This window comes from Pituophis catenifer, unplaced genomic scaffold (assembly GCF_029215685.1).
Source record: "Pituophis catenifer annectens isolate HBS135680 unplaced genomic scaffold, rPitCat1.0.hap2 SCAF_9, whole genome shotgun sequence".
Taxonomy (NCBI): domain Eukaryota; kingdom Metazoa; phylum Chordata; class Lepidosauria; order Squamata; family Colubridae; genus Pituophis; species Pituophis catenifer.
Genome location: NW_027256889.1, coordinates 9,758,522 through 9,830,610, shown reverse-complemented (window position 1 = coordinate 9,830,610; position 72,089 = coordinate 9,758,522). Strand labels below are relative to the sequence as shown.

At 44.9% G+C, this 72,089-nt stretch overlaps 1 protein-coding gene across 1 annotated transcript; it reads right to left on the bottom strand.

Annotated features, from left to right (window-relative positions):
• Positions 1-39,024: 39,024 nt before the first annotated feature.
• Positions 39,025-71,765, bottom strand: LOC139321359 (IgGFc-binding protein-like). The gene is made up of 10 exons (XM_070950031.1): positions 71,744-71,765; positions 65,153-68,430; positions 61,890-62,463; positions 59,373-59,962; positions 51,757-52,321; positions 46,469-47,073; positions 44,521-45,094; positions 43,506-43,705; positions 40,734-41,114; positions 39,025-39,321 (listed from the first exon to the last, which is right to left on the bottom strand). Exons 1-10 carry the CDS (start codon positions 71,763-71,765, stop codon positions 39,025-39,027), a joined length of 7,086 nt encoding a protein of 2,361 aa, XP_070806132.1.
• Positions 71,766-72,089: the final 324 nt, after the last annotated feature.

The following is a 72,089-nucleotide window of genomic DNA, read 5'->3' as shown; positions in this document are numbered from 1 at the left end:
AGTGAGTTTTGCCCCATTTCGTCACCTTTTTTTGATACAGTTGTTAAGTGAATCACTGCGATTGTTAAGTGAGTAACGCAGTTGTTCGGTGAATATGGTGCTTCCCCATTGACTTTGCTTGTCAGAAGGTCGTAAAAGAGGATCGCCTGACCCTGGGACACTGCAACCGTCATAAATACGAACCAGTTGCCAGAGTCCGATATTTTGATCACATGACCATGGGGATGCTGCAACAGTCATAAGTGTGAAAAAATGGTCATATGTTTCTTCAGGGCCTTTGTAACTTCGAACGCTCGCTTAAACGGATCGTTGTAACTCGAGGACTACCTGTATTTTTTAACCACGTCTTTGCCTTCTGCAAAGACTGAGTTTTAGTCCCATGCCCGATTACCTCTGTAGCATGATTAACTCATCCCTTCTGTTTTCGTTTTCAGCCCCGCGTTGTGCTGCCAACAGTCACTATGAACTTTGTGCTAAGCAATGTGACCAGGCATGTAGCAGCCTTTATTTCCCAGCTCCTTGCCCCACCCGATGCCAAGAGAATTGTGTCTGCAATGATGACTTTGTTCGGAGTAATGATGCGTGTGTACCGCTGGCGAAGTGTGGCTGCTTCCATCAAGGGCGCTACTATCCGGTCTCCGAAGTGTTCTATCCAACTTGCCAAGAACGTTGCGTCTGCCAGGCTGGTGGCAAGGTGGTATGTGAAGTAACCCCCTGTGGTCCCAATGAAATATGCCAACTACAAGATGGACACCAGAAATGCTACCCCACTGGAAGTGCCACCTGTTCTCTTGATGGAGATCTCTACCTGACTTTTGATGGGCTGCCCTTTGACTTCCAAGGCACCTGCTCCTACATCCTAAGCAAGTTGACCTTCCTAACCAAGAGTGTGAATCTGCATCCATTTACTATAGTGGTACAGAACCAGGCCTCGGGGAATGGAAACCTTGCAGTGCCCAAAGTGGTCACAGTGGAGATGTTGGACTTTGTGCTTTCTCTGTTGCAAGACAAGTGGGGATACGCCCAGGTGAGTTTCTGAATCCTGTTCATTGGAGGTATGTGTAGAGCAGTGGTGGGTTCCAACCAGTGTTACTACTGGTCCTCTTCGCGCATGCGCTTTGCGTGTGATCTTCACGTACATGCTCATTTTGCTCGCACGCGCGCCAAACTTGTGCTCTGCCCAAGCACGTTAGGTTTCTGGCCAGCTGAGGTGTGGCCATCCACTCTGCCGCGCCTATCAGCTGGGCAAAAAATCAAGAAATAAAGGTAGGAATAAAACAGGGGCGGGCGGGAGGGCCCAGCTCCCAGTCACAGAGAACCGGTTTGGTGATGTCACATCATCACTGCTACTGGATTGGCCGAACCGGGCCGAACCAGGAGCAACCCACCACTGGTGTGGAGTAGTGGTGATGATAACCTTCTCTCTCTGCTGGAGAAAATTGATCCCATCCAGAATAATCTTCATCGCTGGAAGCTTTCCAGAAGAGACTGGACAGCCATCTGTCAGAAATGATATAGGGTCTTGAGCAGGGGTTTGGGTTAGATTTATTTATTTATTTATTTATTTATTCAAATTTCTATACCGCCCTTCTCCTTTCGGACTCAGGGCGGTGAACAGCCAAGATAAAAACATCTATACAAAACATCACAGTTAAAAAATAAAGTTAAAATAATTTATAAATTTGGCCCATAATTTAAAACTTGTCAATTAAAATCAATATTAAAATTTTAAAACTAACCCTAAAATCAAGACAGACCGGCTAACTGGAAAAAATGAGTTTTTAGGGCCCGACGAAAAATCCGAAGGTCGGAGATCACTCGTATCTCTGGGGGTAGATTGTTCCATAGGGTAGGTGCCACCACAGAGAAGGCTCTCCTCCTGGGGGTCATCAGCCGGCATTGTCTGGCCGACGGCACCCTGAGGAGGCCCTCTCTGTGGGAGCGAACCTACAAAGATGACCTACAAAGATGACCTACAAAGTCACTTCCAACTTTGTTATTCTAAATATTACCATGTTTCCCCCAAAATAAGACAGGGTCTTATATTATTTTTTTGCTCCAAAAGTTGTATTAGGGCTAATTTTCTGGTTAGGTCTTATTTTGGGGAAAATACGGTATCAATTGAGTCTGGCTAGCTGGTGATCTTAACTGGGGCTTATTTTTGGGGTAGGGCTTATATTACGATCATCCTGAAAAATCATGCTAGGGCTTATTTTCCAGTTGGGTCTTATTTTCAGGGAAACAGGGTAGATGTAATTGCTTAGGTGACTTACAGAGTTAGTGTCCAATGTCTCACTCTGTGTATATGTATATGGAGATTCTTAATTATCCAGATCATGGTTCTCCCAAAGGTGCTTTTCCAAAGACAACTCAAATCAATTGCACAGTCAACCAGAGACAGCACCAACCCTCAACCAACCTGCACATCCACCCCCTCCCCCTGACCAGCACTTCATCTCCCAATGACCCTCACCTGGCATAACCTCCCCATCACAAGACTCTCTCTGCTGACCCACACCTGACCCATCACAAGACTCACCACAAGACCCTCACCTCATGTGACCCCACCATCACAGGACCTACTCACCACATGAAGTTGTTCCCAGTATAAATAGAAGAACACTGACATCCCCTAAACTCTGCTGAAGATGTTACTTAGCCTGGTAATGAAATGTTCAGAAGCCAACCCACAAGCTCGGAGAACAAATCTCCTACACCTGAGCTACAGATCTTCACCACTATCACAACTGGACTTTCTTGGAGTTTTTTTTTTTTTCCTTGAAAACATTTCGCTTCTTTCCATCTTTTTGGGGAAAGAAGAGAAATGGCTGGGCAGATTAAAAATAGTTGCTGCAACAGAAACATAGCCATAAATTCCTCATTATCCATGGTGTGTATATGGTTTGGAACTGAAATCTGCCTTTAAAAAAAAATATCCTGGACCTTTGAAAGTACTTGGGAGGTTTTCAGTGATGTCCTCCTCCTCCTCCTCCTCCTCCTCCTCCTCCTCCTCCTCCTCCTCCTCCTCCTCCTCCTCCTCCTCCTCCTCCTCCTCCTCCTCCTCTTCTTCCTCCTCCTCCTCCTCCTTCCTTCCCCCCTCCTCCTCCTCATTTTTTTTTTAAATTTGATTTATATGCCGCCCTTCTCCGGAGACTCAGGGCGGTTTACAATGCGTTAAGCAATAGCCTTCATACTTTTATATATTTATACAAAGTCAGCTTATTGCCCCCGCAATCCGGGTCCTCATTTTACCTACCTTAGAAAGGATGGAAGGCTGAGTCAACCTTGAGCCTGGTGAGATTTGAACTTGCAGTAATTGCAGGCAGCTGATGTTAATAACAGTGCTTTAGTCTGCTGTGCTACCAGGGCTCTCTTCATTTTTCATGAAGATATAATTTTATTCTGACAGGTAAATGGTATACTCCATCGCCTCCCCGTAAGCCTTTTGGATGGAAAGCTCCGAATCTATCAACATGGCTTTTATCAGAGGATTGAGGCTTTCTTTGGTGTTACGGTGTCCTTTGATCTCTCCTCCAACGTGAGAGTCACTGTCCCCAACAACTACCAGGGTCATCTGGGTGGCTTATGTGGAAACTACAATGGACAGCCAAAAGATGATCTTCAACTACCAGATGGCACGGTGGTCTCAGACGTGGTTGTGTTCGCTGCTGCCTGGAAAATCCAGACCCCTGACATCTCCTGCACTGATGGATGCTCTGGGAATAATTGCCCAGTTTGCACGGAGGCAAAGGAAGAGTTTTTTAAGCAACGCTCCTTCTGTGGGATCCTCACAGCCTCCGATGGGCCTTTCAGCTCCTGCCATGGTGTTGTAGATCCCACTCCCTATCTCAACCATTGCGTCCTTGATTTGTGCATCGGCGGCGGGGACAGACAAATCTTGTGTCATAGCATCCAGGGCTACGTGGCAGCCTGCCAAGAAGCCAAGGTCACCATCCAGTCTTGGAGGACCCCAGATTTCTGTCGTGAGTAGCAATCAAGAAGCATTACTAATTGGAACACAGGTTGAATAAGGTGGATGTCCCTACTATAAAGAATAAGGGGCTGTGTGAACCAGCTAGGATTCTGTGATTCGGTTGATGCAAAATTAAAGAGTCAGTGCAATCTGAAGAGTTGATCTGATCAAAGTACATGCACACACATAGATAAAAGTCCACCAGATCTTCAAAGGTGCCTAATTTTGTTTGCTGCGTTGAATTGTTAGAAGATTTGGTGTGAAGATTCAGCTCAAATGATGATTTGACCATATTGCCTATAAATAGAATCTTTGATGCTTCACACAGCTTTAATTAAGAACCCCTCCCGAAGAGAGAAAGAGAATTAAGTAGATAATTGGAAGGTAATCAGCACTTAACACTCCTTCCTCTTCATTTGGCCATGGCCAAAGGAATTCGTTGCTTTGGCGACTATCACACCTGGCACTCCCAAATAGGAAAGATTGCTGTCTACTATCTCTACAATAATCATTGGGGTAAACATAGAGAAGGAGAAACTAATTTGGAGTCTCCAGCGCAGAATTCTGGGAGTTGAAGTCCACAAGTCTTAAAGTTGCCAAGGTTGGAGACCCCTGCTCCAGCGTAGGGCCGTCCTATGCTCTCAATGAACCTAATTGAACTGGTAGCAATGCTACATATTGACTGCAAGTATGCAAGTGACCATTAGATGGCAGCAAAGAGAGTTTTCTCTATTGTTCTGACCCAGCTCCCCAAACACAACAAACCCTCTGAAGTGAAAACTGACAGCAAACAGCACTGCTTACTAGCAATGATATTGTTACCTAGTTAGGTAATGAAACGTCTGCAAGAAAACAAGCAAGCTCAGAGAGCACCACGGACCCCTTACTAAATGTTTGTAAGAAAATATAGACAATGCTAACTGTTGCTCCCTACTGGCTGTTGCAGTTCGACAACTCCTGCCCGCTGGAGAATTCTGGAAATCAAAGTCCAGGCAGCTTAAAGTTGCCAAGGTTGAGAAACGTTGCTTTAGGTCAGGGGTTTGCAACCTTAAACACTCAAAGAGCCATTTAGACCCATTTCCCACAGAAAAGAAAACACCGGGAGCCACAAAACCCTTCCTGTGCCTGACTATTTCTTTAGCGGCCACAAAACTAGCACATGTAGTTGAATTAAACGTTCTGTTTTCTTCTGAAACTTTTCTTTTCTTGGATTTATCCATGGTTCGCCTACCGGAGGTTGAAAATCTCAATAAATCACGTGCCAGCGGGTTTCGCACATTGGCAGTTGTAACGCATATTTTGAGTGACAGAGAGCCGTAGCAGAGGGGTGAAAGAGCCACATGCGGCTCCAGAGCTTCAGGTTGCTGACTCCTGCTTTTGCTGATTAGTTCCTCTTGTCTTTTCTTCTGCAGCAATAACCTGTCCAGCCAATAGCCATTACACCCTCTGTTCTAATATCTGTGAAGTCACCTGTGCTGGGCTTACGGATAACCTTCAGTGCCCGGAGACCTGTGTTGAAGGTTGTCAGTGTGATGATGGCTTCTTCTCAGATGGCCTCAAATGCATCTCCATGGATGAGTGTGGCTGCTTTGAAGACAACACATACTATCCGGTAGGTTGAAAAGCAAGGAAATACTGAACCTCAGTTTATTTAGCGGACGGACCTGTGAAAATCACATCCGTATTAGACATTTAGTCTAGCATTATCATGTTTGTTACTTACCTTTCAGGGGGAATCAAAATGATACCATTATTAATTTTTTGCAGGACTTGTGTCTTTGTTCTGACTTGGCTCCCAAACACAACAAACCCTCTGTAGTTAAATAAATATTTCCTTTATTAGGAGCTCCGGCAACCCTGGCAAGAAGCCCTCTCTCTCTTCACAGCAGGCTAACAAGTCTGTCTGGCAGGGAGATGAATAGTTGTCTGCCACACCCTGCCTTTTATCCCCAGAGCTAGGATGGGGCTTCACTAGCAGCGGTGACTCTTCCGTCCCAAGGATCAGCCCATAGATTTCCACTGCTCTCCTCTGCCTTCTGTGCATCCGTGCATCAGGCACTGGACCCAGTTGTTCCTCCTCTTCCTCATCAGCCACTCCAGAACTGGGGGCTGTTGACTCTCCATCTGAGGGCTGATGGACGACCCAGGCCCCGCCTCTGTCTCTCTCTCTCTCTCTGACAGCTCCATTCCCTCTTCCCCTTTGGAACTTTCACATTGCCTTGATACTGGTCCTGGCTTCCACGCCACCTCCTCATCTGATTTGGTTGTTGGAGGGGCCAGCGGCCAACAGGCCACAACAGCTTTTTTCAGTCCATTTTTTGGAGGTTTCCCTCCCACCCAGCCCTTCCCAATTTGATGCAGTGATAGCCTATTTTGGGTAGACAGTTACTGTGGTTGTAATCAGAAGCTAATTTCATTTGGTAACTACTTATTGCAGCTTCTTGTTAAGTGCAGCTCAATCTTACAGGAGAATTACTGTACTCCTTAATTAGTCCGTCCCTGTTCCCTGCAGAGTGTTTTATTAATCTCTTGATGTTGTCACTTGCTGTGTGATGGTCATAGGGATGAATTAAGCCAGGAGCTGGTAAGTTGTTTTAGATGGTACAAAAGAACTTCACAGCAAAAGCAAACCATTCAAGGTGTCTTCAGGGGATTGTTGTCCTTTTATGAATGGCTCCATTGTAAATGAATGCAGTGGAAGGAAAAAACTCTCAGTATGATAACATTCCATAAAAACCCATGAGACAAGCAGCTCTAATCGCATAGATCCAATCCAATCTAAAGGCTTTTAAGAAGAGACTGGACAGCCACTTCTAAAATGGAATAAGGTCTCCTGCTTGATCAGAGGGGTGGACTAGAAGACCTCCAAGGTCCCTTCCAATGCTGTCATTTTATTTCTATGTTCTAATTAGGGACACGGTGGCTCAGTGGCTAAGACACTGAGTTTGTTGATCGAAAGGTAAGCAGTTCAGCGGTTCAAATCCCTAGTGCCGCGTAACAGGGTGAGCTCCTGTTACTTGTCCCAGCTTCTGCCAACCTAGCAGTTCAAAAGCGCGTAAAAAATGCAAGTAGAAAAATAGGGACCACCTTTGGTGGGAAGGTAACAGTGTTCTGTGCACCTTTGGCATTTAGTCATGCTGGTCACCTGACCATGGAGATGTCTTCGGACAGTGCTGGCTCTTTGGCTTTGAAACGGAGATTGAGCACCGCCCCCTAGAGTCGGGAACAACTAGCACATATGTACGAGGGGAACCTTTACCTTTACCTATGTTCTAATCCCATCACTCTATAGCAATGGCAATAGCATTTAGCACTTATATCGCTTCACTGTGCTTTACAGCCTGTCTCTAAGCGCTTTTACAGAGTCGGCATATTGCCCCCAACAATTTGGGTCTTCATTTTACCCATCTCGGAAGGATGGAAGGCTGAGTCAACCTTCAGCCTGATGAGATTCAAACTGCCGGCAGTCAGACGGTAGTCAGCAGAAGTAGCCTGCAGTACTGCATTCTAACCACTGCGCCACCGTGGCTCATGGATTCTATGGATTCTTAATACGTATCTCAGATGATCTGGGATGCCATTCCTCTCCCTCAACCCAGTAAGGAATGACAGTGTCAGCGTCCCAGCACTGACATATATAAAGAGAGGAGAAGCTTGAACTTTTGCCTACTAAATCCCTTTGAAGATTCTGTCGCCTTGGAGATGGGAGAGGGGGGAGACATTCCTGTGATCTGACGAAGAAGAGATCAGGAAAGTGATTTGGAAGATAGCCAATGAGAAGCAGAGAATTGGGGATTGGAAAGGGAGGGATTGGGGGGCAAAGGTCAGTACTGACCGCGAAAGAGCCAGGATCAGATCGCTGTGCTCAAATAAAGAGAAAATTTCCTTAAAGATCGGCAGTTTGGAAATTCATTTATTTTGAGATAGCATCGAAACCTGACAGACAGCTTCAAGGCAAACAGCATTTCCAGGAACCAATGAGGATCTTCTACTCTAGGAACCTTCTATGTAGCTGTGGAGCAGTTTCTAAATAAGTTTTGTTTCTTCCACAAAGCTGGTGGAAGCATTGCAGAAGTACACGAACTTGGCTCCTGAGTAAGATTTGCCTTGCTGTAAGATAACTTTCCCCCAATGCAATTGTTAAAAAAAATGTGGGTCTGGATCCTTTTCTCTTACCTGTGGTTGTTTTTTTTCTTAACGCTCAGCCTAATGTGCCAATCTTGCAAAACAATTGCAAGGAGAAATGTGTCTGCAGTCCAGCCGGAGGATTCTTCTGTGAAGAACACGCTTGCGCAGCCAATGAAGCCTGCGTGGTGAAAAATGGGATTATGCAGTGCCAGAACATAGGTAAAATGGGTGATACCACCTCACGGGGGCGCACTTGGTGGATGGAGAAAGAAAGATCTGATTTTACATCCCTCAGGATGTCTTGGGAGGAACCAGTAGTTCAGCCATGCTGGAGAACGATCCTGTGGGTATATAGACTAAAGCTGAATGGAGTGTTGCGTGAAATGCACGCATTTCAATTTCAGTATCTGCTATGGGAGGGACTTTAATTCTTTCTATTTCTCAGAATGCCTTTCTGAGCATTTATATAGCTGTGAAGATTTTATACATAGGTCTAATACAACTTCTACTTAGTTTATGTTTGTTCAACATGCTTAATCAAGTCACCAACTAACGTAATGGCTATATTTGCTCAACATGTTAGTTTTAATCAGGGGTGAAATCTATTTACCTTCTCTACCGGTTTGGAAGTGTGTGTGCTGTGCGCGCGGGGGTCATGTGCAATTTTAGACCCTCTGCGCATGTGCAAAACCTTCTGTGCATGCACAGAGGGTCAAAAACAGGTTATTTCCTGGTTAAAACCAGGAAGTAAAGATGTCTGGGCGGGTGGATAGAACCTCGCGCTTCCGCCACTACCAGTTCACCGAACCACCCACTGCCGCTACCGGTTCGCCTGAACCGGTGCGAACCAGTAGCATTTCACCCCTGCTTTTAATGTGTGGTAGATTTTTGTGTGTGGTTTCACGTGGGGTGCGTGCAAGCCTTGGTTATTTGAACCCAGGCTAGTATATGCTTCAATATAAGCATGAAAATGGGTTACTTGTGAAACCAGATTAAGCATGTTCTGACAGTCGACTGCAGAGCAGGGATGAAATGCTCCCGGATCAGACCAGATCGCCCGATCCGGTAGCAATCTTGGCCGGTGGTTCGGTGATCCGGTAGCGACGGTGGAGCATAGCTCCGCCCACCCAGCCAGGTAATGTGTTTTTTACCTTCTGTTTATGCGCAGAAGGTTTTGCGCATGTGCAGAAGGTCTGCACGCGCCTGTGACGCACACGGGGGCGGGACCGAAACGAGCGCACACGGGGGCTTCCGAACCGGTAAGGACGGTAAGTAGATTTCACCCCTGCTGCAGAGGTATACATTTTGAGACATACTGATAGCAATAGCAATAGCACTTACTATAGACTTGCATACTGCTTCACAGTGCAACAATCTGGGTCCTCATTTTACCGATCTTGGAAGGATAGAAGTCTGAGTCAACCTTGAGCCAGTCAGGATTGAGGGAATCGAACTGCTGGCAATGTGAACAGGGTTAGCCTGCAATATTGCATTCTAACCACTGAGCCACCGTGGCTCTTATACTGATCCTCTTCTAGACTTAATTTCTACTTTCTGCAGCCTAGCAAAGAGAAGGTTTGGGGGCAGGGTGATACAGTCGTGGCCAGAATTGTGGAAACCTTTTGGGAAAAGTGTATTTTTGAGGTTTGATGGCTAATAATACCCCCTTTTTTTGGTAGTTTCAAGATTATCCTATTCCACTGCTGGAATGGCCTGGGAATAGCCCAGACCTTAACCCAATTGAAAATCTATGGAGCAGCTGACTAAAGAAACTTGTTAGTCAGAAGCGACCCAGCAATAAAACCCAGTTAATAGAAGCAATCCTTCAATTTTGGTTTCCCATTATAACAGCTGCAGAACTCAAAGATTTGGTTCACTCCATGGGAAGACGTTGTAAGGCCGTAATTCATGCTAAAGGTTACCCAACCAAGGATTAACTGACATGGTGGTAATTGTTGTATATCTCGTTTTTTCTACGTGTTTCACTTTTCTTCTTTATACTGTAACTGCTATTCTAATAGCAAATCCTAAATCATAAGAGTTATTGCATTACATTCTTGGTTAAATTATCTTTCCATTGATATATAATTTTATGGTACCACTCCCCCCCCAAAAAAGTGGTGTTATTCGTTATTTGTTTTAGAAAATACACTTTTCCCAAAAGGTTTCCATAATTTTGGCCACTACTGTAACTCTTTCCCCGTACTTGAAGGGCTATCACAGAGAACAGGGGATTGACATATTCTCCAAGGCACCAGAAATAAAATGGGGAAGCATATTAAAGAAAGCTCCAACTCTAGAAGTAAGGAGAAATTTTTTGACCGCGAGAACAAATTAATCGGTGGAATAGTTTGGCTACTGAGTTGTAGGTGCTCAATCACGAGAAGTTTTCAAACATAGACTGAACCATCATTTGACTGGGATCAGAGGTGGGATTCAGCCGGTTCAGATCAGTGATGGGATTCAGCCAGTTCGCACCACTTCAGGAGAACCGGTTGTTAACTTTCTGAGCAGTTTGGCAAACTGGTTGTTGGAAGAAATCATAAGGGCAGAGAACCAGTTGTTAAATTACTTGAATCCCACCACTGGTTCAGACCAGTTTGGGCTAACCGGTAGTGGAAATCGCGGGTGAGCCCATCCACCCGCCCCACTCTATGCCGTCCTATTTAGACATGTTTTTGAGGCTGGGCTCTGACTAGGATGGAATATGATCTCCTATCTTGAGCAGGAGATTAGAGTAGAAGACCCCTGAGGTCCCTTCTCTGATTCTATGTTCTGCCTTTTTTTTCCCCCCCCAGATCCTTGCAAAGTTAAGCTTTGCCGTCCTAAGGAGACATGTCAGGTCAAGGATGGACAGGCTGTTTGTGTCCCAGACTACACGGGACACTGTTGGTGCTGGGGGGACCCACATTGTCATACCTTTGATGGCTACAGCTATGACTTCCAAGGCACTTGTTCCTATGTGCTCGTTCAGTCGACAGGCATCGATCAAACTCTTGTACCCTTCTCAGTGGTGATAAAGAATGAAAACCGAGGCGGTAACCAGGCTGTCTCCTATGTGAAACTTGTTACCATACATGTGTATGAACAAGAAATCAGCATCCATAAAGGAGAAAATGGCAGAGTCCGGGTAAGGGCAATTTTATCATTAGCTACAGTATTTTGGACATTCACTTTGTACTTCCATCCCTATCCTATTTCTTTAAAACATTTACATAGCTATCCATCTTTTAGCCACCTCTGGGCAGTTGCCAATCAAATTGCTAGGAGGAAAATGTTTCCAATGTCTTCATTGTCTTTTTTAAGTACAGGCAGTAGTGGGATTCAGCCGGTTCGCACCACTTCGGGAGAACCGGTTGTTAACTTTCTGAGCAGTTTGGTGAACTGGTTGTTGGAAGAAATCATTAGGGCAGAGAACCGGGTGTTAAATTATTTGAATCCCACCACTGAGTACAGGAAGTCCTTGACTTACAACAGTTCATTTAGTGACCGTTTAAAATTACAACGGCACTGGAAAAAAATGACTTGCAGCATCCCCCGGATCATGTGATCAAAATCCAGATGCTTGGCAACTGACTCATATTTATGACGGTTGCAATGTCCCGGAGTCATGAGATCACATTTTGCAACCGTCCGACAAGCAAAGTCAACGGGGGGAAGCCAGAGTCACTTAACAACCGAGTTACTAAATGAACAATTGGAGTGATTCACTGAACAACTGTGGCAGGAAAGGTCATAAAGTGGAGCAAAATTCACTTAACAGCTGTGTCCCTTAGCAATGGAAATTTTGGGCTCAATTGTGGCCATAAGTCAAGGACTAGAATGCTTTTTGCTGAGTAATTGAGTGTCGTGTCTTTCTTGCAGTCTGCCTTTCCTTATTTGTGTCAGGTTTTCAGGCCGTCTTCAAATAAATTGCATCTCAAACAAAGTCTTTTTTGAAACAAACTTCCATTTTATTTAGCATGGCAACTTTTACACTGACTCCATGCAGCCAGCACTGACAGCCCCAAAACCCCTCCTCTTCCTTCCCCCACTCCTCTGCATTCATTGGCCATCTTCCCAATCATTCACCCCTAATCTACTGCTCCAATTCAAAGAATTTCCCCCCTCCCATCCATCTCCTAGGGGACATTATCTCCAGAGGAAATAAGTAGGTGAAAGGCAACCGTCCCATTGCAGACGCCTGCATTCTCCTTCTTATGTCAGCACTAGGATAAATGCATCTTGATGTGCTGACATCTTGGCTGATGGGAAATCCAACATCCAACTCAAACTGATCTCTCTCTTGCTTATTAAAAGCACAGATTTTCAGATTTCTTTTCTAACCCCTCTGACACAGGTTAATGGTGCGACCTTCAACCTGCCCATAACTCTTCTGGGAGGTCAAATCCGGATCTTCTCAAGTGGCAACTTTGCCAACGTGCAGCTCAACTTTGGTCTACTGATTACCTATGACTGGAATTGGCAAGTAGACGCCCGCCTGTCTAGTAGCTATTATGGAAACACCGGGGGACTTTGTGGTAACTTCAATCAGCTGCCAGGGGATGAGTTGAGAAGCCCAGAGGGTTTCCTATTGCCCAATGTGATCATCTGGGCTACTTCCTGGAAAGTGGAAGATGGAGATCCCCTTTGTTTCCACGAGTGCAGTGGAAAATGTCCTACATGTGATCCACAACAGCTGGCAACATACAAAACAGATAAACATTGTGGGATAGTCTCTGTCTCAAATGGACCCTTCCAGGATTGCCATGCGGTTGTAGATCCTAACATTATCCTAGACAACTGTGCTTTGGATGTTTGTATGAACGGAGGAGACCATGGCATTCTGTGCCAAGCTGTGAACTCTTACGCTCAAGCTTGCCATCAGAAAGGACGCCAAGTTGGTGACTGGAGAACCCCCATCAATTGCCGTAAGTGTTGAACATTCGGTCTCCCGAACAGTGTTGTAGCTTGATGTCCAATATCCATACTAACAACAATTAAGGCGAGTACAAGACCAACGTGATGTAAGTGAGGAGCAAAAACAAAAGTATTTTTTTTAAAAAAATCTAATTGAGTTCAATGAATAACAGAGTTGGAAGGGACCTTGGAGGTCCTCTAGTCCAACTCCCTCACCCACTCAAGCAGGAGACCCTATACCATTTCAGACAAATGATAGACAATGTATTTAAGCAAATTTTGTTGTACTTGTGGAACAGTGGTGGGTTCCTTCTGGTTCAGCCCGGTTCAGCCGATCCGGTAGCGGTGACGATATGACATCACCGAACTGGTTCTCTTTGTTCGGGAGCTGGGCCCTCCCGCCCCCCCCATTATTCTTACCTTTTTTTCGCTGCCTCCTGAGTCCCAGCTGATCAGCTGGAAGGAAAAAAAACTGTTTAAACTCTTGCCGCAGAGCTTCAAAAGGCTGCCCTACAGCTGATCAGTGTTAAAAGGCAGTGTGGTCGTAGACCAGTGCACTCGAAAAACAAATGGGTAGACCAGGACGCTCCCAAAACAAATGGGTAGACCAGGACGCTCCAAGAACAAATGAGTAGACCGGTACAGCTCTACAAGCAGTTAAAAGCCTGGTAGACCAGTACCTCTGCTAAATCCTAAAGAATTGTCACATGACCATCAAACCATGCCCACAAAATAAGCCACGCCCACAGAACTGGTAGTAAAAATTTTTAGAACCCACCCCTGTTGTGGAAGAAACATAGGTAGTCCTTGACTTACTACCACAATTGAGCCAGAAATTTCTGTTATTAAGTGAGACATTTGTTAAGTGAGTTTTGTCCCACTTTCTTGCCACGGTTGTTAAGTGAATGACTGCAATTGTTAAGTGAATCTGGCTTCCGCCTCGATTTTGCTTGTCAGAAGGCCGCAAAAGGTGATCGCATGACCTTTGGACACTACAATCTTCATAAATATGAGTCAGTTGCAAAGTGTCCGAATTTTGATCACGTGACCAAGGGGATGCTGCAATGGTCAAGTGAAAAACAGTCATAAGTCATGTTTTTCAGTGATGTTGTAACTTTGAACGGTCACTAAACAAACTGTTGTAAGTCAAGAACTACCTGTACTTTGTTAGATAGGAGCTCTTAACAGGGCTGATGAGAGCAATCGTTGGTCACTTTGCTTTCTGCAGGAAAATTGGAAAGCCTAGATTTTAGGGGCACTGATGGGTATGGATCAGTGTAGAAGAGCATAGAGGCTCATGAAAATATCTGGCCCAAGTATGGAAAATGTATAGAAAAGATGGTTGGTTACATGGAGTTTAGAGAATGGGAAAATCATAGTTACTATGAGCCGCGGTGGCGCAGTGGTTAGAATGCAGAACTGCAGGCTACTTCTGCTGACTGCCGGCTGCCTGCAATTTGGCAGTTCGAATCTCACCAGGCTCAAGGTTGACTCAGCCTTCCATCCTTCCGAGGTGGGTAAAACGAGGACCCAGATTGTTTTGGCTGATAGTCTGACTCTCTAAACCGCTTAGAGAGGGCTGTAAAAGCACTGTGAAGCGGTATATAAGTCTAAGTGCGATTGCTATTGCTACTTAATAGTTACTTCCTTTCACAGCGCTCCCTTGTCCTGAAAATAGCCACTTTGTGCAATGTGGAAGTAGATGTCCAGAGACATGTGCCTCCCGCAACACGCCCGTGCCTTGCACACTGGAATGTGTGGAAACCTGCCAGTGTAATGACGGCTACGTCCTTAGCACCGACAAATGTGTGCCCATTGAAAGCTGCGGTTGCTTGCACAATGGTGTCTACTACAACCCCGATGAAGAATTCTTGAACAAGGACTGCACTTTGCGCTGCAAATGTGATTCCAAGTTTGGGGCCGTGGTGTGTACCCTAGCTTCCTGCAAGACTGGAGAGCAGTGCAAACTGGTCAACGGAGTCCGGGGGTGCTACCCTAGCACCTCCACCTGCACCTCTGCAGGAAACTATGAATACATCACCTTTGATGGGCACAGCTATAGGTTTGAGGGCCGTTGCATCTACCAACTGTCTAAAGTCTGCCTTCCCAGGCCTGATCTCATACCGTTTGACCTCTCGGCTCAGAACAACCTAGCTCCTGAAGGCCGTGCAGTTATATTAAAAGTGTACGGAAAGACCATTACTGTCCGTACTGACCAGGTGCAGGTAAGATCTTTTTACTCAATAGGCTGAACCAGGTCAGTTTAAGATCAAACTGCTGCATTTGCATGACGTGCTAAACTAGGTTGGTTTTAACCTTGGATAGTGTTTCTTGTCCTGTTTTCCGATTTAATGGTTCCTTTCTGGTTTTCTGTGAAACCAGACCATTGGATTAATTTCCAGATCAACATATGGTGTAGATCAGGGGTGTCAAAGTTGATTTCATTGATGGTCGCATCAGGGTTGTGTTTGACATTGGGGGGGGGCACCTCAATGTCACTCATGTTGGGGGTGCCTGTGACGGCCCAAATGCTCTGCCAGTGAAAATGGGGCTCAGGAGACCCTCCTGAGCTCCGTTTTCACTGGCAGAGGGTTCTAGGAGGTTGTTGCAGCCACAAATGGAGCTCGGGAGGGATGTCAGCACTTCAAGCTGCATTTACTCTAGTGCTGACATAAGAAGGAGAGGCGGAGGCGTCTGGAAAGGGACATTTGACTTTTCACCTACTTATTTTCCCTGGAGATAATATCCCCTAGGAGATGGGATGGGAGGGGGGAAATTCCTTTGAGCTGGAGTGGTAGATTAGGGGTAGAATGACTTGGAAGATGGCCAATGAGTGCAGGAGAGTGGGGAACGGAAAGGGAGGGTTTTGGGTCTGGAAGTCAGTGTTGGCTTCGATGGAGCCCGGTGTAGAATGACGTGCTTAATAAATAGGAGTTTTCCTTCCAAGTCTTTGTTTGAAATGCAATTTATTTGAGACGACCTCGAAGCCTGACAAGGGATATATGCGGCCTTCCCAAGCTCCATTTTCGCTGGCAGGGGAGTTGCAGGAGGTCATCGCAGCCAAAAACGGAGCTTGTGTGCCGTTTCCAGGGTAGACCCATGGGCCAGATCTAAGCATGCCGGATCTGACCCATGTGTCTTAAGTTTGACACTCCTGGTGTAGATTTAGGAGAAGTGGTTAATTCAGTAATCAGGTTGACTGTCAATACCGAATGACGGCAGGGTGAAAATTTAAATAGTAATTAAACAGAACATTTACTGCCCTTGTAGGGTTTACACATTTTGCAGTAGTAGTACTGCTATAATAATAGGATTACCATTATTAGAATTTTTTTGGCTTTGGATAGAATGGTTATGATACGTTTAGTTCACCAAAGAGGCACAGGCTGATATTTTTTTATTGTGATTTGAGTGTAGTTAGTTTTTTTTTTAATAACAGAAAAGCGGTGTATTGATCGGCCCAGAATATTAACATGCTTATTTGGGGTTTTCCATTCTTTAAAAATGGGTCACATATAATGTTGCTGAAAATTACTATTTTACAGAATTGAATTTCAGCAATATGATCCTCTGGGGACTGCAACACTTAATCTGAAGAGGCACATGTGATCTTCAGGCAATTATGCATCTACCCATATTTAATGGCAGAGGGTGTTTAAGTGTTGTTTAGAAATATACGCAATCTTAAGTTTAAAAGTGTTCTGGTTCTGCAGCAAGAAAGGCTGGCTTTTTCAACCTGTGTAATTTACTTTGAATTTGTTAGACTGAACCGCGTTGATTAATCTAGTTAAAGTAAATTCATTACGGGGAAAAGCAGAAAATCGTAAAGGTCAACATTCAAATACCTGTTTCTCCTGCGTCCCAAAATACCTACCTTTGTTTAGATTGTATTTCCAAACATTTATTTTTTTCCCCCCCAGCACTTAAAAGAGCTGGGAATTGGGGGGGGGGTTGTTTAGTTTAATTAGAAGAGAAACAAAATCAGATTCTGTTCTTTTATTCAGGTGGATGGCAACCCAGTAAATCTGCCTTTCAACTTCGAGGAGAAAATTAAGGTTAATTTTGACGGGCACCATTTTGTCCTTGAGACACATTTTGGCCTGGTGGTCAAACTCGTTAAAGAAAACCTCGACATTCAAACAACCGTGCCCTCGAACTTTGCAGGACATCTGTGCGGGCTGTGCGGAAACGCCAATGGAAACCTTGCCGATGAGACGACGCAAGAATACGGGGAAAACTGGTTTGTAGGCTGCTCTCCAGGCTGTTCCCCAAAATGTCCTCCCTGCTCCGCCGCTGAATTAGAAAGCTATCAACAAGATTCGTTCTGTGGGTTGTTGAGCCGACTGGATGGGCCCTTCGCTTCCTGCCATGGAGTCATTCCAGTTGCACCTTCCTTTGATGAGTGTATCAAAAAGACCTGTGAAGTTCGGGGACAGAGGAACGTTTGGTGTGATGTTATTGCCGCTTACGTAGCAGCCTGTCAGGCCAGAAGTATCCCTTTACAGAATTGGAGGACGGATATCTTCTGCCGTAAGTTTGGACTTGAAGCGTTGGAGGGTTGGGCTAAAGGGTGTGTGTGTGTGAGCCAAAGAGAGCAGTTGAATAAAGGAACAACAGAGTTGGAAGGGACCTTGGAGGTCTTCTAGTCCAGCCCCCTGCTTAAGCAGGGGACCTTATACCATTTCAGACAAATGGCGGTCCAATCTCTTCTTAAAAACTTCCAGCGTTAGAACATCACAACTTCTGGAGGCAAGTTGTTCCACTGACTAATGGTACTAACTGTCCGGAAATTTCTCCTTAGTTCTAGGTTGCTTCTCTTTTTGATTAGTTTCCATCCCTTGCTTCCTGTCCTGGCTTCAAATGCTTTGAGGAATAGCTTGACTCAGTGGTGAAATCTCCCCTGGTTCTATCCGGCTTGCCGAACTGGTAGTGCCGGCGGCGGGAGGCTCCGCCCATCTGCCGGGACGTCATTACGTCTCATTTTTTTACCATCTGCACATGCGCAGAAGGTTCTGCACATGCACAGAAGAGGCATCCGCGTGCATAGCGCTCCCATGTGCTCCCGTTCCCGAACTGGTAGCGAAGGTAAGTGGATTTCACCGCTGACATGACTCCCTCTTCTTTGTGGCAGCCCCTGAGATATTGGAAGACTGCTATCATGTCCCCTCTAGTCCTTCTTTTCATCAAACTAGACATACCCAGTTCCAGCAACCGTTCTTTATGTTTTAGCCTCCAGTCCCCTAATCATCTTTGTTGCTCTTCTCTGCACTCTTTCTAGAGTCTCCACATCTTTTTTTAATATCACGGTGACCGAAAGTGGATGCAATATTCCAAGCATAGTCATTATAAAGTGATATTAACGCTTTGTGTGATCTATCCCTCTGCACAACTGCTGCACAATCATATTTAAGTGATTGTCCACTAGGACTCCAAGATCCCGCTCACAGTTACCGCTATAGAGCTAGAGTGCCTTGAGAAACTCCAATAGTTAATGCAGCTGGTACATTTCAGCCGAATTGGTTTGTAGCTGCTATATATCCTGATCACGCGGCCTAGCAGTTATGATAACTACAGTTATGCCAAAGATTATTTTTATGATATTTCTGTTCATCAGTGAACCGCAAGCTGAGTAGCTATAGCTGCAGGTGATCTTCCTGTTCTTTCAACATATTTATGAGACTTATAATGCAAAACTATCTCATAGCGGCAATGAATATGATTAATTAATCTTCTGCCAACATTAATCCCTCCCATAGTGCTTGATGGAAGAGTCTTCTCTCTTTCTAATCTAACCACCTCATCTATGCTGGATTAAATGTTGATCCAGGACCTGCCTATGGCTGTAGCTTCCAGACTTCACATTTAATTCCCTGTCACAAAGTGAAGAATATTTCTTTCAGCCTCATTTCTCTGTATCTGCTGAACATAATCCATTTATAATTTTGCTGTTGGCATCGCTTGGAAGAACCTAAGTTCACCTAATACAGGTAGTCCCCGACAACATGTGGCCTCTTTTGAAACCGAACCCAAGCTAGAATAACATCAGAAGGAACTAAACCATGATTACCGGTAATCCTTGATTTACAGTATAACAGCTTATTTAGTGTCCGTTCAATGTTACAACGGCACTGAAAAAAACATGACCGTTTTCCACACTTATGACTGTTGCAGCATCCCCATGGTCACGTGATCAAAATTTAGATGCTTTGCAACCAATTCGTATTTATGACAGTGGCACAGTCCCAGGGTCGTGTGATCCGCTTTTGCGACCTGCTCACAAGCAGAGTCAAGGGGGAAGCTAGATTCACTTAACAACCGTGGTACCAATTTAACAAGCGCTTAAAAAACTGTGGCAAGAAAGATCGTAAAATGGAGCAAAAGTCCCTTCACAAATGTTTTGCTTAGAGGCAGGAATTTTGGGCTCAGTTGTGGTCATAAGTCGAGGACTACCCGTACAGTAGGGGAGACATGATAGCAGGGGCTGCCACAAAGAAGAGGGAGTCAGGCTATTGTCCAAAGCACCTGAGGGCAGGACAAGAAGCAATGGGTGGAAACTAATCAAGGAGAGAAGCAACTTAGAACTAAGGAGAAATTTCTTGACAGTTAGAACAATTGATCAGTGGAACAACTCGCCTCCAGAAGTTGTGAATGCTCCAACGCTGGAAGTTTTTAAGAAGATGTTGGATAACCATTTGTCTGAAGTGCCGTAGGGTTTCCTGCCTGGGCAGGGGGTTGGACTAGAAGACCTCCAAGGTCCCTTCCAACTCTGTTATTCTATTCTATTCTATTCTATTCTATTCTATTCTATTCTATTCTATTCTATTCTATTCTATTCTATTCTATTCTGTAGGTGTTTTGCTGTGGACAGCATGGTAGCTCAACCTTTCCGGAACTTGGCTTGATCATCCCCTTATTTTTCCTTAACCAGCTCAACACTGCCCAGTGAACTCTCAATATGAACTCTGTGGGACCCGTTGTGCTGCTACCTGTGAAAACCCCCAGCTCCCCCTTATGTGCAAGGCGCCTTGCGGTGAAGGTTGCATCTGTAACCCGGGATTCATCTTGAACGGGAACCTGTGCGTACTGCTCCAGGAATGCGTCTGTGAATTCGAGGGCAAATACTACAAGAAAGGCGAGGAATTCTTCTCCAATATTTTCTGCCGGAAACGCTGCCGATGCATGGAAGATGGAACGATTCAGTGTTACGACTTCTGCTCTGATGAGGACGCCTGCAAAGTGGTCAGTGACGTCTCAGTTTGTTTCCCCAGGGAACCGGGCACCTGCTATGCACTGGACGGTTGGAATTATGTCACCTTTGATGGCGTGCAATATTCACTGCCAGCTCTTTGCTCATACGTCCTTGTCCAAAGTAACGAGAAGCACAAGTTCTCTGTTATCCTCTCAGCTGGACACACTGGCATCGAGGAAGTCAAGATTCAGGTTTCTGACTACCAGATCGTTCTTCAAAGAGACAAGGACTGGGAAATTTTGGTGAGTCTTTCCCGTGCCCAATAGCGCTAGCACTTAGACTTATATATTCTGCTTCACAGCCCTATCTAAGTGGTTTACTGTGTCATCCTATTGCCCCCGACATTCTGGGTCCTCATTTTACCAACCTCGGAAGGATGGAAGGCTGAGTCAACCTTGAGTTGGTCAGGATTGAACTCCAAGCTGTGGGCAGAGTTTAGCCTGCAATACTGCATTCTAACCGATGAGCCGCCAGGATCAAGGAAAGGAGGGGAGAAATAGCACTTTGCACTTAGACTGATATACCGCTTCGCAGTGCTTTTAAAATCCTTCTCTAAGTGGTTTACAGTTTCAGCCTATTGCCCCCAACATTCTGGCTCCTCATTTTATCCACTTCGGAAGGATGGAAGGTGGAGTCAACCTTCAGCCAGTCAGGATCGAACTCCAAGCTGTGGGCAGAGTTTAGCCTGCAATACTGCGTTCTAACCACTGTGCCACCAGGACCAAGGAAAGGAGGGGAGAAATAGCACTTAGCACTTAGACTTATATGCCGTTTCACAGTGCTTTTACAACCCTCTCTAAGTGGTTTGCAGTGTCAGCATCTTGCCCCCGACAATCTGGGTCCTCAGGTACAGGAAAGAGTATCTATCGGTCTCCCTTTGAGGTTCCATTTTGTTTTAAATTAGTTGATCAAATTATAAAATGCAGAAAAGAAAAATGAAAACCATGGGAAAAGAGGGGAGGAAAAGGGAAAGGGGGGGGGGGGAAAGTGCAGGGGAAAGGGGAAAGAAAGACAAAAGCATTGACTTTTGACTTTTTTTTTTTGCCACAGTATAATAATGTAATAACCTACAATGTTTTACTTTTACATAGTAAATATATACTAGCCATGTCTGTAACAACAAGCCTAAATAATCAGCAAAACCCAAAATCGGTTTGGATCAATCTTCCTAAATTACCATGAGGGGAAATGAGGCTAACTGATTTCTCCCAGAAGGCTTTTATTGAATGAAACAAATCTTCCATATCTTACAGCAGGGATCCTCAAACTATGGCCCACAGGCCGGATACGGCCTGCCGAAGCCATTAATCCGGCCCATGTGGGACCACCAGGCTGCCCCGCCCACATCACCCTACCTACCCACCAGCCCCCACCCACTTTCTGGAGGCCAGAGAGGCCAAAAATAGGATGTGTGGAGGCCTCAGGAGGCCAAAAACGGGCCAGTTTTTGGCCTCCACAGCCTCCAGAGAGAGAAAGAGGGAAGGGAGAGAGAGAGAGGGAGACAGACAGACAGACAGACAGACAGACAGACAGACAGATACACACAATCCTGGGGAGAGGCGGATGTTTCCCTCCTTGGGCACAAAGAAAAAATATCAGCTGCGAACTTCACATAGGTGTCAGGAAGGGCATCCGACCAGTAAACTCTTAGCTCCGTCCAGTCATCATGATTCTACCCCAAATAGGAACTACGGGGTTGTAAAAAGAAAAAAAAACACCCTGCAGTTCATTCATTCCTCTGATATTCATTAAGAGACAAAATCGCAAATAGATACATCGGATTCAGTCTTGTTTCTTGCATCTCGTTGCATAGGTCAACGGAGAGCGTCTTCGCTTGCCAGCTAACTTTGGAGACGTCTCGGCGAGACAAGAGGGAAAAATTGTACTCATTCGTAACAATTTGGGCCTGCGGATTTATTATGACCACGGTGATTGGGTGGCAGTATCTGTAGCTGGTATCTACCAGGGCATCTTGAAGGGGCTTTGTGGCAACTTCAACAAGGACAAGAATGATGAATTCTTCTTGCCCGACGGGAGGCCAGCCCAAGATTTAATCGAATTTGCAAACTTTTGGAAAATTGAAAGTGGCAGATGCTTGGAAACCTGCAGGGATAAATGCTCTGTTTGTGATGGAAATATGGAAGCAACATTCCAAGGCAAAGAATACTGTGGGTTGATCCAAACTGTTCCAGGTCCATTCAGTAAATGTCATGCCATCGTTAACCCAGATCACTTCTTCAAGTTCTGCGTGGCCAGGCTGTGTGCCAGTTACGGAGCGATAGAATCCCTCTGCCAAAGCCTTCAGGCCTATGCAACGGCTTGTCAGCTGGCTGGTGCCACCATTGATGTGTGGAGACCATTTACCCGTTGCGGTAAGTCAAGATGGAGAGTTTTTCACATGGTGCTTACCCCTAATGTTTAATCCGATCTGCTAAAGACCCAAGAGGCAATTTTGCCCAGCATGATAATCCGGTACATTTCCAATTTAGTAAGATTTTTTTTTTAAAAAAAGGCTTAGCATGTTGTATGAACCCTGCCCATTGATTTATTTATGATTTTATTTGGCATAAATCTATTGTGGCCCATCAGCTGCCGGCCCCTCCAGCAGCCAAATCAGAGGAGGAGGAGGAGGAGGTGTGGGAGTCAGGGTTAGCATCAAGGCAACCTGAGAGCTCCCAGGGGGAAGAGGGAATGGAGCTGGCACAGAGACAGAGACAGAGGCATCCCTCAGATGGAGAGTCAACAGCCCCCAGGTCTGGAGGTGAACTGATGAGACCTACTTTGATGACGTCCGCGTCGGTGAGCAGAGCCTCCCGACAGTTTTACTACCTTTTTTTTTTTTTTTGGTAGCTTTTTTTTTTTCAGAAGTGGTTTGCCATTGCCTGCTTCTCCGAGCTGAGAAAGAGTGACTGGCCCAAGGTCACCCAGCTGGCTTTGTGCCTAAGGCAGGACTGAAACTCACGGTCTCCTGGTTTCTAGCCTTATGTATTAACTACTGCATCAAATTGGCTCTCTAAAACTAGCTGTAAGATTATGGGGAAAGTGTTAAAAAAAAAAAACCAGAGCTAAACAATGCTGGAAACAGCTAATAGCTGTTTGCTAATAGCTTCCAAAGGGCAGCTTCCCTTCATGCCAAGAGAGCCCTTTTCTCAGGCTAATTTCCTTGGGGGAGGTAACGATTCTATTCATCCAAGCATAAAGAGAAAACTTTGCCCTGAGCTTGGACACAGAGGTACATGTATACCTGCTCTTTAAAATTCGTGGAAAATGTATGTCGCCGTCCAAAGTTGCTGTTTTAGGACTACATATGCATAACGAAGGATCCTTCCTTTTCTGGATCATGTTCAGATTGGTGTTACCTGCCAAGGGGACCCTTTTTAGTAGGGCTGGTGAATTCGGCCATGGTAGCATGTAAGCAGGGGTGGGCTGCTGGGGATTCGCAGGGGTTCGGGAGAACCTCTAGCTAAGATTCTGTGCAGTTCAGAGAACTCCCAAATTCCACTCCTGGCTGGCCTCGCCCACCCCTCGCCTCCCAGGAGTCCCCACGTGGCCTGTTTTGGATGCAGGTAAGTGCAGGATATGTGCAGAGGCTCGTGGAGGGCGAAAAATGGGGTTCCCAGAAGTTCGGGAAACAGAGGGTCTCCGGAGCCTAGGGAGGCCATTTCCGCTCTCCCGGAACCTCAAGGAAAGCCTCTGGAGCCCGGGGAGGGCAAAAACAGCCCCCCCTGCAGTAGTGCAGGTGGCCGACTAGGTCACACCCACCCAGTAACCGGGCAGAGAATCGAGAAGTCTATACAGTTGGATGATGATGATGATGATGATGATGATGATGATGATTTCATGTCGCAACAAATTAGGAGAAGTTAGCTGGAAAAACTCATTCCTCCTCATTTTTCGTTTCTGATCTGACTCATGTACTTTCCATAGGAAAAAAAAAAGCCTTCAAATCTCTTCTAGTAGCTTCCTCATGTAAGTGAAATTAGTAGCTTGCTCATATAATTGAACTCTGCTCCACAGCTCCTCTGAATTGCCTGCCTGGGACCCATTATGAGCCTTGCGCTCGGAACTGCCAGGGCACCTGTGCAAAAAATCTCGTGTGTGTGGATCCGTGCGTCGAAGGCTGCGTGTGCAATGCGGGAACATGGGCAAACGGAGGGGCCTGTGTGACTGCACAACAGTGTGGGTGCTGGTATGAAGGGAGGCTCACCCAGGTGAGAAGGTTTTTTTTTTTTTTTAAATTAATTTGGACTACCCTCTTTTCCAGAAATCAACTATTTTCCTTAAATGGAGAATTCCAAGGTTATGAAGGAAAAAATTAAAATGTCAACCATGATGGGGGGATGGAAGCTTTGCCTGTTTTTTTTTAATGTGCAATAAAATACAAAGTTGAAGGGGACCCTGTGGTCTTCTAGTCCAGCCCCCTGCTTTAATCAGGAAACCCTATACCATTTCAGACAAATGGTTGTCCAATCTCTTCTTAAAAACCTCCAGTGATGGAGCACCCAAAACGTCAGGAGGTAAGTCATTCCACTGATCGATGATTCTCAACGTTAGGAATTTTCTCCTTAGTTCTAAGTTGCTTCTCTCCTTGATTAGTTTCCAACCGGTTGCTTCTCTCCTGCTTTCAGCTACTTTGGAGAATAGCTTGACCCCTTATTCTTTGGGGCAGCCCTTACATATTGGAAATATAAATGCATTGGATCACATCATGGTGGCCTTATTTGAACACTTTTGCCCAGTTCTGGGCAGGGGTGTCGGGAAGGTATAATATCATTGGATTGGAGCTGAAAGGCGAAAGAGATGCAGTATGCTCCCTCCCACATGCTGGGGTAGACCAGGTGCCTAGATAGAAAAACACTTTATATATAAATATATATATATACATACATACATACCAAATTTATATTTTGCTGATAAAGAAATAAAGGGAGACTAGTATAGATCTATTTCAAGCTTTTTAGCTTTCATCAGCTAGCCATACCCTTACTTGGATTCGAACTTGGGCTTCCCGCATGTTAGGCAGCTGAATTAACCTTCTGAGCCACAAGTTCTCCTCCCTTCATCAGCTTGAGCCAGGGTAAAGATTAAATGTTTACCGAGACACCTGGTCTACCCCAACATGTGGCAGGGGGCATTCTGCTCCCTTTTGCCTTTCCGCTCCAATCCAGTCGCAAATTTGGTATAAAAATGGTTTGTCGTGAATGCGACTGCTTGAGGGCTCCTGGATTGGAACTGAAAGGCAAAAGGGAGCAGAATGCCCCCTCCCACATGTTGGGGTAGACCAGGTATCTCGGTAAACACTTAATATATACATACATATATATGACCCAACTTGACTTTTTTAAAGCCATTCCCTGAGTTAAAACACACAACAATTTAAAAGATTTTCATGCTGGTGTTAAGGAAGGAAACTGTATTTAACGAGTCCTCTGTCCACCTTGGCTTACCGATTGATGGGAAAACCCACCTTCTTCCCTCCTATTAAGCATGCTTGAGCTAATTCAGATTTATTTATTTATCTGTTTTGATGGGAGTTGGAGGGAAAGGGCCGAGGGGTTTATTCCACTCTAGGCTTTTTCAACTCTGCATTTCTCCATGCATGTAACAACCGCAGTTTTGGCTCAATTCCTCTCGTAACTCACCACCTGAATTTGCTATTTTAGGAAATGATACTACACTCTGCTGGTTATATTGCCCTTGGAGCAGTTTCATAGCAGAGCAATAAAAGAACTGAGCCACAAACAACTCTTATGAATGATGGCGGTGATCATGTTGTACAACAGCCAAAGTCTATGGACTCCATAAATGGAATTCAGTCTCTTGCTCTGATTTCAAGGGCTGCCTTTCAATCCTAAGCACGTTTCTACCCCTTGTGTGCAGAATAAAAGCTACAAATGTGTGAATGGAGGCGTGCACACACACACACACAAACATACACACACACACACGCATACATGTATATTTTGCTTAAAATTTAATGAAAAATTCCTGTTCCCTGGATAGGAATATTCAGCCCCCAAACATTGGCGCTTTTGCAGCCATCTGTATATCCAACACGGAGGGTTTTTCTGCATCGCCGTTAGATCTTCATTTTTCTTTCTTCTCTTCCAGCCTCTTTCCAAATTGGCTGAGCCCGTAATTTTGAGTAATGCACGAAATAATAGCGCTACACCCCCCCACCCCCGAATGCCTCTAACTTTCCCTCGCTTTTATTAAATTAGATATTGCAGATGGTGTTTGATGTTTGCAATTGTTTTCCTGTTGATGTCAACCATGTGATTTGGGAACATCTTGAACTTCCCTCCCTCCGTTTATTGTTGTTCATAATTTTATTATTCTTTTGGCGTTGTTGTTTCTTGAATTTTGGAAAACAAAACTCATCCTTGTTTCTTTTTTTAAAAAAAAAAAACAATGCAACCCGTGTGATAGAAATCTCCATATACAGTAGTGGCCAGAATTGTGGAAACCTTTTGGGAAAAGTGTATTTTTGAGGTTTGATGGCCAATAACACCATTCCCCCCCCCCCCCGGAGTTTCAAGATAATCCTATTCTGCTGTTGGAATGGCCTGGGAATAGCCCAGACCTTAACCGAATTGAAAATCTATGGAGCAGCTGACTAAAGAAACTTGTTAGTCAGAAGTGACCCAGCAATAAAACCCAGTTAATAGAAGCAATCCTTCAATTTTGGTTTCCCATTATAACAGCTGCAGAACTCAAAGACTTGGTTCACTCCATGGGAAGACGTTGTAAGGCCGTAATTCATGCTAAAGGTTACCCAACTAAGGATTAACTGATGTGATAATTTTTATATACCTCGTTTTTTCTATGTGTTTCACTTTTCTTCCTTATACTGTAACTGCTATTCTAATAGCAAATCCTAAATCATAAAAGTTATTGCATTACATTCTTGATTAAATTATCTCTCCATTGACATATTAATTTTATGGTACTACTCCAAAAAAAAAAAGTGGTGTTATTAGCTAGTTTCAGAAAATACACTTTTCCCAAAAGGTTTCCACAATTTCTGGCCACTACTGTATTTTCCTAGCTAGAGAGGATGAAGCTTCAGTTTCTGATTATGGGGGTATTGTTTTCATGGCACGTCTCCTTCTCTTTCTCAGCAAGGAGAGAGCTGGATCTCTCCGGATTGTAAGATGAAATGTACATGCAATGGCCCCGACGAGCTGTCCTGCCTTCTCTACGGCTGTGGAACTGGTGAAGCTTGTGGAGTGAGAGACGGGGTACGGGGTTGCTTCCCCACTGAAGGCCGCTGCGTAATGATACCAGGTCAACATTTCTCTTCCTTCGATGGCCTTTCTGGAGATGTGGTTACTCCTGGAGCCTACCAGTTGGTCTCCCTTTGCGACACCCTCTCTGGCGATTGGTTCCGCCTGATAGCTAGAGTCACCTCGTGCCTGCCTCTCCAAACGACCACTGTCACCTTGTACCTCTTCTTAAAAAATTCATTGATTACGGTAAACGACCAGAAAGAAGTCTGGGTAAGTGGAAACTAAACCATGGAAGGAGTTCTATTCACGACCTATTAAAAAAAACAACAACACCTATTGCAGATAGTCCTCAACTTACAACGACAATCGAACCCAACATTTATGTTGCTGAGCAAGACAAGTGAGTTTTGCTCCTTGTATGACTTTTCTTGTCACTGTTGTTGTTAAACCAATCCCTGCAGTTGTTAAGTTAGCAACACGGTGTTAAATGAACCTGGCCTTCCCCGTTGACTTTGGTTGTCAGAAGGTCACAAAAAGTGATCCCGTGACTCCGGACACTGCAACCGTCATAAATATGAATCAGTTGCTAAGTGTCTGAATTTTGACCACATGGCCATGGGAATGCCACAAGGGTCATAAGCAGGGGTGGGTTCTACTTACCTTTACTACCGGTTCGCAACGGGAATGTGTGCAGATCGCCAAATATGATGTCAGGGCGGGTGGGCGGAGCCTCCTGCCACTTTTACTACCGGTTCTCAAGAACCGGACCGAACCGGGAACGACCCACCACTGGCCATAAGTATGAAAATCGGTCATAAATTACTTTTTCTTAGTGCTGTTGTTATAAAATGAAGACTATCTATACTTCTTCCCTTGAGCCCTTCATGGGAACTCCTGCAAGATTAGTTGTGTCATCTGAAACGTTGTCACAGGTTTGGCTTACATGGGAACACGGTCGAGTCGTTCTCTGCCATGCAACTGAGGCCCACACTGCATTGTAGGGAAAAGGGAAGAGATGGTTTTGCTAACCCAGAAATCATAGCAGCCTTGGGGTGAGGCAACATGAGACTGATATTTTGCTCATGGGGTTCAGAAAATAGCAGTAGCAATAGCACTTAGATTTATATCTAAAAGATTTATAGATTTATAGATTTATAGATTTATATCACAAAGAGCCTTGGTGGCGCAGCAGACTAAAGTGCTGTTAAGTAGCACCAGCTGCCTGCAATTACTGCAAGTTCAAATCTCACCAGGCTCAAGGTTGACTCAGCCTTTCATCCTTTGGAGGTAGGTAAAATGAGGACCCGGATTATGGAGGCAATAAACTGACTTTGTATAAAAAAGAACACCGCTTGGGGGGGGGGGACTAAAAAGCCCTACTAAGCAGGTATATACAAAAATATGAAGGCTATTGCTTAACGCATTGTAAGCCGCCCTGAGTCTCCAGAGAAGGGTGGCATATAAATCGAATAAATAAATAAATAAATAAATAAATAAATAAATAAATAAATAAATAAATAAATAAATAAATAAATATATACGGCCCCATACTCTCTGGACAGTTTACAGTGTCGGTATATTGCTCCCAACAATCTGGGTTCTCATTTTACTAACCTCGGAAGGATGGGAGGCTGAGTCAACCTTGAGCCAGTCAGGATCGAACTTCAGACCATGGGCAGAGTTTGCCTGCAATACTGCAATTCTAACCACTGGGCCACCACAGCTCCTGATGGATAGGATAGGAAGGTGCAGCTAAGTGCCTTGTTCTCCCTTTTGCCTGGGCAGAATGTAATGAGTAGGGGAGGGAGACTCCTGGGTGACTAGACAATGGTTAGTTGGGGGAGGGGGAGGGAAACTGGCCCCCTTGTCTCCTGATCCCTTGGGCCTGGTTCTTCCTAACATTATTGCAGCCATTTGCAACTAGGCACGGCCCTCCCCAGAGCCCCCATTTTGTGAGAATGGCATAGCATGTGCTGAAAATCCCCAAAGTGCCCACTTAATTTTATTTATTCATTCAATTTCTATAGCTGCCAACTCAAGTAAGTAAGAGGCTGGGTGATTTAATTTCCAAAGAGTGACAAACTCGGATCTGAGGCTCTGAACAATTGGGTCTCAGAGCTAGCTGTTTGTTTCTCACTGTTTTCTCTACTGGTAACTGGGTTTGAGAAGACGTTTAGTTAGCTTTACGTACCGCAGTTGATAGAGAATTATAGCAACGATAATCCCAAACCATCCACAAGGCAGCGGTGGGCTTCAAAAATTTTAGCAAGGGGTTCTCTGCCTGGTTGCTGGGTGGGCGTGGCCATGGTGGGCATGGCCTAGTTGGCTTCCTGCACCACGGCGGGGTGGTGGTGGGTGTTTTTGCCCTCCCCAGGCTCCGGAACCTTTCCTCGAGATTCCAGGAGGGTGAAAACATCCTCCCCAGGCTCCAGAGACCTTCTGGAAGCTGGAAATGGGCCCATTTCTGGCCCTCCCAAACTTCCGGTAGGCCCGTTTTTCACCCTCCCCGAGCTTCCGCATGCGACCTGCACTTACCCTGCATCCAAAATGGGCCGCGTGGGGACTCCTGGGAGAGGAGAGGGTGGATGGGGCCAGCCAGGAGTGGGATTTGAGGGTTCTCTGAACTGCACAGAATCTTAGCTAGAGGTTCTCCCGAGCCCCTGCAGCCCCCCACCCCCCGCCACAAGGTACTAAGTAAACTATTCCTGTTCTGCAGATTAAATCACCTCAAGCTTGTATAGTTTCCATTCTTAACTTAGCATCGCAGAATAACTGAGTTGGAAGGGACCCCGGAGGCCTTCTAGTCCAACCCCCTGCTCAAGCAGGAAACCTTGTACCATTCCAGACAAACAGCTGCCCAATCTCTTCTTAAAAACCTCCAGTGTTGGAGCAACCCATAAGGTGTTGCGTGCCACCAACCTGGAAATCCATACAAGGTAGCAGAGCAGGGGTGGGTTCTAAATTTTTTTACTACCAGTTCTGTGGGCGTGGCTTATTTTGTGGGTGTGGCTTGGAGGTCAGGTGACTAGGAGGGCGTGGCTAGCTGGTTAGAGTCATTTCTGGAAGGTCCTCACACTTACGACCAGTCCTCGCACTTACGACCCAACTCATTTGTTTGCTTTTAACACTGATCAGCTGTAGGACGGCCCTTTGAAGCCCCACGGCAAGAATTTAAACAGTTTTTTTCCCTCTAGTCATCAGCTGGGGCTCAGGAGGCAGCAATAGATTGGGGGTGGGACCAAATAAAAGATAAGAATAACGTGGGGGGGGGGTGGGGGGGTGGGAGGAGGGGGAGAACCGGTTCGGTGACATCATATCATCACCGCTACCGGCTCGGCCGAACCGGACCGAACCGGGAGGAACCCACCACTGTAGCAGAGACATAAACCAAGAAAAACAAAAAGCAAGCGATGGCCTAACTCACTGCAGCATTTGGAGGAGAATTTATTTATTTAGGAAATTTATATTGCCGCCTATTCGCACAGATGGCAACTCAAGGCGGCTTAGAAGAATATAAAAACCTCCTATAAAAAACAATAAAATTAATAAAAGAGAGAATCATATAATAAATTAATAAAGTAACATCATAAAATAACCTCCCATCCGCCACCCCCTGCTCCGGCGGCAACACAACCGGATATTTTCCTTGCATCCCTATCTAACTTTGTTGGTCTCTGTTCGTGTGTTCCAGGTGAATGGACTGCCGGTGAGAATCCCAGTCGAGATCACCAACGTAGTGAAGTTTGACTTGACCGGTGATGTGATTGTCCTGCAGATACCTCAGGTTCAAATAACATTTGGCCCAAATCACAGAATAGCCGTGTCTGTCAGCCCAGCTTTGGCAGGGAAAGTGTGCGGAGTGTGTGGAAACTTCAACTACACCCCAGCGGATGACTTGAAGGGACCAGGCGGAGTGGATGTCGGCAACATTCCGGAACTCTTGTTGTCTTGGACGGCCAGAGATTTCGCTACTCTGGTAAATGAATTTTTGATTATTTTTCCCTACTCTGTCTCCCAGGCTAATCTACTGATAATAAGGCTTTCCTTGAATTAAGGGGGAGGGGCACGATGGCTCAATGGTTAAGGATGCTGAGTTAGTTAGCTAGAAAGTGGACAGCCCGTGTTCGAGACCCAAATGGCGTGAGACGGGATGAGTTCCTGTCCTTGCCCCAGCTCTTGCCCACTTAGCAATTGGAAAGTTCTGCAAATGTGAGTAGATAAATAGGTACCACTTTGATAGGACGGTAACAGCATTCCATGTGCCTCAGCATATAGTTCACATGACCACAGAAGCGTCTTCTGACAATGCTGGCTCCCTCGGCTAAGAAACAGAGATGAGCACTGCCCCCTCAAGTTGGACACGACCGGATAGGGGAAAACTTTACCGTTGCTTGAATTAAAAACAGCAAGCTGAGCCATCAACTTTCTAAAAGAACCATTGACTTGAAAGTCTAATAGAGATTCTCAGTCATCCAGGTCATGGTTGTCCCAAAGGTGCTTTTTTTCAAGAGGCAACTGGACTTTCTTCTTGGATAAGAAGCGAAACGTCTTCAAAGAAAAGCCAGAAAACACAGTTGCCTCTTGAAAAAAAACAGCTTTGGGACATTGACTTGAAACCGCTGTAAGGCAGCAGTGCTGGGTTGAGAGAAGAACATTCATTGACATTTCAGTGGCTTCTTATGACTTTGAAATGCAGTGAAGGTGTTTGTGGACGTCGTTTTTTCCATTTAACATTTTTGATGCCTTTCTCTGGCTCTTAGCCAGGGGTGAGATTCACATCATTTACCTACCGGTTCGCCCAGCACCGAAAATGTGAGTGTGCATGTGCACGACCTCCCACACATGTGCTTTGCTCACACGTATGGCTTCCACGCATGTGCACAGCTTGAAAATGTGGCTAAATATGACGGCATAGCACCAGGGCGGGAGGGCAGGTGGGAGGGCAAGTGGCCCACCTCACCCGCAGGTCGCTACTACTTCCGGTTACTACCGCTACTACCGGTTCGCCCGAACTGGTCCAAACCGGTCTGAATGCCATCTCTGCTCTTAGTTATTGCCTCCAATGATTTCTCCAAAAACGCTCTGGGAAACGGACGGTGTTTTGATCTAGCATCGTGATCTGGTGGTGTTCGGAAGAGGAGAATGAGGGGCCGTTAACATTTGACAGACAGAGCTAAGAGCTTTGGCTGCCCTCAATGCAGGAGAAGGATATGCTTGCATCTGGGAGCCATTTGTCACTCACCAGAACGTTTCCCCTCTGAAATAGATAACAACATTTTATTCTGTTGTAAATCACGAAACTGTAAATGTACCAGAGCGAATGGCTGGAAATACCAGAGTCTGACCTCCTGGACATATTTAACAGAGATCAGATTTATACACATTCCCTTGCACTGAAAATGCTCTGGTATGTACCTTACGTCTCCCAGGCGCTCCATCCGTTTTAGAGGAAGCATCGGGGATCCTGAAGCTTCTCCTTCTGTAGACACGAATGAAAAAAAAAAAAATCTGCATGCAAGTAAAGCTTTTGGGTGGCATACGTGGGACTTTGCAGATTATTTCAGAAAGCTGGTGTCACAACTGTAAGGCATGTCATCTGGACCCATCAGATGGCATCATGTCAGGGAAGAAACATGAAGCATGCCCAATCTTTTGGAGGGTATGGGATGAGTATGTGTCAGTAGGGATATCTGCAAATAACTTGTGCAATGTAGGGTTTTATAGGTGGCAAACAGACCTTGAACTACCAATCATCATCATCATTTAACGACTCTATAATCCCTTGCGGGGTGGAGTCTGGGCAACTGAATGGAGCTAGCAGAGCTCCATTCAATTGCCGGATGCCCTTCCTGTCATCAATGCGGAGCTTTGTTCAGCAGATATATTCTCATTGTGCCCAGAGAGAGAAATAACTGCCTCTAGCTAGGATCGAACTCACAGCCTCCTGATTGTGAGGCAAGAGCTCCACCTCTAGGCCACCGCATCACTCAGAATTTGAACTACCAATAAAGGAGCATATTTGTAGCTCAGGGTTGAAATGAGGCGTTCTTGGTGTTCTCTAAGGAAGAAACCACACATCCTTCACACTGGCAGGGCAAGCTACTGTCTATGAACAGAGAGCAAACCCCACACCACTGGCACTGATGATGTTATCTAGTTGGGTAATGAAATGTCTGCACTTGGGTTATTTTTCATTACCCAAACTAGGTAGCATCATCAATACCGGCCACAACCAAGCTCAGAGAGCACCAAGGACTCCTCAGACCTTGACTTGCACCTGGAACTTATAGGAAGCCATTGTAGTTTGGAAATGAGTGGTGTTGTCTGGGGCATGCTTAAATGCACCTTCGCTACTCGTGCTAATGTATTTTGGATCAATTGTAATCCCTGAGTGATTTTCAAGGGCAGCCTGTATAGAGTGTATTACAGTAATCCAGTTTGGAGGTGACCAAAGACAGTGAACAGGACCTTCTGATCCAGGGCAAGGCACATCCAGCTCACTGGATTCAACCAGTGTAACAAATGGTTCGCTGAGCGCACGTGTGCCAAACACGCTCTCCGCACACAGGTGCTTCATTTCCAAACCAGTCTAAAATTTACCTTCAACTGCAGCCCCGGTGAGTAAAACAGCTGAGGCACGGCAATCCACTAGTTGTGCAAAGGTTTTCCTAGGGGCAGTTGTTCTGCAAAAATGTGTAGATTGAAATGTTGGGAATTTGGTGTTTGTTGTTTCTTCTTGTAAACAGTATATCACCAAACTAGGCATCATCATCATCATCATCATCATCATCAGAGCTTTGGCACCAGGTAGTGATGACTTCTTATGCATGGCTGCCTTTGACCCTATTTTTTATAGCTTGTGTTCCTCTCCCTCATTGATCTACTTGGTTCAGTCACCTCCCTATCACAACACTCAGCCATCAACACACAGAGAAAGGAGAACCCACATAACAGATAGGAACAGCTGAAGATGAGACAGGGAAGCTAACCAAGCCAAAGAAGACCAAGATCTCGGCAGTAAGATCGGTCTGATGGGGAAATTAGTATCCTAAGTTCTCTTGTGCTGGCAATCTCTTGTGCTCTCTAAAAACTCCTATTTGCTTCGTGTTCTTTGCTAGATGCCGTTTCTCAAACATCCTTCCTTCTTCTTATATGTTATCTCTCTTTTACTTCTTAGTGTGCCTAGGGATAAGATTGAACCGGCTGATCTGATGATGCTAATGGGATAGTAGATTGAAATCAAGAAGGAAGTTCTTCGGCAAGCCTCACCATCAAAGGACGTTGACGTGGGAAACAGAAATTTCCGGAGGTCTGAGTTTCCATAGGAATTGCTCCGATGAAGCTAAGCGACGTGGAATTTAAAACTCTGTAAAAGTAGATTCATCTTAATTAAAAATTGATTCGTTGTTTGAGGACCCCTTGCCATCATAATTTAGTTTAGTGTGATCCTGTGGAAGGGAGCACGAAGAGGATAACAAGGCTTGTATTTTGTGAAGAAGGATTGAAAAAAGGCTCATCTGATTATCATAACAAAAGGAATAAGGGGGAACAGGGAAACTGGGGTGCTGTTTTCAAGGCCAAATCTAACTACCTCATTGCCCATATAGATTTGGGTGCTTTTTCTATCTGCATGCTTAATGATTGTCAATACACCTTTTCCATCTCTTTTCTCAATCTATTGTCTTTCTCGCTATATCTCAGTCAGTTTGGCCGGGAGCCCAGAAATCACTGTTATAGGGTATTTTAATAAAGAATCTTGCTTCAAATCTTCGTTGTTTAGATTGCTGTTTTTTCCCCCATGGCAACTAGATCATGGTTGAACCTCCTCCTCCTGCTTCTAGCATAAGGCTTTGATTGTGACGAGGGATCATTGTTTATTTAAAAGGGGTAGTGGGTTCTTTGAATGCAAGACAGGTGATGGATGTGAGGTTTGAATGAGAGAACACGTTTACGGAATTCTTCTGACTTATCTTTGGGGCCGAATCAATGAAACAGCTACAGCCTTTAGCAAAGTTGTAGGTGGATTTGTTCACCTGTATGTGCATTTGGTTGCCTCTATGTGTACAAGAAAGATTTAAAACCCAAAGACATTGCAACCAATTAAATTCTACCTTCCCCTATTCTCACCATTCTACAGAGCCTGCTAAATTCTTCCTCCTTGGAATGGCTTACAGAGAAAACTGTATGAGTACAGTGTAAATGTTTCTGTTAAAGCTGCAACAGGTTTAATGTAAACAGCACGGAAAACTGCAAAAATCTTTTATCAAAAGCTTTAATTGATTCTAACAGTTTCAACAGCGTTAGTTCAAAATGATCCAAAACACTCAACCTCCCTCACCAAAAAAATAAAGTAAAATAAAAGCTATATATCTAAACCTTATGTTGCCGTGAACAGCTACTATGTATATTTAGAGCTACTATATCTAGATTGCAAGTATCTGAATAACCACTAGACAGCAGCGAAGAGGTGGAAATCTCTGGTGACACCTTGTGGTCAACTGAACTTTTGCAAGTCAAATACAGTAACCACATTAATTCAGCAGATCATGTTGAAGTTTCGTAGGTAACTAATGTAAAACATCAAAGAAAGTAGATTTTTTTTTTTAAAAAAAGCAGATCCTAGCTAGAATCCAAGTTAAATACAATCATCTCAACTGCTGGGGCTTCGGTATTTGTGAAACAATGGCGGGATTCAGACATCAGCATTACATTAGTAGTAGTGTTGCTTGTTTGATGTAGGTTTCGCTCAGTGTTGGAAACAAACCAGAGCTTATGCTGGTGATCTCAATTAATAAGTAGGTTTGTAGGATATGTGAATCCAGTTGGTGGGAGGTAGCTGTTGGCAATAGAACAAAAGATGCTATGTTGTGCTTACAAGACCAGTTGATCACTTGTAGTCTGGGACACTAGAACAAAATTTCCCAACCTTGGCAAATTTAAGACACATGGACTTCAACTCCCAGAATTCTACAGCTAGTCTTGACAACTTTAAGACATGTGGACTTCAGCTCCCAGAATTCCTCATGCTAGCTTAAAGTTACTAAAGTTAGTGAATCTTGCACTAGAAGATATTCCTGCTTGTAGGAAAAGGTAAATCTGTCAAATTTGCTGAATTTCCCAGCATTCAGTATTCAATATACATTTTTTAAAAAAATACATGAAAATTCACACAAAATTTGCACACATTGGGGAATCCCTTTCTCATCCATTTCCCTTAACGCAATGCCATTGTGGATTCTCTTCTCCAAATACTTATGCGTCTGTGGATTTTTAATATACATAATTTTACCATTTTAGTTGTAAACGCCATTGCCCAATGTGCTCAAATGCAGATTTTCAGAGATGCTAATCGAATGGGTTCATATAAAGAAAAGAATTTTCTCTTCCATCCATCCATGATACAGTCCAGACTGCATTCCTGGGAATGTTGGTGTTATGAAAACTGATCTTGAATCAAGGTGCCGTATAGGAGTGGCTTTTGAAATAAGCTTAAAAAAAAAAAAAAAGGAAAGAAAAAAGTGTTTGGTATTTTGAATTTCAAACAACCATATGCCATCCCTCCCCCTCAGGGCGATAAATGCTCAATGCAACAACATTGCCAAAAAGGCATTAAGAGTTGTTAACCTAATCTTGCGAAGCTTCTTCTCTGGTAATATTGTACTGCAAAGTAGAGCATACAAAACCTTTGCTAGACCAATTCTCAAATACAGCTCATCTGCCTGGAACCCGATTAATATCGGATATTAATACAATCGAGCGAGTCCGGAGATATTTCACAAGAAGAGTACTCCACTCCTCTGTTCACAACTATGCCGCCTTTGGTCTGATCTAAGCGTAGTACATAAAATTAACTGCTACAACTTCCTACCTGTCAATGACTACTTCAGTTTCAACTGCAATAATACATGAGCACACAATAGATACAAACTCAAGGTAAACCGCTCCAAATTTGATTGCAGAAAATACGACTTCAGCAACAGAGTGGTCAATGCCTGGAATGCATTACCTGACTTCCCCAAACCTCTATAACTTTACCTTAGACTGTCTACTGTTGACCTCACCCCATTCCTAAGAGGTCTGTAAGGGGCATGTCTATGCACACCAGCGTGCCTACCATCCCTATCCTACTGTCCCCATTTATTCGTATCCTTATACTCAGTGGTGGGATTCAGCCGGTTCGCACCACTTCGGGAGAACCGGTTGTTAACTTTCTGAGCAGTTTGGTGAACTGGTTGTTGGAAGAAATCATTAGGGCAGAGAACTGGTTGTTAAATTATTTGAATCCCACCATTGCATATACTATATTCATAATCATGTTTATACTTATATCTGTTATCTTACGTGTTTGACAAATCAATAAATGAATAAAAATAAATAAATGTTTAGCACTTCCATATGAAGCTTGAAAAGACGTTAATATTAAGAGGGGCAAACATTAAGTAGATCACGTTTCCTTAAGCATGGATGGTCAAATGCCAGGCTATGGTGCACTTAGATGTTTGCACCAGTGGGCACTGATGGGAACATGATGTTCAGTTTCTTCTTTAACAGAACAACAGAGTTGGAAGGGACCTTGGGGGTCTTCAAATCCAACCCCCTCCTTGATCATGAACCCTATACCAGAGGTTCACAAACCCCAGGCTGAGGCCTGCCACCGGGCTGCGACGCGTTCAGAACTGGGCTACACCAGTGGCGGTCATTCGTGCTCGTGCATGCAGCTCCATTTGCGTGAGCAGTGGGCACTCATACTTGCACACGAAGCTCCATTTGCACAAGTGGCAGGTGCTGTATCTCAGAAAACTCGATTTGTGTGAGCGGTGGCTGCATGGACCTACCTACCTGTGCAAACTCATGTGAGTATGTGTGCCCGCTGCTTGTGTGGAACCATACCCTTCCATCCCCCCCACCACCAGTCTGCAAAGTCAGAAAGATTGAAGACCCCTGCCCTATACCATTTCAGACAAATCCAATCTCTTAAAAAAAAAAAACTCCCAGTGTTAGAGCACCCACAACTTCTGGAGACAAGTCATTCTACAGATTAATTGTTCTGTCAGGAAATTTCTCCTTCGTTCTAGGTTGGTTCTCTCCTGGATTAGTTTCCACTTTATTGTCTAAGGTAAAGGTAAAGGTTCCCCTCGCACATATGTGCTAGTCGTTCCCAACTCTAGGGGGCGGAGCTCATCTCCGTTTCAAAGCCGAAGAGCCAGCATTGTCTGAAGATGTCTCCGTGGTCATGTGGCCGGCATGACTAAATGCCAAAGGCTCATGGAACACTGTTACCTTCCCACCAAAGGTGGTCCCTATTTTTCTACTTGCATTTTTTATGTGCTTTTGAACTGCTAGGTTGGCAGAAGCTGGGACAAGGAACGGGAGCTCACCCCATTTCACGGCACTAGGGATTCGAACCGCTGAACTGCCGACCTTTCAATCGACAAGCTCAGCGTCTTAGCCACTGAGCAATCGCGTCCCATTTATTGTCTAAAGATGGGGTTAAATTAGAGAGCAAAACTAGAAAAATGTTAAAAAAAAGAAAGACATTTCTATCCTTACGTACCTTGTTGTATTCCTGTTCTAACTCTCCAGTAGTTCAGGACTTCAGTAATAGTGTGGGCCTTCTTCCCATGTGGAAGCCTCAAGTCATCTGCACCATTATTGTTGAAGTTCCCACAGGATCTGAACACTTTGTTGGCCAGGGTTGCGCTGATTGTCACTGTTAAGTCACCCCCAGTGCTATAGAGAACCCGTACACCTGATTCATGTGCCACTACCACCGTATCTTGGACCAGGGTTATGGAGACCTCCTTGGAAGGCTGAGCTGGGAGGTGCACAGGATGCCCGTTCACCTAGAAAATGCAAATCCACAGGTTACCTGGAGACATTGTATACTGAATTGTGGAAGATACGGGAGGAAACCAGCGGTGAATAAGAGTGCTAGAAAGTGGCAATTTTTTTTCTAGAAAATCAGTACTTACCACAGCCAGAGAATGCAATGGTGACTAAATTTACAGTTCCTTTAGCATCAACATCAGTGGTGGTATTCTACTGGTTCGCACCAGTTCAAGTGAACCGTTAGCGCCGACTTTCAGCCGTGAGCGAACCGCTTCGCTCCGATTTTGAAGTGGGACTGCCCTCCTGCCCCTGCATTAGACTTACCTATATTTCCATTTTCCAAAGCCCAGCTGATCAGCGTGGTAGAGTGGATTGCTGTGCCTCAGCTGTTTTCCTTGCCAGCAGCAGTGTGGAAAGTGAATTTTCTGCAAACTGTACACTTGTATATCAATCTGCACCTAATTCTTCCATCCTAAATTGCCATGTTAACTCATAGACATTTAATCTCTGATGTATGCATTCAGTTTTGTAGCTACTAAGATTGTTGGATGAGCAGGTACAAAAACAGCATGGGTTGAAGCTGGGAAACAGGCCCCTCATCAATCAACAGGAATGCTGCTTTAACACCAGCTTAGGAGGTGAGGGCTTAACAGCACAAGAAAACAACAGCCGATGACTTAATAGCCAGCCATCAACACCCCAATCAACAACTAAAAAAGCCACATACAACAGGCACCATATAAATACCATACTCAGAATAGCCGAAAGCACACACTCTGCTAGAGAGACGTTCCCTGAGGATGGGCTCCAGCATGAGTCTGAAAGCTCGGAAGACTAAACTTCTAGTCCAGGGGTGGTACTCACTTACCTTCGTTACCGGTTTGCAAATGTGAGCGCAGGACCTTCCGCACATATGCAGAGCGTCAAAACTGGGGTGTGATGACATCCGGGGTGGCTGGGCAGAGCCTCCCGCCGCTGCCACTACCGGTTCGCCTGAACCGCATAGAACCAGCTGAATACCACCACTGCTCTAGTTCCAGGGACTGACCCAGATCGGACCCTGCAATATTATCCTGGGACACGTATATCTGCCTTCATTCATTTGATCTCTGTGTTACCTCCTAGTCTCCTAAGAGTACATAGGCTATAACTTCACTGCAGCTGCATCTCAGTTGCTACTGGTACCTTTCATTATACAATTTACACCTCATTGATTTGTTCATTAGTTGTGGCAGTCTAGGTCAGACAGAGACAACTAGCTGAAAAGGAAAGAGGGAAGGAAAGGCAATTAGGTGATTAGAAATCCCATACTTTTTGTATGTGGAAGGCAAAGAAGGAAGGAAGAAAGAGATAGATAGTACTATAAGTAGAGTAGAATAGGTGAATAAAACATGAGAGCTATCATCTGCCAGTAGCCGTTTCTTACCGAGACTGAGCTATCCTTATTCACCAGCACAATCAGTTTGTGGAAATAGACAGTGACGGAGACCACACTGGGTGTCGCACACTGGGGACACTTCTTCACCTGCACTACCACCCGGAACCATGATTTTGACTTCGCGTTGACAAGGGCCGTGATCTCAAAGGACCCCTCACTTGGAAGCTTTCCAGATACTCCATCAAAAGAGGTGAAGATGTGTTCATGGGCAACAGTGCAGTGTCCTTCCTTCCGGACACAGTCCCATTTGTTATTATTCAGTACACAGGTTTCTCCAGCTGCACACGGGAATGGAGTGCACGTCAGATGACCTTGACGTTCACAAGTGCATCTCTCCATGCAATTGGATGTGATCGTTGGAGTCCCAGGCTGCAATAAAAAATACAGCAGGTTTAGGGGTGGGTGGGGATAGCTAAGAAATGGCCAGCATCCACGGCAGGATGTATTTATATCTTACATTAATAAGATGATGATGATCACAATTGCTGTGGCATCATTGCATATTTGCAAAACCTTCTTATCTGATATCTAATTATCAGCCTTCCACTTCTATTGGGTTTGATAGATGGATTCCTTAATTTCTATTAATCTGGATCACCTCTCTTTTCCCACTGTCTCTCTGGTATCATCATCATTCCCGTTTTTATTTTCATTTCTCTTTCCATTCAGAATAGAAGACAGAATAAGAGAGTTGGAAGGGACTGTTGTGGAGGTTAATTGTTCTCACTGTCAGGAAATTTCTTCTTAGTTCTAAGCTGCTTCTCTCCTTGATTAGTTTCCACCCATTGATTCTTGTTTGCCTTCCGGTGCTTTGCAAAACAGGTTGACCCCCTCTTCTTTGTGGCAACCTCTCAAATATTGCAACACTGCTATCATATCACCCTTAGTCAGGGGTGAAATACAACAGGTTCTGACAGGTTCTGGAGAACTGGTAGCAGAAATTTTGAGTAGTTCAGAGAACCCGAAAATACCACCTCTGGCTGGCCTCAGAGTGGGGTGGGAATGGAGATTTTGCAATATCCTTCCCCAGGAGTGGGGAGGGAATGGGGATTTTGCAGCATCGTTCCCCTGGAGTGGGGTGGGAATGGAGATTTTGCAGCATCCTTCCCCTGCCACGTCCACCAAGCCACACCACGCCCACCAAGCCATGCCGACAGAACCGGTAGTAAAACAATTTGGCTTTCACCACTGCCCTTAGTTCTTCTTTTCACTAGACTGCCCATACCCAATTCCTGTAACCATTCTTCATATGTTTTAGCCTCCAGCCCCTTAATCATCTCCGTTGCTCTTCTCTGTACTCTTTCTAGAGTCTCAACATCTTTTTTATATTGTGATGACCAAACATGGATGCAGTATTGCAAGTGTGATCTTAGGCAACATGAAGCAGTACTAACACTTCATGTGATCTTGATTCGATCCCTCTGTTAATGCAGCCTAGGATTGCATTGGCTTTTTTTGGCAGCTGCAGCCCACAGCTGGCTCATATTTGTCCCTCTCGCAGTTACTGCTATTGAGCCAAGTTTCATTCCTCCTTATCCTTTAATATTTTACTCTTTTGGGATGCAGCAGTGAGAATGCCAACATGTTTTTGTTTGCTGGCAACCCCGGTTCATCCATAAGATCTGCTTTGTACAGCTATAGTTCTTCTACTTTGGAGAATCGACAACTTGCTACTGTGCAGATGCTATTCTGCTTCCTAAATCATCAACCCTGCAGGACCATTCAACATGCATCACTGAAACGGAAAAGGCAGAAAGCCAAAATCAAGTAGTGACTAGATGTCTCCTGCTCTGTTCTTTTATTGAGATAATCAGTCATTTCCTTTCAGCTCAGTCTACTCCATGGGTTGTTATGAGAAAAACTGGAAGAAGACGGAACGTTATGTCTATGGGTAGTCCTAGACTTCACAATCATAATAAAGAGCCCTGGTGGTGCAGGGGTTAGAATGCAGTATTGCAGGCTGATTCTGCATTCCACTGCCACGAATTAGATGCTGACCAGTTCAAGTTTGACTCAGCCTTCCATCCTTCCAAGGTTAAGTCGCCAAGACTTATTAGTTGAGTTGGCATCTTATAGAAATTGAATGAATAATAAAATTAAGCGGGCACCTTTGGGATTTTCAGCACATGCTACACCATTCTCACAAAATGGGGGCTCTGGGGAGGGCCTTGCCTAGTTGGAAATGGCCACAGTCCCCCCTCCCCCACCCCATTAACCATTGTCTAGTCACCCAGGAGTCTTCCTCCACTACTCATTACGTTTTGTCCAGGCAAAAGGGAGAACAAGGGACTTAGCTGCACCTTCCTAGTCTCTTATCCTATCCTATCTTTCAGGAACTGAAAAGCTAAATAGAACAAAACAATTGCAATCGTGAGAATTTCTGCCTTCACTTCAGAGGTGGGTTTCAGCCAGTTCTGACCGGTTCTGGCGAACCGGTAGCAGAAATTTTGAGTAGTTTGGAGAAGCGGTAAATACCACCTCTGGCTGGCCCTGCCCCCAATGTATTCACTACCTCCCGAGTCCCAGCTGATCGAGTCCCAGCTGATCGTCTGGGTCTTCTTTTGTTGCTCTGCACAGGAGAACAGAGCTGGAAAGCAGGTTAGTGGGGTGGGCAGGGAATGGAGATTTTACAGTATCCTTCCCCCTGGAGTGGGGTGGGAATGGAGATTTTGCAGTATCCTTCCCCTGCCATGCTCACCAAGCCACACCCACAGAATTGGTAGTAAAAAAAAAATTGAATCCCACCACTGCTTCACTTGCCTTAAACCAGATGCCTTTGTTGAAGCAGCGACATTGACTGACGGGGGCACAGTGGTACCCAGCCATAAAGAAGCCCTTTCTGCATTGGCAGCCTTCAGCACAGTGGTTGGGGCACTTTGTGATGCCGGTTGCCTCTTTGCATCTGATGGGACAAGCCCGGGTGCAGAGTTCATACTGACTGTTGACCGGGCATTTCATAGCTGCAAGAAAGGAAGAAGACTAAGTTACTTGAAAAGAGAAGATAGGCAGCAGCCACAGAGCAATATGAGAAGCTGTATGTTAGAACAGAGATTGTTCGAGTTCCGTATTGACTAGCTTGACAACCAAAACGAAACCTTCATCTGACACTGCTTAGATTTGAACTAATAATCTCCTGCAGGCAAAACCATGTATTTCCCCCCACCCCCACCCCATTTGAGCTACAACTCTTCTTCAAATAATATGCAATGGATTTCTTCCTGCAAGGAGAAGAAAACATTACTGCCAGAGCAGGGGTGGGTTCTAAATTTTTTTACTACTCGTTCTGTGGGCGTGGCTTATTTTGTGGGTGTGGCTTGGAGGTAATGTGACTAGGTGGGCATGGCTAGCTGGTCAGAGTCATTTCTGGAAGGTCCTCGCACTTACGACCCGACTCATTTGTTTGCTTTTAACACTGATCAGCTGTAGGACGGCCCTTTGAAGCCCCGCCGCAAGAGTTTAAACAGTTTTTTCCCCTCTAGTCATCAGCTGGGACTCAGGAGGCAGCAATAGATTGGGGGTGGGACCAAATAAAAGGTAAGAATAACGTGGGGGGGGTGGGGGGGGGTGGGAGGGCGGTGGGGGTGGGAGAACCAGTTCGGTGACGTCATATCGTCACCGCTACCGGCTCAGCCGAAGCAGACCGAACCGTGAGGAACCCACCACTGCACCCGAGCTATAGATATTCACCGCTATTGCAAACCTCCCATTCTCCCTACTCTGCCTTAGGAGATGCTCCCACTCTTCGTAGAAACTGCCTTCCTAGGAGAAGACTTACGACAGAAGGTTGTTGTCCTCCAGGGCTTGATCTGGATGCCAGCAGCTTGACAAGCAGCAACGTAGCTATGGATAGCTCGGCAGAGAATAACTGGGTTCCCCCTTGCCTTGCAGAGGTCATGCACGCAATTGTTGTAGAAGTCCGTAGGGTTGATGGTGGAATAGCAAGCACTGAAAGGTCCATAAGAGGACTGCAAAATGCCACACTGGGTGCTATGTATGTAGCTGGCCTTCCGGCTCTCTTGACATGCACCACACACTACGGCGGCACAATCTTCGGTGCAGGCGGCAGACGGAGCAGCTACTTTCCAAGCAGCTGAAAAGGTTTGCACGCTTAGGGCCGGCTGGCCAGTGGGCAGAGAGATGTCATCGAGGGGATGCCCATTGTAATTGCCACATAAACCACACATCTGGCTGTGATAAGCTTCCGGCACCTGGACGATCAAGTGGTAGAGTTGATCGAAAGAGACAAACAAGCCAAAGTCCGTCCGAAGAACAATGTTGCTCCCATGATAGAAGACCCACATACTATCGCTTTCAAGGCGGAAAGGTAAGTAGGTCATGGCACCGTTCACCTGTAGAGGTGGTAAGGAATGAGAATGAAGCAAGAAAACATTGAAGAAGATCAGTTATCTCTGGTTCGTCTAAAAGAACATGTCACTTTTGTCCATGTATTCATTTATTACACAATTAATATAGCTGCCCAAACATAGGTGACTCTGGGAGGGTTACAACATTTAAACATCCACCAGATTAAAAAAAAAAAACCCATTACCCTCTCCACACACACATACACAACCACACATATGGTAGGAGCAATACAATTAAATAACCTTCTAATCAGCTTTATCTCCATTCATAGTCCAGAGGTCCACTGAGAAAAACCACATTTTAGGGCCTTTTGGAAAAGCAACAGGGTGGGGACCGACTATATCTTGTGGGGGTGGGAGAATGATATTCCATAGAGGACCACCACTGAGAAGAGCCTTTTTCATGGTCCCACTAGGTGTACATTCCTAATTGATGGGTCCCATAACATACCCTACTTTCCCTCTAAGCTTTTGCTGTCTGATATAGCAAGGTGAACAAATCTGTCAGTCCTAGAGGAGATCAACCCTGACTGCTCTTTAGGAGGCCAGATCCTGAAGATGAAACTCAAATACTGGCCACCTAATGAGAAGGAAGGACTCACTGGAGAAGAGCCTAATGCTGGGAAAGATTGAGGGCAAAAGAAGAAAGGGATGGCAGAGAATGAGGTGGCTGGATGGAGTCACTGAAGCAGTAGGCATGAGCTTAAATGGACTCTGGGGGATGGTAGAGGACAGGAAGGCCTGGAGGAAGATTGTCCATGGGGTCGCAATGGGTCGGACATGACTTTGCAACTAACAACAAAAAAAATAGCTAGAATCATTCTCCGCCCACGTTCTATTATATTCATATGGACATCTCAACATGTACGTCGTCAATATTTGCATTGCCTTGTGGCTGATACAACCATTTTGTCAAGTTTCGAGGTCATCTCAAATAAATTGCATTTCAAACAAGGTCTTTGAAGAAAAACTCGTATTTATTAAGCACGACATCCTAACCTGACTCCAATCGGAGCCAACACTGACTTTCAGCCCCCAAACCCTCCCTTTCCGTTCCCCACTCTCCTGCACTCATTGGCCATCTTCCAAGTCATTCTACCCCTAATCTACTCCAGCTCAAAAGAATTTCCCCCTGCCCATCCCATCTCCTAGGGGATATTATCTCCAGGGAAAATAAGTAGTGAAAAGTCAAACGTCCCTTTCCAGACGCCTTTGCTTCTCCTTCTTATGTCAGCACTAGAGTAAATGCAGGTTGAAGTGCTGACACATTTGCTTCTTTAACTTGCATGCTATTGAAACTCCCAACCAAAAGCAACCCACCTATCCCTACTTGTAATATTTCAATTTATATCTCCTTACCAGGATAATGCCTCTCTTTTCCCGCAAGAGAGAAATGGTGTTTTGGTAGGCTGTGATAGATACAACTTTAGTTACGGAGATTTTGCCCCTGGATCGCCTTTCATTCTGTATGTTGACTGAGAAAGGCGGAAGGGAATGTTGGCGTGTACAGCTCCTCGCCAGCGTATAAGTGCAGTTGCTCTGAAGATCAAAGGTGGCACCATCAAAGGTGATGTAGTGAGGGTCTCCAGCTATGTGACAGGTCCCAGTCTTCTTGGGAGCATCTGAATGGCACTTCTGGATACCTTCCACCACACGGCACTCCTCGTGGGGTCCACAGGAGGAACGGTGGCACTCCATAATACCACCGACGTGACAAGTGCACCGCTCCTTGCAAAACCCATTGACAAAGAAAGACTCGCCTGCCTTGTAGTAGAGACCTTGATGGACACAGCCACATTGTGAGATGGGGACACACTGGTCACCGCTCAGGACAAAACCTTGGTTGCATTCACATCCTTCTCGACAGTTGGCAGTGCAGAGGACTGGATTGAAGAGGCTGTGACAGGTCACTGGGCAGTGGCTGGCACAGACTTCATAATGGCTATTTGGGGGGCAGTCAGGTTCTGGGGAACACAAGAAGACATTGTTGCATTTTGCAGAAGATGGTCTGGTTGTATCACATTTTCTTTAAACAATTTTTTAAATTTTTTATTTAACATAAAACAGTCAATGTCTACCTAAACAGTGTGTTGTCTGGGTACAATTAATTTTGAGAAATTATAATGATAATAATAACAATAATATCAGTGGTCGGATTCAGACGGTTCTCTCTGGATCGTACGAACTGGTAGCGGTGACTGTGGGAGGCTCCACCCACCCACCCGGACGTAATGCGTGACTACTATGCATGTGTAGAGGTGGCACGTGCGCTCAAATTTGCGAACTGGTAGGGAAGGTAAATGAATCCCACCTCTGAATAATATTCATAACATTAATAACATTAAGTTAGGCCTGGCCTGGCCTAACCTCTCTTTTAAACTTTTTTAAAATTTTTAAAATTTTTAAAATTTTAAAATTTTAAATTTGTCTTATGAATTTGGGGTGTTTTAAATTTCGTTTTTCGCGCCAATTATTTAATTGTATTTTAATGGTTTTTTAACATTTGTATTATATGTATTTTATTTGGCTGTTCACCGCCCTGAGTCCTTTGGGAGTAGGGCGGTATACAAATTCAATAAATAAATAAATAATAAATAAATAAATAAATAAATAAATAAATAAATAAATAAATAAATAAATAAGAATGGTCACATAATAATAGTAGTATCTGCTTATCCATTTTAGTGAACTTTCCTTATGTAATTAATCATTCTCTAATGCTTTTAAATATCTTAACTTCTGTTTCTGTTATTTAGCCATTGATAAAACTAACCCCATGTTAAAAAGTATTCAGTTTCTTCCTTCTCCTTAATTATATGTGTTAATCTATCCCTTTCTGCGCATTCTAATATTTTTTAAAATTACATTTTCATCTGTAGGGATCTCTTCGTTTTCCCACTGCTGTGCAAACACAATTCTTGCTGCTGTTAACACGTGTAAAATTAAATATATATTCCCTTTATTGTATTTTTCTGGTAAAATATCACATTTTCTTAAATCTCCCTGAGGATTTGTAGTTTAGATCATCGATAGAGTCCCAGGTTGTTTACCGATGCTTTATGTTCAGTTTTCTTAATCTCTTACTCATTTTATCATCAAAGAAAGGAGATATGTTAGTTTCTGACTTCTTAGACCATCGTTTCTCAACTTTGGCAACTGTAAGATGTGTGGACTTCAATGCCCAGAATTCCCCAGCCAGCCATGGGAGTTGAAGTCCACATATCATAAGGTTGCAAAACACTATCTTAGACATGGTTTCAATTCAACAGGTTCTGACAGGTTCTGGAGAACCGGTAGCGGAAATTTTGAGTAGTTCGGAGAACTGGCAAATATCACCTCTGGCTGGCCCCAGAGTGGGGTGGGAATGGAGATTTTGCAGTATCCTTCCCAATTTTTTTTTTACTACCGGTTCTGTGGGGGTAGCTCGGTGAGCATGGTGTGGCTTGGTGGGCATGGCAGGGGAAGGATTCTGCAAAATCTCCATTCCCTCCCCACTCCTGCGGGAAGGATATTGCAAAATCTCCATTCCCACCCCACTCTGGGGCCAGCCAGAGGTGGTATTTGCTGGTTCTCTGAAGTACTCAAAGTTTCCGCTAGCGGTTCGCTGAACTGCTCAGAATTTCTGCTCCCGGTTCTGCAGAACCTGTCAGAACCTGCTGGATTTCATCCCTGATCCTTCCCCCGGAGTGGGGTGGGAAGGGAGATTTTGCAGTATCCTTCCCCTGCCACGCCCACCAAACCACTCCCACAGAACCGGTAGTAAAAAAATTTGAATTCCACCACTGGTTTCAACGCGCTTCTAGAGGGTACCTCTAGATGTGATGATGCCCTTTCAATAGCTGAATTAGGAAAGTTAAAACCTGACGGTAACATAATTAAGCCAGACAGTTTTTAGTTGGGTTAACCAACTAAAGAGCATCAAGATTATCCTTTTGAGTCTGAAGCTAGGAACAAAGATATGAAAGCTAGACTTGCTTATTAGAATCAAAGACAATCTAAGAATTGCCCATACAGATATTACTGAATTATTATTCCCCCAAACCTTTGCCATTGGACATGAAAGCTAGGGCTGCTGGGAACTGTAGTTAAGAATATCTGGATGACTGTGCGTTCCCTACCTTGATCTGGTTGAAAGTTTTTCATAATGATTAAGCATAGTGGTTTTTTTTAGCTGACCCAGCTTCTAGTCTGGGTGAGCAAGAATGTTATCTCCCTAGCCACTTTCTCATTAAAATGAATAATTCATATCTTTTTCACTCCGAATAAAAAAAAAAAAAGTGGCTTGCTTGTTGCTTTGCTCATCATTCTTGGTAGGAAATTTCTACAAGCTTCTTATCCATAAATAGTCTGCTATGGATGTGAATATAATTCGTTCGTCATGAATTGCAGTAGGAACTGACCTAATTCATATTTCTGATCAGTTTCCATAAGGCTGAAGCATATATCCTTTCCTTACCTCATGCGATACTGTTCTCCAATACATAAAATCATGGACATTAAGGAAATATATAAAACTAATCTAGATTTTTGTGGAGAGTGGTTTTGGCCCAAACCTACACATTGGCCAAATCTGGATAAAACTGTTTTGTTTGCATAAAAACACTTTTGTGTTTTGTGTTTTAAATCTGTCTGTTTAATTTGTTTAATTTGTTTAATTCGGTTTTATTCTGTTTTTTAAATTTTGTATTTATGTATTTTATTGTTTGGCTGTTCACCACCCTGAGTCCTTCGGGAGTAGGGTGGTATATAAATCGAATAAAGACTAAAGACTAAAGACTTTTTCAAACAGTTACAGAAATGAGTGGGTATAGATTTGCAGAAACTATGAACATTATACACAGGGGTGGGTTCTAAATTTTTTTACTAATGGTTTTGTGGGCGTGGCTTGTTTTGTGAGCGTGGTTTGATGGTCATGTGACAAACAATTCTTTAGGATTTAGCAGAGGTACTGGTCTACCAGGCTTTTAATTGCTTGCAGAGCCATACAGGTGTACCCATTTGTTTTTGGAGCGCACTGCAGCAAGAGTTGAAACAGTTTTTTGCCGCTCTGCCACCACCGAGAGCATCGGAAACCGCTTTCAGGCAGCTTGGCCTCAATTGCCAATCTACCACCACCGAGCGGTTTACAAGGAGCGGATCGGTTCTAGCCGATCAGTTGGGAGGCTTCTCAATTTAAAGCTACGGTGTCTTATTTTTTTCTCTTCTTTGTCGAGTGAGACCTGATTTTTTTCCTTCTAGCCGATCAGCTGGGACTCGGGAGGCAGAGAATAGATTGGGGGCGGGGCCAGACAGAGGTGGTATTTACCGGTTCTCCGAACTACTCAAAATTTCCACTACCGGTTCGCAAGAACCGGGGAGAACCAGTAGCAACCCACCACTGATTATACAGCAGGGGTGGGCTGCTGGGGGTTCATAGGGGTTTTGGAGAACCTCTAGCTAAAATTCTGTGCAGTTCAGAGAACCCCCAAATCCCACTCCTGTCTGGCCCCTCCCAGCCCACCCCAACCCTCCCAGGAGTCCCCATGCGGCCTGTTTTGGATACAGGTAGGTGCAGGGTGCGCACGGAGGCTTGGGGAGGGCAAAAAACTGCCCTACCAGAAGTTCAGGAAGGCCAGAAACGAGCCTGGGGAGGCCTTTTTTGCCCTCCTGGGGGCTCGAGAAAAGTCTCCGGAGCACGGGGAGGGCAAAATAGCCCCACCTGCTGTGCTGCAGGAGGCCGACTAGGCCACGCCCACCATGGCCAAGCCCACCCACCAACCAGGCAGACAACCCCTTGCTAAAATTTTTGAAGCCCACCACTCTTATACAGGCAGTCCTCAACTTACAACCATTCATTTTAGTGACCATTCAAAATTATAATAGCACTGGAAAAAGTGACTTACAATCAGCTCTCTCGCTTATCACCATGGTTGGATCCCCGTAATAAAAAATTGGGCGTTGGCAACCAGTTTGTTGAATTAACAAGCGTTGCAGGGGTCCACACGGTCATGTGATCACCATTTCCAACCTCCCCAGCGTATTTCCAACCAGGAAAATCAAAGGGGTGGGGAGCCAGATTCACTTAATCACCATGTGATTCATATAACATTGCAGTAATTCGCTCAATAACCCTAACCCTAACCCTAACCCTAACCCTTAGCCTAACCCCCTAACCCCTAACCCTAACCCTAACCCTAACCCTTAGCCTAACCCCTAACCCCTAACCCTAACCCTAACCCTAACCCTAACCCTTAGCCTAACCCCTAACCCTAACCCTAACCCTAACCCTAACCCTAACCCTAACCTAAGAGATCTGTAAGGGGCATGCATAAGTGCACCAACATGCCTACCTTCCCTGTCCTAATGTCCCTTTTTATTCGTATCCATTTCATGTATTCATAATCATGTTTATATATTTCATGTATTCATAACTTTGTGTATACGTTTATCTGTAATATGCTTGACCTAACTAACTAACTAACTAACTAACTAACTAACTAAATAAATAAATAAATAAATAAATAAATAAATAAATAAAGTAAAAAGATCAGGCAGGACTCCCACTTAAAAACCGCCATTGCTTAGCAACGGGAATTCGGGTCCCAACTGTGTTCGTAAGTCGAGAACTACCTGTAAAAAGCAATATATGTTTGCCCGCCCTTACTTACTGCAAAAGTGGACGGACCTCCACTTGGAAATCTGGATCCCTAATGTTTGGCAAGCTGCAGCATAAGAGGAGATAACGTGACAGATGACAATCCTGTTGGCCTTATTGGAACAGTAATCAAAGACACAGTTTGTGAAGTACGACTGAGGTGGCACCTTGCTATGGCAGCTCTTGAAAGGGCCGTGGACGTCTAGTAGGAGGCCACACTCCTTACTCATCCTCTGCGTGTACTCCATATGTACCATGTCCACACAAGACTCTCTTTCCTTCTCATGGCATCCCGGGATATCCCGGATCTTCCAGCTTCTGCCCAACTCTCCTGGATTCGTGGTTGGCCTTCCATTTTGTTGCATCATGTCGTCGTCTACGTTCCCATTGAAATTGCCACAGAGACCGCACATACGCCCTCTGTAGCTTCCGGATACTGTGATACGGATATTATGCTTCATGTCGAAGGTGACCATTAAACCAAAATCGGTCATGACCACGATATCCCATCCCAGATGGTAAAGGGAGATTTTGTTATAGTCAACATTGTAAGGCAGGTTGATCAGTAAACCATTCAGCTGGAACGCAAAAGTGGGGGGGGAGAGAGAGAGAGAGAGAGAGAGAATCTTTTGCAATATACTATATTTTTCAGAGTATAAGATGCACCTTTTTTCCCCCTAAAAGGGGATGAAAATTTAGGTGCGTCTTATACAATGAATGTAGCCCCGCCCACCCACTGGCCCCCACCCTTTGGCCTCTGCCTCGCAGCAGTTACCTCCTTGCAAGCAAACAGCAAGAAAAAACAGCTCCTTTTAGCTTCAGCACAGCCTAATTAGCACGTTCATTGGATCTGCCTCCCGACTCTCAGCTGATTTGCTCTCAGCTGATTTGCTCAGGCTCTGCTGCTTGCTGCAAAGAGGTAAATTGCTGGAGCAGATTTTTTTTTTCTCCTTGTGCTAATCAAGCTATGCTGAAAACAAAACTGAAAGTAAAGCAGGCTGTTTGCTGTTTGCTGCAATGAGGCAAAATTGCTTCGAGGCAGAGGCAGATTTCTTTTTCTTCTTTTCCTCACCAAAAAAGGTAGGTGTGTCTTGTAGTCTGGTGCATCTTATACTCCGAAAAATACGGTATGTTGAGCCACAGTGGCGCAGTGGTTAGAGTGCAGTACTGCACGCTACTTCTGCTGACTGCCGGCTGCCTGCAATTTGGCAGTTCAAATCTCACCAGGCTCAAGGTTGACTCAGCCTTCCATCCTTCTGAGGTGGGTAAAATGAGGACCCAGATTGTTGGGGGCCCTAGGCTGACTCTGTAAACCACTTAGAGAGGGCTGAAAAAGCACTGTGAAGTGGTATATACCAGTAAGTCTAAGTGCTTATTGCTTAAGTGCTTGTAGGGTGAATCCAGATGGAATCCAGATGGAAGGAGCATTCAGATCTCGAACCTGGTAGAACATAAAGATGTCCACCTTGAAAATACATCAGGCTCTTTCAGGCCCCCCTTTTCCTTGATACCTCATTATTTTTTTCTGGCATTCTCCATGAAGACAATTTCCCAGTAAGAAATAGAGAGGTGATCAGGGCTCAGCCAGATGTGTTATCTTCCTTAGAGGAAGACAAAGTTGATATGCTCAATTTTCCTTGGTGTTCCTCTGAGCTTGGTTGTTTACTTGCAGGCGTTTCATTAACCAAACCAGGTAATATCATGAAGGTTAGAAAAGACTGGGCTTTGTTCTCCGTTTATATTCTAGTGGCTTGCCCTTGTTGATGGGGGTGATCTTAGAAGTTCTTTGGGTTGGGCTGTTTATGCTTGGCTTGTTTGGAAGTTACCTAGTTCAGGGGTCTGCAACCTTAAACACTCCAAGAGCCATTTGGACCCATTTCCCACAGAAAAGAAAACACCGGGAGCCACAAAACCCTTCCCGTGCCTGACTATTTCTTGAGCGGCCACAAAACTAGCACATGTAGTTGAATTAAACGTTCTGTTTTCTTCTGAAACTTTCCTTTTCTTGGATTTATCCATGATTGGCCTACTGGGGGTTGAAAAGCTCAATAAATGGCGTGCCGGCGGGTGTTGCACATTGGCGGTTGTGATGCATATTTTGAGTGTCAGGGAGCCGCAGCAGAGGGGTGAAAGAGCCACATGCGGCTCCAGAGCCGCAGGTTGCTGACCCCCTGACCTAGTTTGGTTAATGAAACATCTGCAAGAAAATAACAAGCTCGAAGAGCACCAAGGACCCCTTATTTCAACCCTGAGCTACAAATATTCTTTATCGCTAACCAATTTTGCAGGTGTTCCAGAATCAAGCCCCAATACTTGCACTTATCCCTGAATACGCTGATGAGGAGGCAAGACTACCAGCAATTGGAAAATACAGGTTGAAAAAGCTGGAGAACCAGAAGGTGAAAGAATGACCATGGGCAGGGGAAATTTAAAAGCTCTGCGTAATCAAATTCTAGCAAACTCAAAGCTTCTTAGCTTCATCTCTGCTTGGCCGGGGAGTGCAGAAGGCTGGAGTATTAAAAATTCACTCAGAAAGCAGGTTTCTAGCTAGAATAACTTTGGGGTCAGTTTTACTTTGAAGCTGCATATCTTATATCTGCCAGGGTGAATTCCTTGATCCATTAACCAGGACTCAGAGAAGAGGATTAGCACCAGATAAACAGGAACAATCAAGAAAGCAAAAAGAAAAATGTATGAAGGAAGCCAGGCTAGAAGGAGAAGCTACTACAATATATATAAACAGCCAGCAAATGTCATCCCCTCCATGCACCAAAGATGCTACCTAGGCTGGCAATGAAACATCTGCAGCAAGAGAAGCAAACTCTCAAGCCTTTAAGTGTTCCTTTTTGTCAGGGCAGCCTGGTCTACCCAATTATGGGATGAAGCATACTGCTTCCATTAGAGGTTAATACATCTATCTAATATGCACGAAGCCCAGGTTCAAATCCCAGAAGGGATTTAGGCAAGAAAAACAAAATGCACAGGTACAGTATATGTGGTACCTTGCTCAATAGTAGTAACTGTGAGAGGGATCTTGGAGTCCTAGTGGACAATCATTTAAATATGAGCCAGCCGTGTGCAGCAGCTGCCAAAAAAGCCAACACAGTTCTAGGCTACATAAACAGAAGGATAAAATCAAGATCACGTGAAGTGTTAATACCACTTTATAATGCCTTGGTAAGGCCACACTTGGAATACTACATTCAGTTTTGGTCGCCATGATGTAAAAAAGATGTGGAGACTCTAGAAAGAGTGCAGAGAAGAGCAACCAAGATGATTAGGGGACTGGTGGCTAAAACCTATGAAGAACGGTTGCAGGAACTGGGTATGTCTAATTTAATGAAAACAAGGACTAGGGGAGACATGATAGCAGTCTTCCAATATTTCTGCCACAAAGAAGAAGGAGTTAAGCTATTCTCCAAAGCACCTGAGGGCAGGACAAGAAGCAATGAGTGGAAACTAATCAAGGAGAGAAGCAACTTAGAACTAAGGAGAAATTAACAATTAATCAGTGGAATAACTTTCCTCCAGAAGTTGCGAATGCTCCAACACAGGAAGTTTTTAAGAAGAAATTGGATAACCATTTGTCTGAAGTAGGGTAGGGTTTCCTGCCTAAGCAGGGGTTGGACTAGAAGATCTCCAAGGACTCTTCCAATTTTGTTATTCTATTTTAAGGGAATGGCTAACTGATGAGAGCTAAATAACTTGAAAGAGATCTATACTAGTCTCCCGTTATTTCTTTGTCGGTAAAACATAAATTCAACTCTCAAGCCTTTAAGAACCCAACAGTTCAAGCTTGAGGTATTCTCTGCTTATTGTAATCAATCCCTCTCTTGACTGGGGCAACTGGTATGGTCTCGTCTCTTGCACCTTGACTTGAAATGTAGATTGCTAGAATTTGGCCTAGCCCCTCATAACTCTGCTAAAAAAGCTTATTTCTGGCTCCGTGAACAAGTATGACAGAAAGCAGCCTCTATTACTGTAGTGCTTTCCTGGAGCCCCATGGGGAAAAACAGATGACAGTAAAATAGAACGCCTTAAAAGTTCATTTCAGTACAACAAATGTGACTCTTAAAAAGATTCTCAAAGTTACAACGATTCTCTAAGGCAGAAGTAGGCAACTATGGCCACTTTATGACCTTTTGACACTTCAAATCCCAGAATTCCTGAGCCAACCATGGGATTGTGGGAGTTGAAGTCCCATAGGTCATAAACGTAAAGGTTCCCCTCGCACATATGTGCTAGTCGTTCCTGACTCTAGGGGGTGGTGCTCATCTCCGTTTCAAAGCTGAGGAGCCAGCACTGTCCGAAGATATCTCCGTGGTCATGTGGCCGGCATGACTAAATGCCTGCTGCTATCGACAGCCTCCCATCGACCTGTGCGCTCCCACAGAGAGGGCCTCCTCGGGGTCCCATCAGCCAAACAATGTAGGCTGGTGACCCCAAGGGGGAGGGCCTTCTCTGTGGGGGCACCTACCCTCTGGAATCAATTGCCTCCAGAGATAAGGAGAATCCAAGACCTCAGTGCCTTCCGCCGTGCCCTTAAAACCTTCTTTTTCCAGCAAGCCGGGCTGGCCTAACACTTTTTAAAATGTTTTTAATTGTTGTCATTATTTTTATATATCTTTTTAATTGTATTTTAATGTTTGTAGTTTATGCTTTTACTTGGCTGTTCACCTCCCTGAGTCCTCAGGGAGAAGGGCGGTATACAAATTTAAAAATAAATAAATAAACAATAAATAAATAAATAAATAAATAAATAAATAAATAAATAAATAAATAAATAAATAAATAAATAAGGGCGCACGGAACACTGTTACCTTCCCACCAAAAGTGGGCCCTATTTTTCTTCTTGCATTTTTTACATGCTTTTGAACTGCTAGGTTGGCAGAAGCTGGGACAAGTAACGGGAGCTCACCCCGTTAAGCGGCACTAGGGATTTGCACCACTGAACTGCCGACTTTTCGATCGACAAGCTCAGTGTCTTAGCCACTGAGCCACCGCATCTCTCCTAGGTCATAAGGGGGCCATAATTGCCCACCCTTGCTCAAGAACCACCCAGAACTTCAAAAGGGGGTTCCACTTTGATGATGGAGCAAAATAAGCCCTTGAAGCTGCTTCGTAAGTCAACAGGGTTGAGTGGTTTTCCAAGAGCTGCCTGCCTTTTTACCTTCCCTACCTCGGTAACAGCCAGACACAATTGCATAGCGAAAAGGTTTCTGGGCACGCCGAGTACTTTTGCAAACCCCTCTGCTGGATTTTGCAAATGCTAGAGGAGGCTAAGAGGGGAGTGCAAAGGGATGAGAAGTAGCTCATTGAGTTAAATCATGTTGCCTCTTCACCCTGATAAGGCCACTCAAGTTGCTTTTATAGCATAAAGAGCCTCATTGAAATAAATCAAAACCTTCTTGCACGAGCCAATTATCTTAAATATGCCTGAGTGAACAAGCATGTCTTCAATTATTGTTTAAAACAAGATTGCAACGGGGGCCAGCTGTTCTTTTCTGGGGAAAGAGTTCCTTAATTGGAGGCAGGGGCTCCCTCAATTTCCTTTTTAATTTGAGCAGTGGGGGCAGGCATTTGTTATCCCTACGGCTGCAAATGTGCATGGTAGATTTTCCTTAGAACAGGAATAGGAGACCTATGGCACTCCAGTTGCGGAGAAGCTATACTTTCCCAGCATCCCTGGGAATTCCTAGCCAAAAATGAGGAATGTTGTAGAGGGTCGTTAAGTGACATCTGGAGAATAACAGGTTATTTGCCTTTGCCTGAAAGAGTAATATGCAAATAGAAGAGGTTTATAATTTCTGATCAATAATTAACAATTTGCCAATCATCCTATTTTGATTGCGCATTCTCTTCTGAGAGGATAATAAACCCTCCAGAAATCAAGATGATGTAGCGACTCAAAGAACCACGTAAATAGAAACATAAACAGAAGGGTAGAAGATGCTAGGTAATCTTGATTTACAACCATTTGCTTAGTGGCTGTTTGAAGTTACAATAGCAATAGCAATAGCACTTAGACTTATATACCGCTTCATACAGAGGTGGTATTCAGCAGGTTTTGACCAGTTCTGGAGAACCGGTAGCAGAAATTTTGAGTAGTTCAGAGAACCGGTAGTAAAAATTCTGACTGGCCCCACCCACATCTATTCTCTGCCTCCCGAGTCCCAGCTGATCGGGAGGAAATGGAGATTTTGCAGTAACCTTCCCCTGGAGTGGGGAGGGAATGGAGATTTTACAGTCTCCTTCCCCTGCCACATCCACCAAGCCATTATTATTATTATTATTATTATTATTATTATTATTATTATTATTATTATTATTATTATTATTATTATTATTAAATTTTTATATCGCCCCCTCTCCTGAAGGACTCGGGGCGGTGAACAGCCAGATTAAAAAACATACAATATAAACATTAAAATACATTTAAAACAAAATTAAATCCGAAATGGCTCCCCAATTTAAAACATCTTACCCATAACCCTATAATTAAAACAAATTTAAAATTTCCACATTAAAAGGGGGAAGATTTAGGCCAGGCCAGCTTGATAATGCCACGCCCACCAAGCCACACCCACAGTGATTAAAAAAAAATTGAATCCCACTACTGGCTTCATAGTGCTTTTAAAGCCCTCTCTAAGCTGTTTACAGAGTCAGCCTATTGCCCCCCAACAATCTGGGTCCTCATTTCACCCACCTCGGAAGGATGGAAGGCTGAGTCAACCTTGAGCCTGGTGAGATTTGAACTGCTGAACTGCAGCTAGCATTCAGCTGAAGTAGCCTGCAGTACTGCACTCTTAACCACTGTGCCACCTCGGCTCTCAATGGCATTGAGAAAGGGGATTTACGGCAGTTTGCGCTACCTCCATGGTCAAGGGATCAGAATTCGAATGCTTGGCAACTGGCTTGTGTTTATGTCGGTTGCAGTGCGCAGGAATCGTGTGATCACTTTCTGCAACCTTCTGACAGTCAATGGGGAAGCCAGGTGCACTTAAGCACCACTCTTATAGGTAGTTCTCGATTTCCAATGGTTTATTTAGCGACCATTCAAAGTTACGATGGCACTGAAAAACGTGACTTATGGCTGTTTTTCACACTTTGTGACTGTTGAATTATCCCCGTAGTTACATGATCAAAATTGTGATCATCTTTTGAAACCTTCTGACAAGCTTGGACAGCCATTTGTCTGAAATGTTATAGGGCTTCCTTTAACAGTGGGTTGGACTAGAAGACCTCTAAGGTCCCTTTTCAACTATTCTATTCTATTCTATTCTATTCTATTCTATTCTATTCTATTCTATTCTATTCTATTCTATGCAAAGTCAACGGGGAAACAAGATTCACTTAACCACGTTGCTAACTTAACAACTGCAGTGATTCAGGTAACAACGGTGGCAAGGAAGGTCATAAAATGGAGCAAAACTCACGAAACAAATGTTTCACTTAGCAACATAAAATTTTTGGATTCAATTGTGATTGTAAGTCGAGGTCTACCTGTACTAACTTAACTGCTGAGATTCAGTGAACAAGTGTGGGGCCAATATAACGGGGCCAAACTCACTTAACAACCGCCTTGCTCCATGGTGCTCGTAGGTTGAGGACTACCTGCGCTGTACTCACCAAGACTTTGCTATGGCTGATAAGGATTGCCATGCCGTAAACATGGACCTCAAGTACTTTGGTGGCAGCTGAGCTCTCGGAGCCCTGTCCTTGGTGCTGAACCAGGACTTGGAACTGAGTGAGGTTTGCTATCTTGTAGCAGAGTTCAGCCATACGATAAATGCAAGTTCCAGAGAAGTCAAAGTGCACCCCGTCGAAGGTGATGTAATGCAGCTGGCCCAGGGTAGTGCAGGTCCCATAGAAAGTTGGATGGCACTTCCTTACGCCATTAATCACTTGGCACCCCTCTCCTTCCTTGCAAGCCGAACTGTGGCAGGCCACTTTCCTGTTGCGTGGGTTGCATGCGCACTGCAGGTGGCAGTGTTGATCGCCCCAGAACTGCTCATTGGGAGCATAGATCTGACCATGATAGACGCAGCCACATTGCTCTTTGGGAATGCATTTCCCACCATCGAGCACATAACCCGGCTTGCACTGACAGGTCTCCATGCAGGGCAAGTGGCATTTCTTTGGCGCATCAGGGTTGCTGCATGTGGCAGGACAGGCTGTGCCACAGGCCATGTGTTGGCTGTGGTCAGGACAGATCAAGGCTGTAGAAGGAAGAACAAAGAGGGTTAGCGATAGATGTTCTTGTACAAGATCTCATCTTTGCTGCCTAATAATAGGGATCGAAAAAGACAAGATTCCTAGTTTATAGAGTGTCTCAGGAAATTGATGCTCCACCCTAACAGATAACAGATTAACAGAGTTGGAAGGGACCCTGTAGGTCATCTAGTCCAATCCCCTCCCCAAGCAGAAGACCCTACACCATTTCTGACAAATGGCAGTCCAATCTCTTCTTGAAGGCCTCCGGTGATGAAGCTCCCACAACTTCCGAAGGCAACTTCTGTTCCACTGGTTGATTGTTCCCACCATCAAAAAAATTTCTCCTTATTTCTAGGTTGAATTTCTCCTTGGTCAGTTTCCATCCATTATTCCTTGACTGGCCTTCAGGTGCCTTGGAAAACAGCTTGACTCCTTCCTCTATGTGGCAGCCCCTCAAATATTGGAACACTGCTATCATGTCTTCCTTGGTCCTTCTCTTCACTAGACTAGCCATGCCCAGTTCCTGTAACCGTTCTTCATATGTTTTAGTCTCCAGTACCCTAATCATCCTGATTTAATATAATATATAATACCCTCTTGTTTAACATCTCAATTAAGGTCATCCATCAACATGAGGTCAGTTATTATCGGTATGCTGGTGATACCTAGCTATCTATTTAGGCCCTCAGTTGACTAAGTAATTCTATTGAGGCCTTAATCCAATGTCTGGAGCTGTTAGTGTCTAGGTGGGGAGGAACAAGCTTTAAAGCAGGAGTGGCCAATCTTGACAACCTTAAGCTCTGAGGATTTCAACTCCCAGAATTCTCCAGCCAGCCATACTGGCTGCGGAATTCTGGGAGTTGAAGTTCATAGTTCTTAAAGTTGCCAAGGTTGGACATCCCTGCTTTAAACTCAAGCCTGACTGCACTGAATTAATGACATGGTTCTTCCATGACTGGAGATTCTCCATATTTGGTTTTGAATGGTGTGGCGCTTCCTAAAATGGAACTGCTGTGCAATTTGGGGTCCTCCTGGACTCCCAGCACCTGTTCTAAGATTAAGTGGAAGCTGTGATCAGCAAAGATTTTACACAGAGTTATCAGTTGCCCCAAATCCATCCATTCCAAACCAGATATTCCTTTTCTCACTCACTCATCTTGTACGAGTTCTCTCCTCTACATGGAGCTACTCTCGAACATTCAAAAATTACATTTGGTGCAGAGTATAGTGGCTATTAGTGCAGGTAAGGCCATTGTGGAGTACCATGCCTCTATCTGTTTATGAGTAGCTCCACCCTAACCCTATCCCTAACACTAACCCTTAACCCTAACCCTTAATCCTAACCCCTAACCCCTAATCTAACCCTAACCCTAACCCTAACCCTTAACCCTAACCCTAACCCTAACCCTTAACCCTAACCCTAACCCTTAATCCTAACCCCTAACCCCTAATCTAACCCTAACCCTAACCCTAACCCTAACCCTAACCCTAACCCTAACCCTAACCCTAACCCTAGCCCTAACCCCTAACCCCAACCCCTAACCCCAAGCTACCAAAGAATTGGCTTTTTGCTGGCCTTCAGGTCCAGATCCCAAGTCACCCATTCTTATATATATATTGGCTTGTTCTCTGGCTCTCTTTTCACTGTCACTCTTCTTCTCCATCCATCTTAATATAATCAGTGTTCTCATTTTCTGATTATTTTTCAGCAGCCCATCAACTCATCTCTTCCGAGAACCATTTCCTTTTAAATGTAATGTTGTAGTCAATCTCTATGCCATTTACCTGCAACATCTGTCTGGCTGTACATATATGCAACACTGATTTATCACACCCATTGCAATCCGGAATGACAGTCCCCCTCCTCCGAATGCCTCCTGTCACCGTAAACTAGTGGGAGCCCCATCTCCGTAAATCCCAGGTTCTACTCACGGCAGCCGGCGTGTTTCCTCCAGGCAGATATTGCCATCCCTTCTCTCTGACAGGCATCAGCGTACGTCTTCAGGGCCCGACACAAAATCTGCTTGTAACCCTCAAAGGCACACAAATCAATGACGCAGTCATTCAAATATGGCTTGGGATCAATCAAGGAATGGCAGCGATGGAAAGGGCCGCTCCTGTGTTGAGCGATCATGCCACACGAACTTTCTGTATTGTATCTGGCTGCCAGCTCCGCAGAACACCGCAGGCACCTGTCATGGCAGCCGTGTCTGCAGACTTCGTCTCCATCTTCTACTCTCCAGCTCTTGCCCAATTCCACAGCGTTAGCGGCCAAGCTTCCCGAAGGGGTAGCGAAGTCATCATTGGGATCTCCGTTGTAGTTGCCACAAAGGCCACAAATTTGATTTTGAAAAGCTGCGGTGACCTTCACCACTAGGTAATAATTCCAGTCGCAGTAAACCTTCAGGCCAAACTGGGTTTCGATCACCAGCTGGTTTCCTCGATGGTATAAGGAGACCATCCCATTGTGTAAACTAACCGGCAGACGAGAACGCACCTGGTTGATCTAGAAGAGACAAAGGCCGGTGATCCTTGTTTGTTTTTGAGATTACATACAGGGATGGGCTGCTGGGGGTTTGCAGGGGTTCGGGAGAACCTCTAGCTAAGAATCTGTGCAGTTTGGAGAACCCCCAAATCCCAGTTTTGGCTGGCCCTGCCCACCCCGCTCTGCCCTGCCCCTCCCAGGAGTCCCCAGATGGCCCATTTTGTATGCAGGTAAGTGCAGGGTGTGCACGGAGGCTCAGGGAGGGTGAAAAATGGGCCTATCAGAAGTTCAGGAAAGTTCCATTTCTGGCCTCCAGGGGGCATTTTTGCCCTCTGGGTCGAGGAAAGCCTCTGGAGCCTGGGGAGGGCAAAAATGCCCCCCCCATAGTGCAGGAGGCCGACTAAGCCACGCCCACCATGGCTACACCCACCCAGCAACTGGGCAGAGAAACCCTTGCTAAAATTTTTGAAGCCCACCCCTGATTACATATTTGACAGATGAATGGGATGGCAACAAAACACCAAAGTAGCTCGCAAATTGTAATTTCATTTTCAGAAGCGTTTTAAAAAAAGAGATAACAGAGCCTTCATAGAAATGTTGAAATGGAAGAGCAGATGGACATTTTGAGAGTTAAACCTCAAAATGATCCTTCTTGTCTAACTTCTTGTTCCCATAGAGAACCACTAGATGCCTACAGGCATCCCTGAAGAACATCTTCAGTGATATGCTGACCCAATGGTGAAATCCAATTATTTTTACTACCGGTTCTGTGGGCGTGGCTTGGTGGGCGTGGTGTGCTTTGGTGGGTGTGGCTTGGTGGGCATGGCAGGAGAAGGATACTGCAAAATCCCCATTCCCTCCTCACTCCTGGGGGAAGGATATTGTAAAATCCCCATTCCCTCCCCACTCCTGGGGGAAGGATACTACAAAATCTTCATTCCCACCCTGCTCCAGGGGAAGGATACTACAAAATCCCCATTCTCTCCCCACTCCAGGGGGAAGGATACTGCAAAATCTCCATTCCCACCCCACTCCAGGGGATGGATACTGCAAAATCCCCATTCCCTCCCCACTCCAGGGGAAAGGATACCGCAATATCCCCATTCCCTCCCCACTCCAGGGGGAAGGATATTGCAAAATCTCCATTCCCACCCCACTCTGGGGCCAGCCAGAGCTGGTATTTGCCGGTTCTCCAAACTACTCAAAATTTCCGCTACCAGTTCTCCAGAACCTGCTGGATTTCACCCCTGTGCTGACCCAATTTTTTTTTATCAATAAGGTAGATTTCTTTATGATCATACTCCTTCCGGTCATATGAAAGCGGATTACTTACACAGGTAGTAAAGTCTGCTGTGCTATGGATGCAGAACATTTTCCCAATATCTAATATCTTCAGGTTAAAAGGGAGCTTAAGTTGCTAATCGATGGGTGAGATCCTGGAGGGCTAGAACTGGTCCAAACCTACCTTGCCGAGCTAGTATGTGAATGTGCTCCCATGGTTTGTTTCAGCTATAATTGAAGAACATTAAGAATAGCTAAAAAGCCATATAATCCAGCATTCATTCCAGAGGTGGTTTTCACTTACCTTCACTACTGGTTTGCAAATGTGAGTGCGCATGCGCAGGGCCTTCCGCGCATGCGCAGAGCATCAAAAATGTGGATAAATGGGACGTGATTATGTCCGGGTAGGTGAGCAGAGCCACCTGCAGCCGCCACTACCAGTTTGCCTGAACCGGATAGAACCGGCTGAATACCACCACTGATTCATTCTGTGTTACACAGTGGCCAACTATGTTCAGCAATGGACCTTACACATAGGCCAGGAAGACAATATAAGAGGACATAATTGCCTAGACATTAAAATAGAAAACCATAAATCCAGTCCACAACTACTTGGTTCTATAGGTGTCCAACCTAAGCAACTTTAAGACCTGTGGACTTCAATTCCCAGAATGGCCAGTTGAGGAATTCTGGGAGTTGAAGTCCACAAGTCTTAAATATCCCAAGGACAACTTTAGATTGGACACCCTTGTTCTAAGCCCTTTTTAATGGCTTAGAGCAGGGGTGTCAAACTCAATGCCCGGGGGCCGGATCTGGCCCACAGGGTGCTTAGATCTGGCCCACAGTGGCTGCCCTGGAAACAGTGAAGGACTAGCCTGTAGTGCCTCTGCCAGCAAAAACAGAGTTTGGGAGGGCCACGGGCAGCCCTCCTGAGCTCCATTTTCACTGACAGAGGGTTGCAGGAGGCCATTGCAGTCGAAAACGGAGCTCGGGAGCCTGTCTTCACTGGCAGAGCGCTCGGGCCGCCACAGGCACCCCCAATATGAGTGACGTTGAGCTGGCCATGCACCCATGCCCCCCCCCCGCCGGCCCGGCCTCCCCGAGCTCAAACACAACCCTGATGCAGCCCTCAATGAAATTGAGTTTGACACCCCTGCCTTAGAGTAATGTCCTATTGTCTGTTCTGCCATAAGGAAGATGCCAAAGGTTCTCTAACTATTAGATTATCAACTCTCAACTCTGGCTCACCATAAGAAATGTGTTTTACCTGCTTTCTTTTGTCTCTCACGAGTAGAATTTTTATTGGGGACAGCTGAAGTTAAGCCATCATCACTTTCCCAATGTTAACCGAGGAAGATGGGTGGTGAAGAAATGCAAAATGTAAATACGTAAAAAATAAATAATGAAACGGTAGAAAGAGGGTTCTTACTCTGACAAGGCCATACTCGTGCTTGATCATGGTGATGCTGGAGTTGTAGATGGTGATGGTGACGTGATTGATGAAAGAGAAAGGGAAACTCTTCTGACTCTTGGTGAAGATATGGAAGAATGGCAGGTTGGAGCTGGTACTGCAAGTCTTAGCCACTGTATAAGTGCAGGTACCTTGGAAATCAAAGCTGCGTCCATCAAATGTGTGATAATGGGGCTGACCAGAGGCCCAACACATTGCTTGGGGAGATACAGGAGGAAAACATCTAGGTGAACCGTCCACCATTCTACAAACAGTCCCTTCCCAGCATTGAATAGTCTGGCATGAATGGGTAGGGGCCACACATTTGGGCCAACCATTTATAACTTGACAAATAGTCCCACTTTGACAATGGGCGTTTTCGCAGGAGGTTGGCACAGGAACGCATTTGGGCCATCCACTGGCCATGTCACAGATAGTCCCAGCAGGGCACTGAAACTGACTACAGGAAGGTGTGCTGGCCATGCATTGTGGACTTCCACCAACGAGTTGACACACACTTCCCACTTGACAATGCGTAGAAGCACACAGCGTCGAGGAATCTGGAACACAGGTTGGCCAACCGTTCGCCATCTGGCATATCATCCCTTGCTTACAGATGGTTTTGTCACAGGAAGATGGAACTGGGACGCAAGTTGGCAATCCGTTAACAATCTCACAAACTGTACCTTCCCAGCAGTTTGACCTATCGCATGAGGAAGGGATAGGAAGGCATCTCGGCCAGTTATCAACCATTTTACAAACACTTCCTTCATGGCAGGTGAATTGAGCACATGACAGTGACGTAGGAACACACTGGGGCAAGCCAGAAATCATTTGGCATGTGGTCCCAATGCTGCAACTGGCATTTCCACAAGAAGGGGGAATCGGAACACACTGTGGCCAGCCATTGATTATTTGACACACTGTTCCGCTCTTACAATGGAATTGGTGACAAGAGGGGGGTCTAGGAATGCATTTTGGCTGCCCTTCGTATATCTCACACACAGTTCCTTCACTGCATTTGAAGTTCTCACAAGACAGCGAGATAGGGACACACTGGGGCCAACCATGGCTGATTACACAAACAGTTCCAGAGCTGCACTGAAAATGGTTACAAGAAGGTGAGATGGGGAGACATTTTGGATGCCCATTATATATCTCACACACAGTCCCTTCACTACATTTGAGGTTCGCACAAGAAGGTGAGATGGGAACACACGTGGGCCAACCATGGTTGATTTCACAAACGGTCCCTTCCTTGCAGACGACATTAGCACAGGAGGTGGTGATGGGGACACATCTGGGCTGCCCTTGAAGTGTCTCACATACCGTTCCTGCACTGCAGTTGAGTTTTTCACAAGGAGAATGGTCAGGAAAGCACTTTGGCCAACCCTCATCGATCCGACAAATAAACCCTCCTTTACAATGGTAATTGTTGCAGGACAGGGATACGGAAATACATTTTGGAAGCCCATCGTGGATTTCACATTTGGTCCCTTCCTGGCAGTGGATTTTTTCACAAGAGTTCAACATTCGGCTACATCTGGGCCAATCATCAACCATTTCACAAATAGTTCTTTCCTTGCACTCTATTTTATCACAGGAAGCTGGAGTCGGCACACACATGGGCCAATCATCAATAATTTCGCAAATGCTGCCATCTTTGCAGCGCAATTTGTCACAGGTAGGTGGGATGGGAACACACTGAGGCCACTGATCAATTATTTTGCAAGTGGTCCCCAGTCTGCAGTGGATTTTGTCACAGGATGCGGGGATTGAAACACATCTGGGCCATCCTTCCACAATTTCACAAATGGTCCCTTGTTGGCAATGGATGTGCTCACAAGAGGGAGGGAGTGGAACACATGCAGGCTGTCCATTTACTTTTTCACAGATAGTTCCTCTTTTACATTGAAGCTGGTCACACGTAGGTGGGGCCAGGACACATTTAGGCCAGCCATCAATTATATTACAAACAGAGCCCCGTGCACACTCTATTTTCTGACACGAAGACGCCAAAGGTATGCACGTAGGCCATCCATGGACAACTTCACAAACCGTTCCCTCTCTGCACTTGTATCTGTCACAAGACAGCGGGATGGGTGTGCAGGTCGGTACACCGTTCACCATTTCACACACAGCTTGCTTTCTGCAAACAATGGACGCACAAGTGGTTGGCACAACCGGAATACAAGTCGGCCAGCCGTTGACAATGTCACAGACCATTCCATTCTTACACACAATGCTCTCACAGGAGTGTGGGCGAGGCTTACACGTGGGCCAATTGTTGATCACTTCACAGATGGTTCCCATCGGGCACTGTATGTTGTTACAGGAGGTGATGGCCGGCACACATTTGGGGACACCGTCGAGGATCTCACAGATCGTTCCTTCTTCACAATGGATCTTGTTGCAAGAGGGTGGGATGGGCACACATAAGGGCTGGCCATTTGCCAGCTCACATACGGACCCAGGCCTGCAGTGAATTTGGTCACAAGAGAGAGGGACAGGCAAGCATCTGGGCAGGTGATTCACCATCTTGCATTCAGTACCAGCTTCGCAATTTAAATCTTTGCAAGTTGGACTCGGGACGCATTTTGGCCACCCGTCAACCATATCACACATGGTCCCTTGCTTGCATTCAATATGGAGGCAGGAGGGTGGCAATGCAATACACCTGGCTTGGCCGTCGACCATCTCACACATGCTTCCTCTCTCACACAGGATCTCACTGCACGAGGCAGATGCTGGAACGCACTGAGGATGGCCGTGAACGATCTGACATTCGGTCCCATCTTTGCAGTGGACGCTGCGACAGGAAGGCAGGTGGGGCACACACTGAGGCCAGCCATTAATGAGTTCACACACCATTCCTGGGTTGCACGGCGTGTTTTGGCAAGACTCGGGCCTCGAAATGCACTGAGGCCAACTGTTAATAATGGCACAGATGGTGCCTTCTTTGCACTGAACGGCGGCACAGGATCGCTGCACGGGCACGCATTTGGGGAAGCCATCTGTCAGGCTACAAATTGTCCCTTCTTTACACTGGACCTGATGACAAGAGGATGGGTAAGGGACACATCTGGGCAAGCCATCGACTATGGCACAGAGCGTCCCTTCTTGGCATCGGACAGAATTGCAGGACTGAGGTTCTGGAAAACACTCCGCCTGGTTGTGGATAGCTCGGCAAACATATCCTTTCCCACAATTGACTTCATGACATGGATCAGGATGAGAGCTCATCAGAGGCAGCAGTGCTAGAAAAGAAACAAATTACAGATGATATATGGGAAAAAAAACACTTCTGCTGCCAGGATATAAATACTCTGAAAGTTTCAAAGCGTAAAGAGATGCCATTGGGCTGCTACCTAGAACTGCAATTTTTTCCCCCTCCAACGTTCATCGTTTATGTTCATGGAGAATGTGATTTTTTTTTTTTAAAGAAAAAAGAAAAATCAATACACCTTGACTTGTAGTTGGACTGCCAGATACGGTATGGCACGGCTGATTAAAATGCTAATGCCCTCCGCAGAAATCAGTACGGATGTAATTTGTGTAATGTAAAAAAGGATGGCGGGGAGGAGAGTGAAAACCCTATTTATATCTAATTCAGACTGAAAAGCAAATTAAAATGATTCTGAATTAAATAATTCTGAATTAACATTTTATTTCATTCCCCTTAGACGGCCCCCATTATACGGGGCTGGGGAAAGAAAAGAATTTGCTCGACCAGGTGGTGGAGCAGGCAACAGTATAAGAAAAAAAAAACCAAACAGTAATATTCATCACCGGGACAAAAAACGTATTTGCATACTGGATAGAGCTGCAATTTTTGATTTACTGAATTGCTGGAATACATTAAAGGAACAAATATTTGGTGCTTTCATGCTATTTACACGGACTCGGTAAATAGTAAGGCTCGGGTGGCTGCATGCCTTAAGATTATAAAGGTCCACATCTTCATTTTAAGTGGGATGCGGTGGCTCAGTGGCTAAGACACTGAGCTTGTCGATCAGACTTGTGGACTTTAAGCAGTGATGGGATTCAAGTAATTTAACAACCGGTTCTCTGCCCTAATGATTTCTTCCAATAACCAGTTTGCCAAACTGCTCAGAAAGTTAACAACCGGTTCTCCCGAAGGGGTGCGAACCGGCTGAATCCCACCACTGACTTTAAGACCTGTGGATTTCAGTTCCCAGAATTGGAATTGAAGTTCACAGGTCTTAAAGTTGCCAAGGTTGGATACCCCTGATCTAGAGCCTCACAGCCTTCAAACACTGGCTCTGTAATTCAGCAGCATCCCTGATCCAGTCTAGTTTGGCACTATACAGGTGAGTATTATTGGTGTAAAGTTAAAGGTAAAGGTTCTCCTTGCACATATGTGCTAGTCGTTCCTGACTCTAAGGGGCGGTGTTCATCTCCATTTCAAAGCTGAAGAGCCAGCGCTGTCTGAAGTCGTCTCCGTGGTCATGTGACCATCACGACTAAACCCCAAAGGCGCACGGAATGCTGTTACCTTCCCACCAAAGGTGGTCCCTATTTTCCTACTTGCATTTTTTATGTGCTTTCGAACTGCTAGGTTGGCAGAAGCTGGGGCAAGTGACGGCAGCTCACCCCGTTACATGGCACTAGGGATTCGAACTGCTAAACTGCCAAGCTTTCGATCAAGAAGCTCAGCCTCTTAGCCACTGAGCCACCACATCCCTTTTTATTTTTTTTTATTTTTTTTATTTTTAATTTGATTTATATGCCGCCCTTCTCCAGAGACTCAGGGTGGCTTACAATGCATTAAGCAATAGCCTTCATTCTTTTGTATATTTTATACAAAGTCAGCTTATTGCCCCCACAAACTGGGTCCTCATTTCACCTACCTTAGAAAGGATGGAAGGCTGAGTCAACCTTGAGCCTTGGAGAGATTCGAACCAGCAGAAATTGCAGGCAGCTGTGTTAATAACAGGGTGCACTAAACCCCTGTACTATCAAGGCTATTGGTGTGTCTCATCCGAAATTGATGTGATGTCTTGCCCTGGATCATCCATGGTTATGTATAGACACAGAGCAATAGGAACTGTTTGCTTAGAGAGGAATGGAATCAATGCGGATTGACCTGCTCGATATCTAACCTTCGAAGGTCATCCAGAAGGATAACCTGGCTAATGGCATCCAATGCAGCCAATTTTTGATAGGCATTAAAACAAACCAAGGGATTGTTCAGTTGTGATTCGTGGGATGCAAACTTGGCCAGCTTACAGTTTGCCCTCAGCTTACAACGGCAATTGACCCTAACATTTCCACTACTAAGCAAGATATGAAGTGGGTTTTGCCCCATGTTTCAACCATTCTTGCCAGAGTTGTTAAATGAATCACTTCAGTTTTTATATTAGTAATATGTTTGTTAAGTGAATCAGGCTTCCCCCAACTCTGCTTGTCGGAAGGTGATCACGTGACCTCGAGACACTGCAACCGTCACCAATACATGCCAGTTGTCACGCGTCTGACTTTTGATCATGTGACCATGGGGGTGTTGCAATGGTTGCAAGTGTGAAAAACGGTCGTAAATCACTTTTTTTCAGGGCCGTTGTAACTTCTAACGGTCACTAAATGAATGGTTGCAAGTTGAGGAGTAGCTGTACTCAATACTGAAATATTTGTGTGGTTTTTTTAATGTTATTGATTTTCTATTAAATACATTTCTTAGTGCTTAATAAACATCGTGTTGTCTGGGAATTTAATTTCCTTAACAGTACAAATTAACATCGTTAATCTCCACTCCTTTTTTTTCAACCGTTGGTAAAATAAATTCCACGTTTGTAATATTCTACGTCCTTTTTCTGTTTAATTTTCAATGTCGATATTTCAATACTGAAATATGTGTATGTGACCCATAATACCAGGGGTGAAATCCAGCAGGTTCTGACAGGTTCTGGAGAACCGGTAGCGGAAATTTTGAGCCGTTCAAAAACTGGCAAATAATACCTCTGGCTGGCCCCAGAGTGGGATGGGAATCAGGGGTGGGTTCTAAATTTTTTTACTACCGGTTCTGTGGGCGTGGCTTATTTTGTGAGGTGGCTTCATGGTCATGTGACAATTCTGTAGGATTTAGCAGAGTACTTGTCTACCAGGCTTTTAACTGCTTGCAGAGCTGTACCGGTCTACTCATTTATTTTTGCAGGCAGTGGTCTACTCATTTGTTTTTGCAGGCACTGGTCTACTCATTTATTTTTGCAGGCACTGGTCTACTCATTTGTTTTTGGAGGCACTGGTCTACTCATTTATTTTTGCAGGCACCGGTCTACTCATTTGTTTTTGGAGGCACTGATCTACTCATGTATTTTTGCAGGCACTGGTCTACCCATTTATTTTCTTTTAACACTGATCAGCTGTAGGGCGGCCCTTTGAAGCCCCGCAGCAAGAGTTTAGTACAGCTCTGCAAGCAGTTAAAAACCTGGTAGACCAGTACCTCTGCTAAATCCTAAAGAATTGTCACATGAGCATCAAGCCACGCCCACAAAATAAGCCACGCCCACAGAACCAGCAGTAAAAAAAATTAGAACCTCCCCCCCCCCTGACCTGGATGACTGAGAATCTCCATAGACGTCAAATCATCAATGATTTTGAGGAACGCGCTTACTTATTCCTCAAAAATATTTAAAATCCAAGAAGACTCTACTTACAGAGCAGGACAATCAATGTCTCCAGAAGCCACATTCGGGACATCTTGCAATCTGAATACAAAAAAAAACAAAAACAAAGCAAGAATAAAGTGCATTAGAAATATCTGGGGTGGGGTGGATGTGGGAAGCATGGCTGCCTTCCCCTCTGATTGTTTTAAACGAGGAAGAAATGACCAGTTTCTAGCAAACGGCAAGGGTTAAAAAAAAAACAAAAAAACGCAGCTTCCACACAACGTATTGGG

Excerpts from the sequence above, each read along its gene's own strand:
- LOC139321359 (XM_070950031.1), bottom strand. The coding sequence starts at position 71,765 with ATGGAGATTCTCAGTCATCCAG. Across the intron at positions 45,095-46,468 it reads AAAAGAGAGGCATTATCCTG|GTGAACGGTGCCATGACCTA; the intron begins GTAAGGAGATAT and ends CCACCTCTACAG. Across the intron at positions 41,115-43,505 it reads ACAAAGGCATCTGGTTTAAG|CCTGGGACTCCAACGATCAC; the intron begins GCAAGTGAAGCA and ends TTTTTATTGCAG.